The sequence below is a fragment of the Miscanthus floridulus genome, chromosome 3, assembly GCF_019320115.1.
Source record: "Miscanthus floridulus cultivar M001 chromosome 3, ASM1932011v1, whole genome shotgun sequence".
In the NCBI taxonomy this organism is placed as follows: domain Eukaryota; kingdom Viridiplantae; phylum Streptophyta; class Magnoliopsida; order Poales; family Poaceae; genus Miscanthus; species Miscanthus floridulus.
In genome coordinates, this window is record NC_089582.1 from 21,395,289 (window position 1) to 21,467,377 (window position 72,089).

At 45.0% G+C, this 72,089-nt stretch overlaps 2 protein-coding genes across 2 annotated transcripts; one reads left to right on the plus strand and one right to left on the minus strand.

The window, feature by feature from the left end:
- Nucleotides 1-15,413: 15,413 nt before the first annotated feature.
- LOC136545185 (transcription factor PCF6-like) lies at nucleotides 15,414-25,003 on the plus strand. Its single transcript, XM_066537230.1, has 2 exons — nucleotides 15,414-17,565; nucleotides 24,469-25,003. Exon 1 carries the CDS (start codon nucleotides 16,172-16,174, stop codon nucleotides 17,525-17,527), a length of 1,356 nt encoding a protein of 451 aa, XP_066393327.1. The 5' UTR covers nucleotides 15,414-16,171; the 3' UTR covers nucleotides 17,528-17,565; nucleotides 24,469-25,003.
- A 561-nt stretch (nucleotides 25,004-25,564) lies between these two features.
- LOC136545186 (leucine-rich repeat receptor-like serine/threonine-protein kinase At1g17230) lies at nucleotides 25,565-30,654 on the minus strand. Its single transcript, XM_066537231.1, has 3 exons — nucleotides 26,840-30,654; nucleotides 26,275-26,668; nucleotides 25,565-26,053 (listed from the first exon to the last, which is right to left on the minus strand). The coding sequence occupies exons 1-2, from the start codon at nucleotides 29,793-29,795 to the stop codon at nucleotides 26,277-26,279; spliced, it is 3,348 nt and encodes a 1,115-aa protein (XP_066393328.1). The 5' UTR covers nucleotides 29,796-30,654; the 3' UTR covers nucleotides 25,565-26,053; nucleotides 26,275-26,276.
- Nucleotides 30,655-72,089: the final 41,435 nt, after the last annotated feature.

Consider the following 72,089-nt stretch of genomic DNA (forward strand, 5'->3'; position numbering starts at 1 on the left):
GCCTGTTTGTAACCCCTACTACAAAATTTCAGTGCTAGTAACATGAGCAGCAGCGACGAACTGGACGTAGGGACTTTCTGCCTGAACCAGTATAAATCTCGTGTCCTCTAAGCACACCATCCGAGTCAGACGCGCAATACTAAAAATTTACTCGTCGGTGGTAACTCGAAACACCAACAGTTTCATAAAAGTATAACTTTGATATATTTTATGCATGTGTTCATCTAGTACGTATATATATCTTTTGTAGTTGTATTCCAGCAATTTTAGATTCTTTCTAGATGGGAACCTATGAATATAGGGTTTGCAACCTAGTAGCTATTACATATTCTCTTGCAATTGATAAAGTGCTTGGAGATTTGTGAGATGGCCCTCTTTACAAGAAAAGTGGCACTCCTACACCTTGCATTCACATTCATGTGTGATCATGAACAAATGGAAAGAGAACCTAACATCACCTGAAACAATATCTTACACAGGAAGCTAGCTAGGGTTTGATAGTTCTCACAAGTGTCACGTTATAACTAATTAAGACCGTTAAGATGCTGCTGCATGCAAACCTGAAGGCTTAATTTTCTATGGCAGTGTTGGTTCAGATCCAAATGCAGTCCACTAGACCTACACTGTGTGGTTAGCTAGTTGTATTCTTGTTGGGTACTTGAACTAATGCTGGAAGGCGGTGGTGATACAAAGGCACGACGAGCACGAATTCAAAGATAGCATACGGAAATTCAGCACCGATGTTTTTCCATTCTCGTCGAGAGTTGAGATCAGATGAGCTAATTGAGGCCCTGTTTGCAGTTTCGGCCAGTTTTTAAGAATCTGATTTTAGAAACTGGGTGGGATCCAAACACCCCCTGTTTTTGCTGTCAGTTTTTGCCGAATTCTTAAAAAATAGGAGTTTGTTGATACCCAGCTTTTGCTAGTTTTTGTGACCTACAGAGCAATAAGTGAAGCCAGATTCTTAAAAACTAGGGGATCCAACCCCTCATCAATTTTTTGCTTAGAATCTAGATTTTAGAAACTAGAGGCAAAAACTGGTTTTCAAGAATCCAAAACTGATCGAAAAGGCCCTGAATTACAGCTCATGAAGTTTCCCTTCAATAAATATCACCGTCGGGTCATAAACCATCTACCCCTGCATCCCAATTCCCAACACGTAATGACTTCTAAATTCGACCTATGTAGTCAAACTATTCTAAGTTTAACAGAATTAAGAAACATAATATGGAGTACTAGCTCCCTTCGTTCTAAAAAGATTGCAATTCTATGTTTGGAGTACGTCAAACTTTCTTAAGTTTGACTAAGTTCAAAAAAATAACATCAACATTTATATTCTAAATATATTTATTATAAAAATATATTTCATAATTGTTCTAATAATATTTATTTGTTATAATAAATATGGGTATATATTTTCATAGATCGGGTTAAATTTAAAATTGTCTGGCTCCTCGGAACAAGAATGTATTGTTTCTTGGAGGAACGGGGTAATATTTTTTTGGATGGGAATTATTTTAATTTGGATGTCAACATAGTCCATGGAACACACATTTTGACCACTAACTTGTATCAGCATGTTCAATTGAATAAATTACAACTTTTTGAAAGAATGCACACTTTTTGAGACAAAACTACACATAGCTCTATATGATCAAATGAAGCATATATCTTATTAGAGGGGAAAATGGGGGTACACTTACAACTATTTCCTTGGAATTTCATGCATACAGTAGTTTTCTTCCAATACGAAATTAAGTTACCACCGGCCGGGCACATATAGCTTCAGTTATTTGCAAGGTCCCGTCACTCCTGTAATATATTTGTATTGGGATTCACTGCAACTACTTTGCAACAAAATTTGTAGGCTGTACGTGTGCTCTCTTACATACTGTGCACAAGCCGGAAGTGACGTCAAGATTATTGTATCCCCTTGATGTAATTGTCTTGGTATCAACAAAACAAGTCTCTTTAATGGAAAAAAAACTTTGCAACAAAAAACGGTGAAATTAAAAGGGGGCTACACGTAGGGCGTGATTGGTTGCTCCGCTCACGACGTCTGAAGGCCCATCCGGTATTACTCGGTGCATTGTGGTCGTGTTTGGTTTCTCTGCTCGTATGTTTCACCTGCATCCTTTTGTTTATCTGCTCTTCTCTATCCCGCACGTCTCCGTCTTCTCAATTTTTATTTCTCTCTCCATATAGGACGGCTTGATTCACGCATGGTGCAGGGGGCCATATGTCAGACACCCAAATCTTTGATGCATGTATGCAATCAAACATGATCTCATCTCGTACTGAACCAACAACAAAGACAACCAAACACGACCACTTACACAAGCTCAACCCGACTTCTTTGGTCCTGCACAGCCTAGCCATCTTGGCTTGAGGCTTGCTCTACAACCGATCACGCCGTAGTTTTCACTCAGATTCACCATATCCCAAAACTTTAGCCGTACGTACGTACGTACTATGGGCTAGTAAATCCCATTGACTCCTTTTTACGGTTTTACCTCCTCCTGTCCTCTGTACAACTTAGGGCAGTCTCATTGCTAAGTTTTTATGGCTATCAATTTTCATAGATACTATATATAGAAATCAGGGTCCCAATGAATAGTTTCAATAGAATAATTTTTTTATCTAATCATATATATTCTCTCTCCATTATCTACTTATCACATCCCTTTATGTCTTGGTTCTCGTATAGACATAGTTTCTAACTTAGATCCAATTTCTATGATTTTTATTCTCTCTTCAGTCACTACCTTATCAGTATATCAGCAAAATATTTAGGTGGCAGTACAATTAATATCCATAGAAACTACGATAATTTTTGCATTGAGGGTGCTTTTATAGATGCAAGTGACATTATAAATAGGGGCAGGCAGCCTGCTGCCTCGTTCTCACCTCACTTGGCACTTGCTCCAGTGCAGTGTACTGCTACCACTTTCTTTCACTAATAAAAACAATACGTACAACTCTAGATTTATCCTTATTAGTTTGTTATCAAATGTACACAAAAGAGGATCAACATTTATGACTGAAAACAAGTATATTATGGAAATAGATTCCATGATGAACCTAATAATACATATTGTTATCATAAATATTTATATCTTTTACAAATTCAGTTAAATTTAAAATAGTTTGACTTAGTACTATGCTAAAATTATTTTCTTTTTTTTAAAGGAGCTAGTTCTAGTAATAGTAAGTGGCACAGGGCAAAGAAATGGTGTGGGAGCCACCATGGGCAAAGGGCTCAAGCTCCATAACTGTCTGGCCCCAGCGGCCACCCTGTGGTGTGTACAACTGCAGAGATAGATGGAGAGGTCATTGCATGAGGGTCCCTCCATTTGGCAGAGCTGTGCTCCTGATTCTCAGTCGGTGTTCCCTGATTCTCTAGTGAAGTAATTATGAGGCTGAAAATGATTATATTTGATTCTTTAGCATAAACTCTTAAAATCACTATAGAGAATCACTTCACAGAATCAGAAGAAGCTACTTTTTTCAGCTCTCAGTTTCTTAGTTTATTTTAGAGAATCACTTCACAGAATCATCAGAGAATCACTCCACTCTGGAAAAAAAACCGTTTGGTAGCCGAGGAGTGATTCTCTTGGAGAATCCGCTCCATGCAGCGCTCCCGAGCGCACCCTGATGATGATGGAAGGAGGGGACAGATGCATTCAAGCAGCTAGGCAGGCTCACAGTCACAGCCTCACTTCTCTGTTGCTCCACAGCCATAGGAGATGTGTATAATCAGGCTCCAACCACAGCGGCATCTTTGCTTGCCGGATCGGAGGAGAGAAACATGTGCTGCTGTGTCTGGCCTGGCAACAGTTGGTACACAACTGATGATGTTCTTTCCAGGGTGGGGTAGCATTGTACTGTTCAGTTACTGGGTGAAATGTTCACAAAAATAGGTGTATTCTAGGTACTGCGCGGTTAGAAGGGCTGTGTTGAAGATTTAAAGTCGTTTAACGTACACCCTATATTTGTTTCAGAATGTAGGTCATTTTAATTTTGTACGAAGTTATTAAGCTTCTTTAATATTACCATATTTATAGTAAAATATATTTATATCTACGACACTAAATAAACACATTATCAAAACATATTTCAGGGAAGAATGAGACTAATAATTAGATGTTAGTGTATTTTTTCTATAATTTTGATTAAAGTTAGAGAAATTTGACTTAGAACAAAACTAAAACGACCAACATTTTGGAACCGGAGAGTAGATAATAGTATGTGTGGTTGCATGCAGTGTGCCCCAAAAAACTGTAAACAATCCCACCACCAAATTAAAGATGCCCCTCTTTTGCAAAGGAAAAAATGTATGTCTAACATTTCGGTCATTTCGACCCTGATTGATTGATAGCCAAATTTTGATTACGAAAACTTAGGCAAGTCAAAATTTTGGCAGCCATTTGGTTTTTTACCAAACTTTACCAACATCTTACAATTAGAATGTCAAATCTATGGCAAAAAAATTTATCCTAGTTTTGGCAACTTTTTCTTGCCAATTTTTGGCATGACAACTTTTGGTAGCTAACCAATCAGGCCATTCACTTTGTGGGATGAAGTACATATAAGGTGGTACGTGTGGAAGCTCGTTTAGCAACTCATCAAGGGTTATATTAGCACTACACTAGTTATTGTTTACAGTTACACAATCTTAGATTCGATATCCAATGAATTACATATAGAGACTCTGTGGCCATCAGCTGTACTATATGAAACAAAATAGTTGAAAGCAGAAAAGGGCACTGTACTAGATTATTCCCCACTTCCTTGTCCAATTCTCTTTGGATTAAACAGTTACTTCTCTACCCCTCTGATCAAGTTCTTTCAGCGTCAATAGTACTCCAAAATCGCTATATATGGTCCCCAGAAACCAGCAGATACTACTACTGCTTCTTCCACATAGCAGAGACCTTAACACACTTCCAAGGCGATTCTCTTCTTCCTTGTCGTCCCAAATAGACAGATCCTAATACTATTTCATATATATTATAGTGCCAACATGCATACCAAAAAATGTATAAACTATTTCTTCCATGGTCCCATAGACATGAAGCTTACAAAAGATTGGAGGAAATACTACTGATAAGCAAGGGCGCATGTACAGGTATCATATATTGTCGTATTTGACCGTACCTGATCTGATGCTCCGCATTTTTAAAATCAGGCCAATTGACTTCCAAATACATATGCTCATATCGGAGAGTACATATCTGTTAGATTTGGTATAAGAAAAAGAAGAACGAAAGGCGAGCAAATTTAAAATGACCATAAGATGGGCAGCCCATCACTTTATCCTCTCTCCTGAACCATCCGTTTCTTAGCGAGCAGGAATCAAACGGCAGCAGCAAACCAATGGCATGCATGGTGGCATGCATCTGTCGTCTAGCTATGTGAGCAATAACCAAATTAAATACAGTACAAATAAAACATTTAAGAATATCGATCGATCTATTTGATTGAAAAGAAGAAGAATATTGTGCATGAGAAAGTGACTTGTCACAAGCATGCATGAGTAGTCATCAAGTACATGATTATTATTACAAACGATCACTTTTGCGCACTGCATATGCACCTGAAGATATATTGTAGATAAGCTAAGGTAGGTATAGTATACACATGATTAAATGAGCAAAGTGTAGCACGATCAAGGGTGGCATATGCAAGAAGCTTGTAACATGGCTATGGAAGAAAGCCGAGGTTAAGTTTTTTTTTCCTCTCTCACAAGTCACAAGCTCATGATCGAGAGCCTTTGTTGGGACAATAATTGGAGCTTGTTGGAAGCAATGACTTGATGCCGACCCAGAGAGATATGTGAGTGTGTGGGGAGAAAAGGCAAGCCATGTGCAATGACAACCGCAAAAGGATATCACACCTCAAAAAAAAAAAAAGCATTGGCACCTTTTTCTTCCTCTTCTAATAACTCGGTCAGCAGATCGATGAGATCATGCGCAAGAACACGACATGAGCTAATGACCGAAACTCAACTGAACTGAGCAATCTTGTGTGGGTGGTGTCATACAGCGACGTGTCTACGGCGCTGTACCTCGTGTTTCCTCCAAGCACACATCTCTCTCTGCATTATCACTGTCTCACAGTCTCGCTTTCGGTTACTATCAGTAACTGCATAATTGCAAAGGAGAGTCTCGATCAGTCCATGGCTAGTGTTTGTGTTTCTACTGCTTGTGGATTTCGATCTCAAGACTTAATTATCGAACACGTACTGCAAACTTTTGTTCAAGAAAAATGCTTCTTTTAGTTTTGAAAAAAAATCGTTTCCTTTTGCTATTTGAAAAGCTTATAGTAGTTAGTACGCATGCCATTATATTATTACAGCCTCATGAAAAGAAGGAAGGAAGGAGCTGGTAGCACAAGAAAATGGTAGGAACTGTACTAGCGCCAGGTTTTGGTGCATTACTAAATCATCATCAGAGTACAGAGAGGGAAAGGAAAAAGGTCGCAACGACTTGTTTCACGGGAAAAAGTCCCCTTCTTTTACTGATTATCTGAACGAGAAAAAGAGCAAAATAAAGGTGGTGGCATGCATGCCAAATGATGCGTCAAGCTAGCGAGCAGGAGCAGGCATGCACGCATGAACACCGCCGTGCCTTTCTTCTCTCTTGCATTGGGGCGATCAGAGAGATTCAGGGGAAGTAGGCCATGGGCGATGCCCAAATAATTCGCAGCACGGAACATGCATGCTCCAGTAGTATTTGTATTTGTAATAATAGCAGTTAGCAGTGGCATGCTGGTAGTTTGAGACTACAGTAGTGTTCTTGAATTCATTCTGAAATTAATCAGTTCAGTTACTACTAGCTAGTACACTCCTGCAGTACGTAGCTAGATGCAGGCATGAACATTATCCTCTAGGGCCTCCCTAGCTGCTTTTGCCATGTTCGCTGAAAATACTGTTGGTTAATTTATTGTGAGAGAAAAATATTGTTCGTTGGCTGAAAAAGTACGGCTTATGATCAAAAGTTTTCTTCCTGCCCCTCCCTCTACCTTTATCTTCACCTTTTATATTTTTTGAGGAGAAAAAAAAGAGGAAGAAAAAAGCACAGTAGCTTTATCCATGTTATCATATGATCCGTGATTTTGTTATTCCGTATAGGCATGTTTATATATACTAGTACTAATACATACGACGGAGGACAACTACTTGTAGCTATAGCCTATAGGCATGGTGTCGATCGAGATCAGAGTACCAGATCGACACTGTAGAGCAGTAGTGAAGCACCACCACCAGACCGCGAAAGGTGCTCATAAATGGCGGCGCTCCTGGAGGTTGTGGACGAACACGAGCCCTACCAACCGGCAGTAAAAACGGGCCTGGGGCAGGGGGCGGCCGTTTGATCGAACGAACGAAACAAACGGGGGTTTGGTTGGTATGCCCACAGCCTGCAGCTGTGTGCGCGCGCGCGCTAGATTAAATCGATCCAAGCTTTCGATCCGGTATAAATTAGGTATGTCGTCGTCGTTCCTGGCCCATTTCTAGTGTATGCTAGTATACTAATGTCGTTGTGGACAACGATCGAGCGAACGATGTTTCAAACAGCATGTTCGCTTGTTGGTTTCAGCCAGTCCAAACCAGCCAGCCAACAGTGTTTTTCTCTCACAATAAACCAGCATCAGCCAGCCCAAACCAGTCCAGAAACCAACCAGCGAACATGCCGAAAGTATCCATGCATGGCGTTTAAATGTGGTGGGAAACAAGGAGTGTGTGTGGGCACTTCCAACAGGAATTGGCCTTAAATGTTGTGAAGATTATTTTGATACAAACTCGTAGTAAGGCCAATCTCAATGGAGATTTCGTAGGATTTTATGAGTATTAAATATGCTGACATGGCACTGTATTAATGAAGAGATATGTGATGAGAGTTTCATGTGAGTAGAGATAGTTTTATGGAGATAAAACTCTTCTGCAATGTATGATATTGAAATTAAGTACTTGAGATAGTCTCTTATTACTACAATGGTACAAATGGTTGTTTTAAGTAGGGGTCAAAGTGACGTTGTTCCAAATTCCAATAACTTTTGTTATTTTCAATACAATCATCTCTTTATAAAAAAAACTCCTTTCGTAAACAAAATAGCATTGCAACTTGAAGAGTGACACTGAGATCAAACTCTAGCTCCACCCTTGATTCTAAGTCCATATCGTGCTCAAGATATAGCTAGGTACAATTTGAGGTGAGATGTCGGAGGAACGAGGGTGCTAACCTAAAAAAGTAAATATAATAATATAATTACTATTACTGAAAAGGAATCTCAAAGACTAAATATGTCATAGTCAACTTTGTCTACACTAACATTGTTTAGTATACTGAAATTTTTATAAAAAAATTGTATATTGAAATTTTTAATAAAAAGCAGTACATCGATATATATCATAAAGGCTTGTTGGCTTGAACTTATCAGCCGGCTTATCAGCTAGAATCTACAGTATTTTTCTCTCACAACAAAACAGTTTCAGCTGGCTTATCAACCGGCTTTAATACCAACCGAACAGCTGACTATCTTAATATTTTGTTAGTGTCACATAAGAGTCATTAAGAGAATATTTTTGTGATTGTCAAAATCAAAATATACATTTAATTGCTCATGCATGTATGTATACTTGATTTATATATGATGACCAAGCATACAGTGGTGGAGGCGTGGAACTTAGGGCCTGTACAATGCGATAGACTCTTAGAAGAGAGAGAATTAGCACTAGAGTTTAGACCGTGTTTAGTTCGAGAAAATTTGGGAATTTGGCTACTGTAGCACTTTCGTTTTTATTTGGTAATTAGTGTTTAATCATGGACTAATTAGGCTCAAAACGTTCGTCTCGCGATTTTCAATGCTCCATGCACGTATCGCAAGATTCGATGTGATGGCTACTGTATCACTTTTTGAAAAAAGTTTTTGAAACTAAACGTGAACCTACAATGCAAAATCTTGTCTGATAGACGCTTAGCAACGAAAGAGGCCCATGCGTCAGCTTTGCACAGGTGGTGTACCGCTAGGCCGAAGTGCAGCTGCTTGGTTAAGCGACGACTCTGCTAGCAAGCGCCATCACTACTACAGAAAACTTAACCGAGATAGACATCCTATCCGCCTCTGTCCAAAGGTCACGGTTTAACAAAGGCGGTTGGTTGCCCACCTCAGTTAATCAAATAAAAAACAAAAAAAAATGAAAACACGTAGACAAGTTCAGCGAGCCCATCCACGGGCTGCCGCTCTGCTCATCGGATCTGCACCGTCGCCGCATCCGCTTGCTGGACGAAGCCACCCGCTCGCCGGATCCGGCCGCTGCATGCCGGAGCACCCGCCGGAGGGTCCGCTGCACCGACGGCGGATCCACCCTGCGCCACCGGGATCCGTTGGGATCCGGCTCGCCACCGCTTGGAGAACCTCGTGCAAGATGGATCCGTTGCTCGGAGGTGCGCCACCGCCGTTGCTCCAGTGGGGAAGGAGCGCCGTTGCCGTCATCGGGTGGAGGAGTGGCTCCGGTGGGGAAGAAACGCCACAGCCTGGTCGGGTGGAGGAGTAGCGCCGCTGCCACGGCCTACTCGGGTGGGGGAGGGAAGCCGGGAGGGGAGAAGAGGGGTGCCGCCGGAGAGGGGAAGGATGGGGCGCCGCCGGAGAGGGGTGGGGCGCCACCGGAATTGGGAGGGGAAGGGAGAGCGTGGGTGAGAGGAGGGGCGCTGCGATTGAGGTTGAGAGAGTGCGGCTGAGGGAGATAGACAGGTGAGGAAGAGAGTGGATTTAGGGTTTCATTTTATTATATAATGTGACCTGATTTCTAGGCTCAATGGGCTTCCTGGTGGGCTCGGCCATATTAACCGAGACGGGCCTTATAAGATGTCCGCCTCAAAAAATGAGGGTATTTTTGGAGGTGGACCTCTTATACGTCTCGCCTTCGTTAATATATTTTAGGAGGTGATTATTTTTTAACCACCTTCGTAAATCGATTTTACGAGGCGGTTGAATGTGACCATCTCAGTTAATGAAAATAACCGCATCGGTTAATCCCAGATATTAACCGAGGCGGTTCAAATGCCCGCCCGCCTCCGTTAATATATTTTAGGAGGCAGTTATTTTTTAACCGCCTCCGTAAATCGATTTTACGAGACGGTTGATTGTGACCGCCTCAGTTAATAAAAATGACCGCTTCGGTTAATCCCAGACATTAACCGAGACGGTTCAAATGCCCGCCCGCCTCTGAGCCCCTTTGCCAAATGTTTCGTTTTTTTTTTTGGCAGTAGTGCCCCATTCCCTTCCACCGTGAAAAATGGATCATTAACTACCCATAAGCGCCCCTGCGCTGTACAGGGCCTTCCTTAGGACCAGAGAGGGTCATGGCCACGCGTACCTTCTTAAGGGTCATGACCAATACTAATTTGACTATTTTATTTCTACTACGTAGCGTGTTCGTGCGTTGCTACGGAATAACTAACAATTTATACTAAAAACATACGGATCGCATGATAAGATAATAATACTGTTAAATTAAATACCAACATTAAAGTGACATTTAATCTAAAAACAAAGTTTATGAATTTAACATAGTCACGGAGTGCGCGGCGTCGTAGGCTCACAAACTCTAGAGCTTCTAGAGATTGGGTCACATCCAACTTAGAGCCTCGGAACCCTGCATCTTTTCCTGGACGGGCTTCACTTCGGATGCGCCGGTAGCAATATCAACGATCTCCAGTCGATGGACCAAGTTGTATGGATCCTAATACAATGGCTCAGACATGTAGATTTTGTTCTCCTTGTACTTGGATACACTTGTTCCACCGAAGCTTTTATTGAAATGTTTAGACACGAACAATGTCTGATCACCGATGTCCCTCACCCTAGACCACTCCGGCGTACGGTCGTGGAGGTTGCACTTGTAGATCGCGCTACTGTAGGTGAAGCTTTGTGTCTCGTGGAACGTGCTCACCATGGCACCCATAAATGTGTAGCTCGCCGTTTGATTCCAGGTAGCTGCGGTGGTAGAGCCCCGTAGGTGGCGACAGCGATGGCAGCAGCGTCGCGGTTGGAGTAGCGCCGGTGGCATTGCTGTTGCAGATAGAGATTTCTCCAGTGCAGTCGATCGCCAAGAACTTGTCTTGGCAGTGGATGATGGATCCCACAGAGAACTCCAGTTTGGTGTCGAGCAGCGTCCATGCGCTGTCGACTCCAACCCGGCAGAACGCGACCTCCGTGGAGCACCCAAGCATGGCCATGGCCACGCACTCGCGGCCGGCGGCGTCAGGCGTTGCCGAGAGCACGAGCTCATAGAAGAACACGTCCCTCATGTCTTCTGGCTTGATGGCTCTGCCTGTGGCATTCATGTCCCCGTAGCCGTTGGTGGGATGGAGGACCCACCGGCCATGGACCCTAGACACGCGTTCCGATGAGGACGCCGCCGCGACATGTTCGCCTACTGGTGGGAGCTCAACGCGGGGGGCACGGGCACCGACGAATGGATTCAGCAGCGTCACGGATGCCACCTCGTCCATGAGCGCCAGCCACCCACACAAGGAGCCGCACGCCACCTTGCCGCGCACGTCGGGCAGCGTCTTGGACAAGACCTTCTTCTCCGAGATGCAGTAGAAGCTGACGCGGTCCGAGTCGAAATCGAACGGGAGCAGCAGGAGTGGCCCGAAGGTCGCGAACGGGACGGCGGCGCGCCATGGGGAGCAAGCGGATCGGAAGGACGCTTCGTCGTGGCCTGACGCGAGACGTTGTCCGATGGACTCGAGGAGATCCTCTAGCAGGCTGGATCTCCAGTAAGGGAGAGGTAGGGACCTTCTCTCGGGATTGGGAGGCTGAGCCATGGAAGACAGATGACATCAACTATGGTTCACGTAAGAAACAGCAAGCGAGGGCGATGGAACACGTGAGCGTGAAACCAAATGAAAGGAGGAAAAAGTTGTCCCTTTTACAAATGCAAAGAGGGGAAGTAATTAAATGTAGGCAGATTTGGCAAGGTTCTCAGAAATGCAAAAATGTTCCTTTTGTCTTAATTCTCTTTCCTTCTGTGTTAATTGTCTTTCCTTTTGCTCGTTGCCATGTATGCTGGTGCATGCAAACATATAATGTGTATATGGATAGCACAATAATTTTGTACTTCATATTTTGCCGTGATTCCTCTATCACATGATAGACAATATTTAATCAGGAGAATGACACACTTCCTATTTTAGCCATATCAAAGAGATGTCGTGGGATCGCAGGCGTGGACAGACGAAGGAAAAAAAACAAATATCACATTAAAAAATATCCACACTTTGTTCTTTTTAGTTGTAGGAGATTTTATGTCATATCGGTCTCTCCTTAGTTTTTACATCAAAACTCTGTCAGCGCAAGTATGTATGCTTATTTTGAATATAGTTTTTTCAACGACATGACTGAATCGAGTCGCCTCTTATTCTAGGCATAACACGAGACCTATACACGTCTATCCCCCCACATCACTGCTCCCCCTATCTAATTCTACCACCATTGGTTAAAATTAGCATAATTAGATGTATATTTCAGGTAGAGATGACAACAGGAATTCTGTGTCAAAGAATGCCACCTCATCCCATCCGTGGGGAGAAAAAAACCCTTTCTCCGCCAGTCCCGTCAAAGATATTTTTTTCTCCGTTTTTGAATCCTCATGGGGGAGATTTGGCTCAGGCATCGTCCCCTGATAGAGGAATTCTCCGCATGGAATTAGAGATTGAGGACCCATGGACATTCCTAATTTCAGAGTATTGAAATGAGTGGTGTGTGTTAGGAAATGATTGGAGAGGTAAAATATAAAGAGATAGTGATTCGAAAATCTAGATAGCGAATAAAAAAGACTTATGTTTGGATCCTTGGATTTGAAAATGTTTCACACAGAGTATCACCAAATAGTAGGATGGAGGTGGATAGTTAGATTCTCAAAATTTAATGGTTGGATTACCAAAAAAAATTTCCCCTTAGATTTCACCTGTTCGAATCACATTTCCATTCTCTCATCTATTCTCATAATATTTTTCAGATTTAAGGGGTCCATGTACATGACATACTCACTCCGCCCTGAAATATAGTGTATTTTCATTTGTCCTAAGTCAACCCATCTTAAGTTTGACAAAATTTATAGAAAAAGAATAATAATATCTTCGACGTTATGTAAGGTTCACTAGAAATATTATGGAGTATATTTTTATAACTTTTTTGATGTGGTAAAGTTTATATATTTCTTTATAATTTTATTCAAGAATTAGATGAGTTAATTAGAACAAATTAAAATATGCTATACCTCAGGACAGACTACAGAGGGAGTACATTGATTAAGAATTTAAGATACTATCCATGGTGGAGCATCTAGAGGGGCCAGCCTTCCTACGACCGAAGGAGGATATGCTTCATGGCACTGTAGAAGTGTAGGCACATTTGAATGCAGTGTTTTTCTTTTTCTCTTTGAGTAACTTGGCCCCTGGTGTTATCCCGGTCCCTCAATTTTCGAAGTGATATATGTAGATCCCTAAACTTGACCAATGGTATCATTCTAGTCCACAAACTTCTAAGGTGACTAATGGTGTCATTTTAGACCCTAAACTTGATTTTAAATCTCATCCGAATATAAATGGGGTCTAACCCACTGTATATATTGACGTGGCTCGCTGACTTTTTCAAAAACAATTCATAACTTTTTCATATAAACTCAAATGAAGATAAAGTTTATAGCTCTCGACGGGGTCTACAACTTTGTAGTTGAAAAGTTTTTGAATTGAAACTGTTTAGAGTCACAAATATTGTTGTAAGTTCATAAATTTTGAAATTTAAAATTAACAAAGACCTCAGATGTTGACATGGTCTATATGAAAGTTATAGTTCTCAATACAATCTATAACTATGTAGTTGAAAATTTTTTATTTGAAGTTATTTTGTGTCCCAAATATATGTTTTAAATTTTTTTATTTCAAAATCTTTAAACTTAGAACACATATTTGGCACACGAAACAACTTCAAATATTTTTTTTCAACTACAAAGTTGTACATCGTATTGGGAACTATAACTTTCAAATACACCATGTTAACATCTAAGATTGTTTGATAATTTCAAAATATGTGATCTTACAACAATGTTTTGGGACCCTAAACAGTTTCAATTCCAAAATGTTTCAACTACAATGTGCTACAATTTTGATATAAAATTTATCTTCATCCGTGTTTATATGAAAAGTTATGAAATATTTTTTTTTTGAAAATATCAGTGTGCCACATCAGCGTATAGATCGGGTTAGATATCATTTGGACTCGGATGAGTCTCAAAACCAATTTTAGGGTCTAAAATGACATCACTGGTCAAGTTTAGGGACCGATGATGATCATCATGAAAGTTTATGGATTGAAATGATACCGTTAGCCAAGTTCAGAGTCCCACATATATCACTTTAAAAGTTCAAAGAGCAGTGTGACACCACCCGCTAAATTTAAGGACGAAGTTTACTCTCTCTTATTTCTTGCAGTGCCGCAGTGGCAGTACGTGGGTGACGTACCCAGAAGCTCGTACGTACGTACGTACATGCGACGGCAATCCCGTAATGCATACAGTGGCTGTCTGGCTGGTTCGGAATCTGAATATCTGATCCGTTCCGGTGCGCATGGCTCTGTCTCGATTCAACGTCTCGTGCCTGGAGAGTGGAGAGAGACAGACGCGCGGGGCCGAGCGTACCGTGCGCCCGCAGGGGGGGCATGGCACGCGGCGCGGGCTACGGTAGGTGCCTAGCCAGCCAGCCAGCTACATTAGCGAGGTGCGGATGCGATCGCTCGTCGCTTGCCTTTTGTTGGGCTACCCCGTACGTGTGACCGGGAACGCGATGGATGTGGTCTCTGCCTGACCCGACCCGACCCACAGATGGTTCGCGCGGCCTCGACCGGGTGCGGGTGAAAGAAAGGCCTGGAAGTTTTTTCACTCTCTTTTTATCATATCAAAGTTTTGGACACATGTATAAAATATTAAATGTAGATAAAAAAAATAACTAATTACACAGTTTGATTATAAATTACGAGATGAATCTTTTGAGCCTAGTTAAGTCATGATTGAACAATAATTATCAAATACAAATGAAACGAAAGTGATCACATCAAATTTTTGGACACATACGGAGTATTAAATGTAGATAAAAAATAACTAATTACACAGTTTAATTATAAATTACGATATAAATCTTTTAAGCCTAGTTAAGTCATGATTCAATAATAATTATCAAATTCAAACGAAACGAAGGTGCTGAGGCCAAACGCACGGAAATCTCCCCCGAGTGCCGACATCACATCGCATCGCATCGCATCACACATCCGCCCCGCCAGGCACACACACGGCTGGACAGCGCCGAACGCATCGCATCAGCCGTCAGATCAGATCGCCATCGCCGCGGGGCGGTGGCGGTGGCGGCGGCGGCGGCGGCGGCGAACGGAACCCCATCCCCTATTCGCCCGGCACGGGCGCACGTCTCCCAGAGTCCCAGTGGGGGCGTGGCCGGCCCTGGGTAGTACTGTAGTAGTAGAGATCAGCCGCCGGCCCGGGCGGCGGGCGCGGCCGGTTCCCGGTGGCCATTGCCCATTGCCGAACCGGCAGGCGGCAGCAGGCCACGCCTTCCCCTCCACAGTACTATAGCCTACTAGCCTGCCGCCTCGCCTCGTGCCGCGCACCGCTGCCCAGCCCAGCTCCCCTTTTCCTCCGTCCCGCCCGGCCCTCATAAAATCTCGCCTCGCCTTTCCTGTCAGTCATCACTAGTCGCCACCACCACCATCGCTGGCGGCAGTCGGTCAGTCAGCCAGTCCTCCACTCCCTCCCGCAGTCCCGCGCCCCCAAAAACCTCGCCTCCCGAGTCCGTCCGTCCGTCCGCCCCCGCCCCGCCGCCGAACCACAGGCCCGATCGCCCGCCGCCCTCGCCGCGCCAGATCTGACGACGGTCCCCCACCACCGCCGCGCCGATCGCTCGCTCTCGTCCCGTCCCGCGCGCTCCCTCATTCTCACTGCCACCACCACCACTCGCTAGCGCCGCCGCCGCCGAGCACGCGGCCTCGGAATTGCGCCCGTCGTCCAGGTGGGAAGCCACCGCCGCCGCGGGCGGCAATGCGGGGCGCGCCGGCCGGGGGGACGTGGTAAGGGTCCGCGGCCACCGCCGTCACGATGGAGGTACAAACCGTGGGCTGCGCCGGCGGCGCCGCGGGGGGAAAGCGGGGCCGGGCGAAAGGCGCGGGCGCGGACGCGGAGCCGGAGGCGAAGCGCCGCGCGGTGGCAACCGTGCCGCCGCCCACGGGTTCCGCCGCGGCGCCGTGGGCGCAGCAGCACCCGGCCTCGCGGATCTACCGCGTCTCGCGGGCGTCCGGCGGCAAGGACCGCCACAGCAAGGTGTACACGGCGAAGGGCATCCGGGACCGCCGCGTCCGCCTCTCCGTCGCCACCGCCATCCAGTTCTACGACCTGCAGGACCGCCTCGGGTACGACCAGCCCAGCAAGGCCATCGAGTGGCTCATCAGGGCCGCCGCCGACGCCATCGACAAGCTCCCTTCCCTCGACGCCGCCGCGGGGTTCCCCGCGCACCCGGCCTCTGCCGCCAAGGACCACCACCACGCTCCGCCTGTCGGTGGTGACGACGACGAACACCAGCAGCAGCAGCAGCTCACGGGGTCCGGATGCAGTAGCACGTCGGAGACCAGCAAGGGCTCGGTGCTCTCGCTCTCCCGCTCCGAGAGCCGGGTCAAGGCACGGGAGCGCGCCAGGGAGCGGAGCGCCGTTGCCAGGGACAAGGACACCGCCGCCAACGCCAACGCCAGCGACGGCACCGCCAGGCGCGCCGCGGCTACCACCTCGGCGCAGGCGGCGTCCTTCACCGAGCTGCTCACGGGGATGGCCGCGGCCAGCGCCGCCGCGCCCGCCGAACACAAGCACCACCAGCAGTCGTCGGTGTCCTGGGGGCAGCCGACGACTGTCTCCGCCACCGCCGACTACATCGGGTTCGCGCAGCCCCGGAAGGGCGGGGGACACGTGATGGCGCACGCCTTCGCCTCCCCCGCTCCCCACCTCAGCAACATTGCGTCCATCGCCATGGCCCCGGCGGCGCAGCACTTCGGCTTGGCCAGTGGTGCCGTCACCGTCGCCTCTGGCAGCGGCGAGCCGCACGCTGAGATGACGCACTACTCGTTCTTGCAGGACCATTTCATGCCTGTCCACGCGGCGCCGGCGCCGGCGTCGGCTCCCGCCATAGAATACAACCTCAACTTCTCGATGTCCTCGGGTCTTGTGGGTGTCAACAGTAGGGGGACCCTTCAGTCCAATTCGCAGCCGCACATCTCCGGCCACCACCACCACCACCAACAGCTCCAGAGGCTGTCTACTCCGCTGGACGCTCCCAACATACCCTTCCTGTTCAGCCCGCCCGCCGCTGCCGCTGCGGCGCCCACCACGGCCGAGGGCCAATTCGCCGCGTTCCAGCTCTGGAACGGGTTTCAGCACGCAGACATGAAGGAGAAGGGCAAGAACTGATCGACACCTGCCCAGCGCAGTGCAGTGCTATCTGGACGGTAAGCTCATCAACTCTCAACCTTTCTTTGCTTTTTGGATGCTTGTGCGTTGGGGCCTTAATTTAAGGCTACGATGCCTGCCGTTTGCCAATTTGTTATGATTATCGCTCCCTTTTGGTGGAACTCGAGGTGCCTTGTGTCCCCAAATCCCATAAAACTCTCGGCTGGTTCTTGGCAATTGACGAGTGTCAAGGCTTTTGTGGGAGCATTCGGCCCAGCTTTACAAATTAGAACAGGTGTCATTTCACTACTCACTGGAGAGGGATCTGGTTTGGTGTTCTGTTCCACCCATCAGCTATTTCATAGGAGACAGGCCAATCACATGGTTTCTGTTTGCCCGGCACTGGATTTTTAATGCCTTAATTTGTAGTAAGCCCAGGCTACGTTGTAGTAGTATTGCATGAAAAGGATCTGTTGTACTATGAATCTATGATAAAATGCATAAACAGGAGACACTGTATAAATAAAAAATACCAACATAGCAATGTCATATTCAGCCTGTTCGCTCGTTGGTTTCAGCCAGGGCTTATCAACCAGCCAACAGTATTTTCCTCTCACAACAAACCAGCGTTAGCCGGGCTTATCAGCCCAGAAACTAATCAGCTAACAGGCCGATCTAAACACATCTCCAAATGGTCTTTTTCTTGGTTCAGATACAAGTCAGTGGCATAGTTGAACATTTGCTTTTCCATGTTTTCTTCTTTGTCAGCATCTACTAAAAATTATAACAACAGCTGTTCTCCGAAACAAACTTTATGATTGAAAATCTAAGCATTCAGAGAGTAATCCTGTTATGGCGCTTGGTGTTTTTTGCTGTACTTCTCAGAACAACGTTGAAAGTTGTGCATTTCAAAAATCTAAGTTCCTTAGTGGCTACCTATGCAACTGCATAACTCTATCCTGAAGTATCTTTGAAACAATTTAAACACCTAGCTATCATCGTCATACAGGCTAACATAGTTTTCAAAAGACCCTTTCAAGATTCAGATAGAGGTGATGTCATAACTGACCTGTTCCTTCACTATGTTCTTCGGAAGCAGTGCAAGATTTGTGCAAGGTCTGAGTAAATATGCTACAAAGCTTAGCTAAAAATGAACTCTAATTCATGTTGTAAAATGCTATGATTTTTCTTTTTGAATACCGCATGTGACCGGAAGGTCCCGGGTTCGAGTCGCGGTCTCCTCGCATTGCACAGGCGAGGGTAAGGCTTGCCACTAACATCCAATGTTTTCAAGTCGTCTAGTCGAACCTAGTCGTCATGGGACCGACCAGGAGACTAATCGCGATTAGTCGTCGACCAGGCCAATTAGTCGAGCCTAGTCGACCCCTGGTCGTCCTATATATCAGGACATATATACCTACTATATATATACCTATATATACTATATAGTATACACAATAAAGCAAGCATCAAGACTACATTAGTGTTTAGTTGGTGATTTACTTGTGGGAGTTGTTTTCTTCTCTTTTCTGACATGTCCAGAGGTCCATACTCCTGTCCCAAACTCCATTTCTTTGCTGACTTGCTGCTGGAAGCCTAAAATACCAAAGAAGACCATAATTAGCAATACTAATGTAGTCTTAGATCTTGACACAGCTCACAGCAGCATTGCTGCATTAGCAAGCATTACTGTAGTAGCAAATAATAGCATTTTGCAGTTAGCACATAGCAGACCATAGCAGCCACACAGCCAACATATTACATAACCAAACAAGTTTAGTACACATAAGCTAAAGTGTTCAACACAGAGTCACAAACATTGACATTTGACAGTCCAACAAAAGTAGGCAACTAGCCATCTAATTAAGCAAATCAACATTAAAATTGAAGCCTCCATCTCCATCTCTAGTTGGTCCATCTCCAGTTTCAGTTGGTGCAGATTCTTCATCCTCCTCCATTGCTATTGCTGAATCTACATGCTGATCTTGGTCTTCATCATCAACTTCATCAATATCTTGAGTCACTGTGTTCCTTGGACGCTTCCTGTTCCTAGCATAAGTACGCCTCACAGGGGCAGCAGCAGCAGCACGAGTAGCAGCAGCCCTAGGCAAGTTACGTCCCTCTAGACCCTGAGTTGCACCAATAGCCTCATCCACAACAGCCCAAGTCATAGCATCGCCACCACCTTCCTGAATTGGTTCTGGTTCACAATTTTCATTGACCCATTCATTTTCCCAATGAAATTCATCAAGCAAGAGTGGATTGCATCTCTTTCCTTTGGAACCTAGCTCTCTAATTTTTTTAAATCTGTTTTCCATCTTGCGGTTGTAACTGACATATACCTACTTATGTAACCTTTGGTGCTCTAATCGGTTTCTCTTTTTTGTATGGACCTACACAAAATATAATGCAGAATCACATATCAATATTACTACCATACTTAATTACTCAGCAACAGTACACTAGCACTTACAACAGAAAATTCACTCCAACTACGCTCGCATCCAGATGCAGCGCAACAAAGGCTAACAATCCTTTTTGCTAAACATTCTAACCCTAACAGGCCAAACTGCAAGCCCAGTAGCCCACATGTCTGCCCAATTAAATAGGCCCAAAAACAGAGTAACCAAACTGGTCATCCGTGTCCTAGTCGGACGACTAATCGCGATTTCTCGTCGACTAATCGGACGACCAGCTTTCTGGTCGAGCTAATCGAGTCGGACCTCCTAATCGAACACCAGGGACCGATTAGGACGAGTAATCGTCATTAATTGGACGACTTGAAAACATTGCTGACATCCTTCCCCAGACCCCGCACAGAGCAGGAGCACTCTGCACTGGGTACGCCCTTTTTTTTAAAGGGAAGAAACTATGATTTTTGGCATGTTTGGTCTTTGGGCAAAGTTGTGATTTCCAATCAAATAAGCTGCTTGTTTCGTTAAAACCACACACTTTACCTGTGCCACTGCAAATATTGCCCCCATGGTTATGATGCCACTGGAGTGAATGACAAATGGGTACATCAATTTATGAATTGTGGGTCCAATGGCAAATTTGGGAAGCCCAATGTTTGCTGTGGTAAGAATCCAAGTGGCTCATCTTCTTACAGAAGATAAATGCAATGTAGTTCAAAATGGGTATGTGAGTATGTCACTTGTTAGCCCCTGGAAAAATGTATTTCAAATAGATAATTTAATATTTACCTCCAAAAAGGCATGTTATTATTTGAGAGATTACAGTATATTTCTCCTTTTCTCTCAGTATCTGTAAAATGACCATCACAATCTTCTATTACATCATGAATCTCATTTATTTACCAAATACACTTCGACAGAGAACAGAGCTAGAATCTTTCTGGCTCAAACTTGAAAAACATAATGTGACCATGTTAAGATTACAGGGTCTAAAGCATATATTTGGTACTTGCTAAAGAATACAACATTTCATACCTCAAGTGAAGCATTTTATTTCTCATATGATCGCTTTTGGTGCATGGCTATTGGAGTTTCATCTACCAGTCTGAGTTTAGAAATTGTTGGCTAAGTCCCTGTCCCCAATAATAGAGATGGACCACAAGGGGCATATGCAATTTATGTTCTGAATTTCTGATTGACTGTTGTATCAACAGTGTAAGTGGGGATGGTAAGTTGTTTCCAATGAAAACAAATCAAGAGTATTCCCTTCCTCATACGTTTGTTGTCCTGAAAAAAACCAATAAAATGTCAACACATATATTATATGGAAATTTTCCTTATATATTTATTGATGTTCTGAAAAACTAGGTATTGTAACCTTTCACAAAAAAAACAAGGTATTGTTGTGTTAGTCTTGTCTTGGGAGTCTGCATATATAACTATGGTTTATTTGCTCAAGAAAATGCCATATTGAGATAAAAAGCGCTAGGCTAGGCACTAGCCACTAGGTGGTGATTAGACGCTACGTCATAGGATGGCATCTAAAGCCTAGATATGCATCTTTATTGTAGCAGTCTTTCTAACAAAACGAGACACCTGTCTCCATTGAAGGATGAACAGTTCACCATGATCTTCTTTCACTATTGTCAAGACTTGATTACCATCAAGTATTTTCTGGGTGAACTACAAATGCTAGTCTTTAGTTATGAAACTTGCACGAAATATGTAAGAACCATGACTGTTCTATTGCATATTGAAAGATATTTCATACAATGTATTTCGTATTTTTAACACAAACCATGACTTCACCCCCATAACACGTGTGAGTATTCTTTATTTTTTAGCTAACACATGCATAAAGTAGTTCAAATGTTTCAAAATGACTAGTTTTCCTGAACTAGATAGGTCCTTTGTCATTTCCAAAATTAAGAAACAAGGACAATTGTTTTGTGTTCTTCTCTTTGACAAGAAAAGCATATAAATAATTCAAAAGCAAAAGGATTGGGCAGTTGCACAGGATTACTTGCTGCACCTAAGAGCATCTTCAACAGATTACTTATCTCATCCCCAATACAAAAAAAAGCAATATAAGGAATTATGGTTGCACCAACAAATTACTCATCCTATCCTCAATACCTAAATGTTAAGTAATTAATTACTCAAAATCCACCTCCTCTCCCTCAAATGTAGGAGATCCACCCCCTCTCCCATATCCACTTAAAAAGATATTGGTAATATGTTGGAGAAGAAGAAAAGGCTACACTACCATTAATAGGAGATCATCTATAGACTTTTAAGAGATGAAGGATAGGTAATCTGTTGGAGATGCTCTAACAGTTATTATTAGTTAGTATTATAGTTGTGTTAATAGTTTCCTAAGTTATTTTTTGGGAAGGAATGTATACAGGCGGAATGTTTAATAATATATTTCTTATTTTTTGCAAATTTAATAATATATTTTTAGAGTCCTACTATCTATGGGGTTTGCATTAATAAAATATAGTTAATATTCATACAAGATCATCACTTTTTCTTATTTTTCTGATGAGGGTGTCCTTGTCAAAACTCAACACTTATAGAAGAACTATTTTTTACTGTTGTTGTTTTCTGCTCTGTAGTGTTCTATTTACTGCACCTATTAAGATATTTAATAGAGAAATTAAATAAAGGACACTGCTACTCAGGTATTAGTTATGCTATCATGAATAGGTTGAATTAATCTTGTTGGTATCACTTATAATAGCAGAACCTTGAAGATCTTATATATGTTTTTCTTTAATGATGCCATTGAGATTCTAGAGTATGCTAAGTTGCCAAGCCCTAGGTATCGTTGAATTTGGTTGCCCCATCTTATTTCTGGAAAGCTTTGAAGTGGAGACTATGATAAAAGCTAAGCACTTTGAATAATTAAAATCCTACATATAGGACGGCGATTAGACCTGCTATGTTGTATGGTGCAGAATGTTGGCCTACGAAAAGACGACATGTTCAACAGATAAGTGTCGCGGAAATGCGTATGTTGCGTTGGATTTGCGGTCATACAAGAAGGGATCGAGTTCGGAACGATGATATACGTGATAGATTAGGGGTAGCACCAATTGAAGAAAAGCTTGTCCAACACCGGTTGAGATGGCTTGGACATGTCCAACGGAGACCTCCAGAGGCACCGGTGCGTAGTGGAATCCTAAGCCAGGATAGTAACGTGAAGAGAGGCAAAGGAAGACCGAAGTTGACCTGGGTAGAGGCAATAAAAGGAGACTTGAAAGGATGGAATATACCCAAAGACTTAGCCTTAGATAGGAGTGCTTGGAAAACAGCTATTCACGTGCCTGAACCTTGATTGCTTCTGCTGGGTTTCAACTCTAGCCTACCCCAACTTGTTTGGGACTTAAAGGCTTTTTGTTGTTGTTGTTGTTGTTGTTGTTGTTGTTGTATATAGGCTTGTCTACCTCGAGTTCTGGCATATATCACCAAAATAAGGCCTACTGGTCGACCTACTAATAATATTTTTGATTTCTTTCTCCTTTTTTGATCTTAAGTATAACTATATCTGCTTCAGCAGAAGCAAAATATTTAGCTGGCTTACAAGGCTTCTAAATTTGAATAGCCTTTATGAGTGATTGACAATAACAACCTTAGCTTTTAGGGGTTGCTGGTTCTGTGCAAAATAAGAAAACTAGGATTTACCTAAATTAATTGAACAAGCTCATAGTATGTTAATCTTGAATGGCTCTGCATTCTTTGCATCCAAGTTTCTTATGGCAATCAGATTCAATCTTGCCAATAAAGTTGTCCATTATGCATTGTAATGTCTAGTATTTTTGCCTTCCTACAACTGTCCTGTGTTTCCATTTTGTAGCCTTACATAGTATGACATACAATTTACTTTCTAGAATCTCTGCCTGAAGGTCTTGTGGTTTACTACACTCTGGACTCCTGAAATTTATTTACATAATTGATAATATATAAAGCTACATGGAATTGTAACCCCATCGTTATCCTCCATATTGATCCTGACTAGTGAAATGAAGCCTGAATTTGACTATGCATGCTGATAGAAAAATCATAGAGTCAAGTCACCGGTGTCTGTTTGACCTGCTATTGCATGCACCTCAAGATAGGGGGTTCTTGTGCTCAATTTTTATTCAGCGGTGAAATTAAGCTTGAGTTTGACATGCTAACAGAATCTTCTTGGGAGGGTTGGTCAAGTGAGCAATATAATGGGCCATTTGACCTGCTAAAGGCTTCGGTGCTCTTCTCTAAAATGAACTGGAATGAAAAAAAAAAGTGCTCTACTAATTAATTCTGACTGTCTGACCATAGTGTCAGAAGTCATATACATGAAGTGTCATAGCTCAGTCTATCCTGTTTGTCAGCCTTGCAAACTATTTTGAGTGGCAGGAAAGTCATTTTAATCATGTATTGTTTGTTGATAATAATAATTGAACTGGTTTGGCCAGTTCATCGCATGAACTGAAGCAATGAACACAAGGCGTGCTTTTCCTTTTTTTTTATGTGACCGGAATCATCATTGTTGACATTTTACAGGATGTGAAGGCATCAAATAATTCCAAGCTGTCCCTGCAAGCACCATTCATTGCTTGAAGCTGCCATAAGTGCGTTGGGGATGATTCCTCGAATTCTTGGAAGCAGATCATCCTTCAGACATCTACTCTGGTCATCACTGGAGAACCTCATCGTCCTTACCCTGACAACCTTCTGCACTTCTTTTTCCGCCTGCTGCTGTATTCATTTCCCTGGAGGTGAGATTTTCGGAGCATGATTTGCCAGAGTGCCCTGTCAGAAAGGCATTGTAATCATTCCCATTCTTAACTTCGCCAACGGATGGATTCGATTCGGCCCCCTTGATCGGCTCTTTCGAGTTTCAGGGATCAGTTATCCCTGCCATTTTTATGGTTCTCGGTTGTGTGTTGTACGATAAGCGAGAAGACTCGAGTGCATGAAATGAAGTCATATGTGGGCATGTTTGTGCCCCTGTTGTGTGTGCTGAATACTGGCATAATGGGAGTCTCAGATGTAAATTTATTTTCTGGTTTTGCAGTGATTGTTTCATATTGCTTCCTGATTTGTGAAAAGCTAGCAACTTGTGGTCGATACATGCTGCTTATGCTGCAGAATGAACTGCTCGTATGCTGCAGTTCATATGCTGCAGAATGAACTGCTCAACTGATTGCATTCTGTACCAGCAGCCCAGGAGTGCAGAGTACAGTCTCTGCCTTAGTGCCTTGCAATTGCAATCCATCAATTTGAGCAGCATGTGAGGAACTGATGGAGGTTCTGAATTAATCAGTTATTTCACGCCAGAATTTGACAGATGTAAGTTTAGACGTGTCTTCGACAAGACCCAAAGCTATTTGAAAGCAGTGGAATTTACAGTGAACAGTATCTTGTTAGGTGTGGTTTGCTGTAGGCTGTGGCAGTCAGATAAAGCAGCTGGTGCGTTCTAGCCAGCCTTTAGAGGCGTGGCAGCACGGGTCACTGGATCGGCGCGCTTTTATCAAAGAGCTTGCAGGAGTACTACCTAATTCTGTGTGCCTTTGATGACATGCTTTGCAGGTTGCAGGACACTAAGTCAAACCCAACAGATGTGAAGGATGGTCAAGGCATGTACTGTTTGGAACTGGAGTAGGCTCAAGCTGCAGCCTTTTCCGAGCACGGTAATTCACTTTTTATCATGTTACTATTACAGTTAGTAACAAGTAAAAAAGAAACAAAAAATAGTCCAGAGATTAATCTGTCATTATTTATAGTAGCCGCACTATAGTATGTACAATGTTAAAGCTAGCGATAGTTGAATCTGTATGTTCTGCTAAAGTGAACGTCTCAGCCTAGCTGAGTGTTTCAGAAAAGGAACACTCAAAGGTGTCTGCCTCCATTGAAAGAGCACTAGCTGAGGTAGGAGTGAATAACTTCACTTCAAATGCTTCTAGCCTTCAACGGGTGGTTAGTCTTGGTCAGAAAGACGGATCTCTTTTCCATTTGGAGTCAGGCTATAGCCAACAACTTCTTGGAACTCAAGATTTCAGACTAGAATGGTCTTCAGCTACGAACTCGGTTAATCTATGGATGCTCCCTTGATGCATGGCTAGTAAAATAGATTGATGATGCTGGCCTGCCAAACAAGGGAAACAATTAACTGGAGAGCAAGGTTTTTGTAAGGTAGTAAGGAACAAAAAACACTATTTTCTTCTGATTACTGGCTTAAAACTGGCCAATAGTTATACTACTAGTTCATTTATTTCCTGAACAACGTAGAAGCTATCAGATGTCTAATTTCAGATGTCACTTGATTTCAGCACTCCTTAACAAAAGGAAACTGTTACTTGACCTCACCTCTAAATTTTTGGGGATGATGAATCATATTCTATATGTGCCTCGGATGCTGGTGACGAGAATGAGTCATAGGAGGACGCTCTAGCGTCGATGAGCATGGAAATGACTTCTCTCATGCTAGGCCTATCGAATGGCGACTCATTGGTGCAGAACAATGCAATTTTTAGCACCAGAGACATTTCTTCCACGACTCTCCTCGAGCTCAGGTCCAGTCTGCTGTCAAACACTTCTGTATTTGGCATCATTTTGTTCATCATCCGCCTCACCAAATTCACTAGATCTCCTCCTTTCTCAAGAGGCTGAATTGGAGATTGCCCAGTCAGTAGTTCCAACAAAACTACCCCAAAACTATAAACATCACACTTCTCAGTGACCTTCATGGTAAAGGCGTACTCTGCACAGGATAAAACACACACATGATTAGTAGCCATAGACATTGCTTAATAAACTTGTTTATTGCTGCTAAGAACAGCTTAGTAAACTACGATATGTGCATGCTGCAACTGCAAGGTAATGCGGAGTCTACGCAGAACTCCTAACACAGTGGTTTAGTAACAGATCTAACCTGGAGCAATGTAGCCATATGAACCAGCAACAGCAGACATTGATCTAGAGTTGGAAATGTCAATAAGTTTGGCCAAACCAAAGTCCCCCACATGAGCCTCCATCATCTCATCAAGCAATATGTTGTTCGATTTGATATCACGGTGAATGACCTGCGGCTTGCAGTCGCTGTGAAGATACCGCAAACCTTCAGCAGCACCCAGAGCAATCCGGTAACGCGTGTCCCAGTCCAGTAGATAGGCATCCTTGCTGCCATGAAGCAATTCTCCCAGGCTACCATTTGCCATGTACTCATACAGGATAAGATTTGAGTCCTGATGGGAGCAGAAGCCATAGAGCTTGACAATGTTGCGGTGCCTGACATTTCCAAGTGTAGTTATCTCAGCTCGGAAGCTTCTGTCAATGTTCGAACCTTCTCCTTGGGCCTTCAACTTCTTGACTGCGATTTTCCGGCCATCAGGCATCACAGCCTTGTAAACTGTGCCACAAGCACCTCTTCCAATCACAGCACTCTCTGAAAAGTCCTCGGTTGCTTTCATAAGCTCCTGATAGGTCACCCGTTCCTTCAAGCAGTAGTGGGGACCAGAAAACCCAGTCTTGCGCTCTTCACTTGATACAAGCTCTGGTATCTTGGCTCTTAAGGCCCAGCAAACGACTGCGATCAGCACCAATGAAACCAAAGCAATGACAATGGAGGTGATGCTGATTATCTTCTCCCTGAGAAAGCGCTTCTTCTGTGCTGCTGCTTCCTTGCTTGAATAAGATGATGCTGATGAACCTGGACATGCTTTCCCTTTGATACCACAAAGGCCATTGTTCCCAAGGAAGTTGCTGCTGTCCAAGTGCTCGAACAGAGGGGTGCTGGGAAGCGACCCAACAAGATTGTTGTAAGACAGGTTGCACTCCAACAGGCTCGAAAGGTCACTGAATGAGGAAGGAACTTGACCTTCAAGCTCATTGTTGTCCAAGTACAGGTACTGCAGCATGTGCAAATTCCCTAGCTGCGTCGGTATCTCACCAGACAGCATGTTGTGACTGACATTTAGAGCAATCTGAAGGGCAGCAAGCTGACCAAGCTCAACCGGGACCTGACCAGACAGACAGTTGCCTCCCATCTCCAGTTCTATGAGCCTTGAAAGGCCTCCAAAACTGCTTGGAATGGTTCCATTCAGACTGTTGTCAGACAACTTGAGCAGCTCCAGGTTTCCCAGCCCACCAATCTCTGTAGGAATCACTCCAGTGAGTGAGTTTCTACTAAGGTCAAGCCTTTGAAGCTTTTTACAATTGGCTAGCTCCGAGGGAATTGGTCCCGTGAGCTGGTTCGATGAAATGTTGAAGGCAACAAGCTCCGTCAGGTTGCCAATGGCAGCAGGGATCTGTCCGACAAAGAAGTTGTTGAACAGAATTAACCGCTCGATGCTCCTGAACTTGCCGATCTCAGGTGGTATCGGCCCAGAGAACCGGTTCTGGTTCATTTCAAGCGATGTTAAGTTCTGTAGCAGCGACAGTTCGATGGGGAGGCTCCCGGTCAGCATGTTTCCCCCCAACCGGAGCTGCGTCAGAGTCCTGCAAGTCTTCACACCTTGAGGGATGTTGCCGATGAGGTGGTTCGATCCGAGGCTCAAGAAAATGAGCTTCTGGTACTTGCAGAGGTGAGGAGGGATGCTCCCGGTCAGTTGGTTGTCTGACAAGTCGAGCACTGAAAGGTTGCTGTTGGCTCCCAACAATGGAGGGATGACACCATGGAGTTGGTTGTCAGAGAGTTCCAAGTACTCCAAGGCACTCAGGTTCTGAAACACCGTCGGAATTGTGCCGGTGAGGTTGTTGATAGACAGGTCGATCCTTCTTATGCTGCTCAGCTGGCCGAGCTCCGGTGGCATGGTACCTTGCAGATGGTTCTCGAAGAGGTAGAGTAGCCGGAGCGTGGATATCCGGCCTAGCTCGGCGGGAATGACGCCAGTGAGCTTGTTCTCCGAGAGGTCAATCTCCAGGACACTCTGCAGGTTTCCCAGCTCCGGCGGGATGGTGCCGTCGAGCTGGTTCCGGTAAATGTAGAGCTTTAAGAGCGACGGCAGCGCCGCGAGCTCCCTGGGCACGCCGCCGGTGAAGGCGTTGTCGTTGAGGGCGAGCATCTGGAGGTTGGTGCAGTCGCCGAGCTCCGGCGGCACCCCGCCAGAGAGGTAGTTCTGCCAGAGGATCAATGTGGTGAGGTTCTTGAGGCGGGAGAGCTCCCTCGGAAGCTCCCCGGCGAGGTTGTTCTGCGCGAGGCCGAGCACCTCGAGGCTGGCGCACTCGGTGAGGTCGACGGGGATGGGGCCGGAGAGCTGGTTGAGCCCGGCGCGGATGACGCGCAGCCGCTGGAGCGCGGAGACGGAGGTCGGGATCCTCCCGGTGAGGTTGTTGCTGTAGATTTCGAGCTCCTCGAGCGCGGTGAGGTTGCCGATGGCGGGCGGGATGTCGCCGAACAGCAGGTTCTCGCTGAGGAAGAGGCGGCGGAGCGCGGGGAGCGCGCAGAGGTCCGGCGGGACGCCGCCGTGGAGCGCGTTGGTGCTGAGGTCGAGGACCTCGAGCACGGCGCAGGCGGCGAGGCCCGGCGGGATGGGCCCCCTGAGCGCGTTCTTGGAGACGTTGAGGACGGCAAGGCGCGGGAGCGCGCAGACGGCGGCGGAGAGGCCGCCGTGCAGGTTGAGGCCGTGGAGCGTGACGCCGGTCACGTCGCCGGCCGCGGAGCAGGCAATGCCGGCCCACCCGCACGGGTCCACGCCCGCGCCCGCGCCCGCCCCCGCGGCGCCCCAGGTCGAGAGGCGGCCGTCCACGTCCTCCAGCGCGCCCTTGAACTCCAGCAGCGCCGCCGCGGCACCCTCCGCATCCGCCGCAGCCGAGTTGAGATTGAGAAGAGCCAAGAGGAGGACCGCCGCCGGGAGCAAGGACGCCATTGCGGCCGCCGCCGCGTGCATCCTAAGTAAAACGCGGCAAGAAGCGGAACCCGGCCCAGCAGCTGGAGCGAGAGGCGCAGAACTATGACAGAGGCGAGGAGCAGAGTGCCATGGATAGACAGGACAGAGGTAGCGGCAGCCGAGGAAGCCGTCGTCTCGTCCGTCCCCTCCCCCCACCACCCAGTACCAGTAGCCACTAGGAGGACGGACAGCGCGGCATGCGTGGGCGGGGCGAGGTGGGTGACACTGGTCGCGCAACAGGGCGGCGTGGTGGTGGTGGTGGTGGCGGCCGCGAGTGAGTGGCACTGTGGGGGGCGGCAGGGAGAAGGGATCAAGGAGCTTTATGGGGGCGAGCACTGTGGAGGACAGGACAGGCGCGCGCCCGGTCAACAGCGCGGGCGACGGGCGCCATTGACCGGAAGCGCTGGCATTTCGTCGAGCAGGGGCCGCCGGACGGGGGTGGTGGACGCCTGGACGGACCCACGGTCAGAGACGCGGGTGGGGGGGCACGGCCGTACGGGCCGGCGCGTAGAGAGGAAGAGCCGTGGAGGTATACGGCGGGCGCGTACGTGTGGGTTACGACTGCTCGTCGCCGAGAGCCAGCTTCTGCGATCCGTGATCGAGTCGAGGTAGGAAAAAAGCGGCCTCGCGACAGCGCTTTTCGGTTGTTTGTTCTTCGATTCAACAAGCTCATCTCTATGGCGAGTGAAAAAAAATTGGAACACCGTTTTTTTCACAAATAGAACAAACCCTTTTTCTTATAAAGGAACCTAACGTACACGGGAACGTGTCGATTTTTACTGAAAAAATGTGGAGGTTGTTTGAGGAAACAAAGATGTCACGTAACTACTTTGTAAGCCTTGGTGTAGGAGCATAACCCTTCCAGTAGCAGCCTTGGTGTAGGAACCTACGCACGCATTGGTGTAGCCTCGGTCGTCTATTTTTTTTTTTTTTGGTGTAATATCAAAACTTCAATCGGTATCTTAGGACGGTTCAGTGTGTAATCCTGTTAGGACACTCACCAGAAAAGCGCATCATTTGTACTGTCAAACTTTTCTACCTTAGTTATAATGATGCCTAAATCTTCTATGTATTCGAGAAAAAAAATACAAAAATGCATAGCTCTCCTGAAGAAAAATAAAGAGTTAAATACACAAGAGGTCCATTAACTTGCGAGGATATTTCGGTTAGGTCCATCAACTTCTAAAGTGGCTTTTTGGGTCCATAAACTTTGTATGCCGTATCACTTAGGTCCATATCTCGTCACGCGGGCTTCTCATGCTAACGTGGCCTGCTGACGTGTCCTCCTAAAGCAGCTCTTGGCAATGCATTTTGTCAAACAGCTTGTGGGCGACGGCGACAGCGTCCCCAGCGCGCCGAACAGCGAGCCCGACAGCGCGTTGCCGCTCACGTCGAGGTGGACCAGCGAGCGCACTGCGCCCAGCCTCAGCAGGGGTCCGACGCCGCGTCGGCGCGCCCGTGTCCTCGCTGGGAGGGTTCGACATGTGCTTCAACACCACCGTCGTGGCGTGGCCGCCCGTGACGCTGCTGTTCGACGGCATGAAGGTGACGCTACCGGAGGAGAACGTGGTTATCCATAGCACGTACGGACCATCAGCTGCCTGGCCATGGCCGCGGCGCCCGACGGAGCTCCGGCTGCGGCCGCTGGACGCCGTGGAGGTCCGGTCGCGGCCTCGACCTACGCGGTGCTAGGATGCTGTCAGTGCTTCTGCTGCTGGTGGTCGTGGGCGGCGCGACCACGTCGCACTCGAGCTCGAGCTCGTCGTGCCCCGCGACGCCGCCGAACGCCAGGAACACGCTGCAGGTGTCGCACGCGTTCGGTCCCTGCTCACCGCTGGGCCCTAGGACGGCAGCGCCGTCGTGGGAGGGGTTCCTGGTGGACCAGGCGTAGCATGACGCGCCGCAGCTGTTGTACCTAGACTCGCTGGGGGCGCGTGGTCGCGCCCGCGCGTACGCGCCCATCGTGTCGGGCGCGGCAGCAGCTGCTCCTGGCCGTCGACACCAGCAACGACGCCGCAGGGGCTGCTGGGGCTCGGGCGTGGCCCACTGTCGTTCATGTCGTAGACCAGGGACATGTACCAGGCCACCTTCCTGCCCGGCTACATGGCGCTCTCTGGCTACCGCATTGACCTCGTCGAGTTCACCAGGTACGAGGCGTTGGAGAAGTGGTGCGCGCTGGAGCTGTTCGTGGCGCTCTACGTGTCGGGCAAGCTCGTCGGCTGCATCGCCGCGGGGCTCTTCTTCACCATGCCGTTCCGGGACGCCATCATGCTGGCGCTCATGCTCAACATCCAGGGCATCGTGGAGGTGGTCGCCATCAACAACCGGGGCGACACCATGAAGGCGACGGTGGAGCACTACCCGTCGGGGCAGTTCGCTCGGGCGAAGCGGCGGTCGCTGGAGCACGCGTGGCTCAGCGCCGACCTCCGCGTGCTCACTTGCCTCTATAGCGAGGACCACGCGGCGCCGCTGATCGACCTGCTGGAGGCGTCGGGCTCCTCCCGCGACTCGCCCATGTCGCTCATCGTGCTCCACCTCACGGAGCTCGTCGGCCGCGTGCGCGTCCGTGCTGAAGCCCCACCAGAAGAGCACGAGGTCGTCCAATAGCAGCAGGAACCCGACGCCGTCGGACCGCATCGTGAACGCGTTCCGGTACTTCGAGCAGCAGGCGCGCGGTGACCCCGTGTGCATCCGATGTTCGGCGCCGAGGCAGTGGCGCTCGCCCACAAGCTGTTTGACAAAATGCATTGCCAAGAGCTGCTTTAGAAGGACATGTCAGCAGGCCACATCAGCATGAGAAGCCCGCGTGGCGGGATATAGACCTAAGTGATACGGCATACAAAGTTTATGACCTAAAAAACCACTTTGAAAGTTGATGGGACTAACCGAAACCTCCTCACAAGTTAATGGACCTCTGGTGCATTTAACTCAAAAATAAAACTTCTGCGATGTTCATGTTTTGGATGGAAGGTCACAATCCTTTATTGATGATTGGATTTTACTCTCAAACCATAGATGATATGTATGCATCTTTAACTAAGTGTAATAAGGCGGTGGCGTGGGGTGCATATCAGGTGAAAATATATATTACTTGAAAAAAATAGGTTCAAATTCAATTAAAAGCATGCTTTCAAGTTTCAAAAAAGTTTGTCAAATTTTCTAAATTTATATAACCCCAAATTTTCATTCTGTGCAGTTTTTTAAATGGGTTTTGGTCTCAACTTTTGTGACAAAATACACATGGGTCTGTGAATGAACTACAGACGCCACGTTACATATTGTTTCTAAACTTCAAAGTATGCTTTTGAGTGAATCTGCGCCATTTCTCAAATTTCGGTGCACTTTGACCTGAGGTGGGTGTGAGGGGAGGAATAGGTGGTTGGGGTTGGGATGAAACTGGTGGCAAAGCCATGGCACATGTGCGAAGGTTAGACGATCTATGCAGCCGCCGGTTGGTTGGAGATGAACTGGGGTTGCACGTATGAATAAGAGGTGGCTGAGATTTCAAAGGATAGTAAATATATATATTGCCCTGTTCGTTTGAATTTATCAGCCATGATACAGTGTTTTCCTCTCATAACAAATCAGCTTGAGCCGACTTACCAGCCGACTTATTATAACTTCAATCTGATTCTCAAAAACCAAACTAAATCTTGTCTCAGATTATCAGCAGTTTAATTAGGAAAAGTGGGGTGATCCCCATAATTTATCATGCATGGATGTGTGAAATAAAATCACTGATCGTCTAAACAGTATATAATGGTACGTTGTTCTATTTAATCGGTTGTTTATCCTCGTTTCAACTACCGTATAGACTAAATAATAACTAAACAATAAGTAACCGACTGTTTACTTTTAAAGTTTAGTATAATAGTGAATAAAATCATAATAAACACAAAAAACCATAGTACATCGTTCTCCTAGCATGTAGCAAGAAATATATATACATGATCACATATGAAAGAATATAAGACACAAGTTTAAACCTCTGGCCTTTGAAACCAATGATTTGGGTCAAATTTCCGGTACATCTGTGCTTATTGATTGTTCACTTGTACTATTGAAAACTACTAGATAACAGAAGTTGGCCGCAGTCCATAATTTAAAGTGCAACTTGTCAATTAACTTTGGCTGATTTAAACAGGTAATAATAGCCTGTCATTTCAAAGCCCTTATAGCTTGCTCTCTAGCTTAGCTTCCATGTCGTGTCGGGTAGAGTTACCTCCTTTCCGTAGCTATAGCTATTTCCCTATAGATGCACGAAAAAGACAGCCGAATTTTACATCACGATATCACATCCATTGAGCCCAACTCACATGCGTGTGTACATGTAGCATAGGCCCCATCTTTTGGGAAAGAATGCAATTCTAACACAGAATAACATTTTAATACCTTAAGTTTGATCAATTATAAATAAAAAAATATCAATATCTATGATACTAAATAAATACCAATAGATTAATTACGAAATGTATTTTCATAATAAATTAATTTGGTGCCATAAATATGAATATCAATCCTAAATATAAACCACTCTATGTGACACGTAACTCATAGTTGTATTTTTTAAGTCGGAGGTAGTACTACTCATGCTCATGTGATCCGATCGAATCATCCAAAATTTAATTATGCAAGAACAATTGTAGATTAAGATATCACCTCTGGGCTCTGCCTCATATTGAAATGGAAAAAGTCTATTTTTTTGCCCTCTAACTATAGATGTAGTTTGTTTCTAGCCCTCTAACTCGAAACCAGACACGCGCAGTCTCTTAACTCTCTAAACCACTTAAAATTGGCCCTGGACTCGGCGCGATGGCGGTTTCCGTCCAGTCAACCCACCATGACCATTGTATCGGCCCATCTACTTGTCTCGCGGCCCAACTACTCCCGCACTTTCCTTGTCTCGTGGCCCAACTGCTCCCGCACTCCTCTCTCGCGCTCTCGTTCCTTCCCCAACCCCAAACCCTAACCCTTGATGGCGGCGACGGCGACGTCGACGGCAGAGGGTGCTGGTGCGAGTGCGGCGTAGGTGCTCCAATGCTGAGGGTGCTAGGGTTGCAGATCGACATCAGATGCGGGGCTAGGTGGTCCCCGTGCTGCGCCAAGGGCCAGGTTGTTGTTCTTTTGAATTCCTTGTTCTTTAGTTTGATGTTAATTATGCGGTTTGATAGATGTGTGTGATTTGTAAAGCCCACATGGTTTGATAGTTGTTACTTTCACTCCATCAAATCCTATTAAAAATGTGTAATCAGTTCTTTCTTTCCTTGGCGTGAATTTTGTAAGTTTGACTGTATCATCCCATGGCACTATCATTTTTGCATTCACTGAAAATGATTCATTTGCGTATGCTTTATGCTTTCCACATGGATTTTGTACCACCACCATTGACAGTCACCATCTTTATTTATTTTTTTCATCTCCAAGACACAATTTGGAACTTGGCTTGACAAAAAGGGTAGTAGATAGAAGTATGACTTGAGTTAGTGAGAAAGCAATCAAGTTCTGATAAAGTTACAGTTGGTTGCAGTACAATTATAACAACATTTATGTGGTTGCAAGTTTGATGTTAATTATCTTCCTGTTGCGGGTAATGTAGGACATTTTATCCGCCATGGACCCTTTGGATACTCTTTCTATTCGTTATGGAGGAGAATTCTTGAGAAGAGGAAATAATGTGTATTACTTGGGAGAACAAGTGGAGATGTCATACATTGACCGTGATAAAGTCTCTCTCCCTGAGATTATGGGGCACCTTAATGATCATTGCACTGTTGAAGAAGGAGCATTGTTGCACTGGCTTGTTCCTGGAAGGCAGCTTTCTAATGGCCTACGTGTTCTGATGGATGATCAGGCTTGCATTGAAATAGCAAACAACACTGAGGAAGGAGATGTAACAGAAATATATGTTGAAGGACATGCAATTGATGATGAAGAGGAAGAGGATGATGAGGACAACAACTTTGAAGATGAGATTGAAGGTGAGCAAGAAGAACATGATGACAGTGAGTTTGAAGGTGGATATGAGGAACTGATAGATCCAGGTGAAGATGTCTTGGTTGCTCATAATAATAAGAATGAAAGTAGGAAAGATGTAGAGAAACAGATCAAATTTCTAAGGGAGTGGTACAGCCCTAGCAAGATAGACAAGGGGAAGCAGGTGGTTGATGACCAAGGGAGTCAACCAGTTGATAGTCAATAAAATATTTCAAGTGTTTTGAATGACAAAGAAAATTTAGAGGACTGTAGTGGTAGTGAGTTTTTGCCTAGAGATGATAATTCATCTGAGGAAGATGAAGAAGTTGTACAGATTCAAAAGAAGTTCAAGGAATTCAAGAAGAGCATGAAGAGTGGACAAGTAGCAAATCTGGATGATGTCATCTTGGATAGGCCAAATTCTAGGCTAACCACGTTTGAGCTTGATGATGATGCAAATGACACCCCATATGCTAACATCAGTGCAGAGGATGAGTCAGAAGAGGAAGCAAGTGAGGGGCACTTAGAGACGAAGCATAACTATTACCAAGGTTCAGCAAGAATGTACCTAGTCCTAGGTTTGTGATTGGCACGAAGTTCACTGGGAAAAAGTAGTTCAAGAAAGCAGTTATCAGGCAAAGTTTGCTAGAGAGGAGGGTGATCAGGTTTAGGAGGAATGAGTCACACATGATGTTAGCTCTATGTGATTGGGCCACATGTACCTGGAGATGTTTGTTGTCAACCAATTCAAGGACAGACAGCTGGCAGGTTGCTAGTTTAAATGATTTGCACACATGCCCCCCAAGGAGGGACAACAAGTTAGTAACTGCTAGTAGGATTGCAGAGAAGTATGAGAAGTTCATAATGGCCAACCCAACATGGAGTTTAGAAAGAATCAGAACCACAATTCAAGAGGAGATGTTTGCTATGGTAAGCATCTCAAAACTAAAAAGAGCAAAGGCAATTGTCATGCAGAAAGCACTAGATGCAACTAAAGGCTAGTACCAACTTTTGTACATATATCAGCTTGAATTATTGAGAAGTAATCATGGCAGCAGTCATTGTCAAAAAAGAGCTTCAGTTGGAACCACCAATATTCTAGAGAATGTATATTTGCCTGGATGCATGTAAAAAAGGATTCATGGCAGGGTGTAGAAAAGTGTTAGGTCTACATGGCTGCTTCTTTAAGGGTGCAACAACTGGGGAGCTTCTATGTGCAATAGGAAGGGATGCCAATAGCCAGATGTATCCCATAACATGGGCAGTAGTAGAGAAGGAAAACAATGAATCATGGGACTGGTTTTGTAACATTTTGTTCAGAGATGTTGGAGTGGAAGATGGGGAGGGGTGGGTTATCATATCTAATCAACAGAAGGGTATCCTCAACGCAATACATAAATGGTCTCCCAGTGCTGAACACAGAAACTGTGCCAGGCATATATATGACAACTAGAGAAAGAAATTCAAGAACAAGGAGTGGCAAAAGAAATTCTGGCATTGTGCAAAGGCACCCTGTCCATCATTGTTCAATCTTGCAAGGGCCAGACTAGCAAAGTATACACCAGGTGGTGCACAAGCCTTGATGAACACTGATCCAGCTCATTGGAGCAGGGCCTGGTTTAAGATAGGATCAAATTGTGATTCTGTTGAAAACAATGTGTGTGAAACATTTAACAAATGGATTGTGGAAGCTAGGTTCTTTCCTATTGTAACTATACTAGAGACAATTAGAAGGAAGGTGATGGTGAGGATCCAACAGAATAGGTCCAAGTCACAAACATGGGCAGGAACAGTGTGTCCCAACATCCTTAAAAAGCTAAATGCAAGTATCACCCTTTCAGGGGTATGCCATGCTATTAGCAATGGAGCTAATAGATTTGAAGTCAATCATTGGGACAACAGGTTCACAGTTGACCTATAGGCTAGAGAGTGTTCTTGTAGGTATTGGCAGTTGTCTAGGTTGCCATGTTGCCATGCTATTTCATGCATCTTTTACAACACAAATGTGCTAGATGATTACATTGTAGCTTGTTATCATATTACTGAGTTCAACAATACTTACTCTCACTGCCTGAACCCATTGGAGGGTATGCACAATTGGCTAGAGTCTGATCTCCCACCCTTGAAGGCACCTGGATATGTGAGAATGCCAGGCAGACCTAAAAAAGAAAGGAAGAGGGAGCCACAAGAACAACCAAAGGCAAAGAGACTTTCTAAGGTAGGGACAGTCATTAGATGCAGGAAATGTAAGGGAATATGCCACAATAGGTCCACTTGTGACAAGAGACATGGGGTTCCATCTAGCAGTGAAACTCCAGGAGGCACAGGTCATGCTGCTCCACAACCAAGTAATGTATCAGCTGATGCATCTACACATGGCAGCTTTGTACCCACTGCTACCTCTAATGAAAGTAGTAGAGGAAGAGAAAAAAGAAGAGCATCCCAGCGAAGCCAAGTAACTATATGTGCTACTTCGTATGTTGTTTCCTTTTTTTTAATTTTGCCTTCAACATGCAGAAAAAAATCAAGTGCACTGCCACAGCTAGAGTGCAAACACCTGGGCAAGCTACCATGCATTTACAAGCCAATGTTCCATTGTCCCAGGCAAGTTCTTTTGTGAACTTGAGTTTTAAAGGTGGAAAAGCATATGTTACAGTCACTGCCGAGGAACCTCCAAGGAAGAAGCAAGCAGTGAAGAAGAGCACACAACCACGCCAACTGCTGCTTCTCAAAGACTGTGTTGATCCCTAAGAGCATGTATTGCCATATTGTGATGTTAACTTGCATTGTACTACCAAACTTTCAAGGCTTTCAGGTTGTTGAACTTGTAATGTAATGTCAGACTTTTAAGGCATTTGTGATGTTCTTCACCTATAATGTAATGTAATGTAATGCCAGACTTCTAGGTTGTAATGTTCAGTCATTTCTATCACTCCTTGGTGTTAAAGCTCTTACATGTTTGTAGGCTTCACATCAACAATGTTAAAGCTCTAGCTATTTATTTCCAAGTTCCATAAATTTATTCAGAGATCATCTGCTGATATGAATGTCTCACCAGTTGGCTTCACAATACAAGAATATGTATCAATACAATGCCCACAGATATTATCGTTGATGAAGTATTTGGAATCTGCACCCTACAGGAATATGACCACCAGAAAACTATGATGGTTCTACATAGCAAACAAAACTGATCAAGAGTAGACATGTGACTGTGTGAGCAATGCCCTATTACAAAAGGCATACAAGCTACTTGTCAGTGTTTCGAATAAACATCGGCTAGTAAATTTGTAATTGTTGCACGTTAGGCTCAGATGGTGCACTAAAGGACACAAGGTTTATACTGGTTCGGGCTGAATGTCCCTACATCCAGTCTGCTGCTGCTCGTGTTATTAGTACCAAAAAAGGTTCATAGTAGGGGGTACAAATGGCCGAGAGAGGGAGAGGTCCCAGGTCTCTGATGGAATAGTCGAAAGGGCATCAAGAGCTTGGTCGCTGCTTGGCTGTATGCGTGATGCGTTGTGTGCTGAACTGATCCATCAAGAGTCGGTCCCTTTAGTGGGGATCCTGCCCTCCCTTTTATAGACCAAGGGGGGAGCAGGGGTTATAGATGGGAGAAAGAGCAAAACGCCGAAGGTATCGAAGGTCCTTTGAGGGAGCCGGGTCCTCCTTTTTCCCTGTGCCTGTCCTGCTTAACACGACAGGCCATGTCAAAGGTAGCATGTTCGCTGATCTTCGTAGGCCATGCCCTGGCCTCATTTAGCAAGTGGGTGCGTCCCATCCTACGCCGGCGGACGCTGCGGCGTGCCGGAGAGCCAAGCCATGACCCCTCGGGGGGTAATAGGAGAAGTGACCATACGTCTGTCACTGTAGATGATGTGATTTCTGTCTTGGACCGTAGTGGTTGTCGTATGCCTGTGTTAGTATCCATGCCCGAGGACTGAAGGCGGCGCCTACTACACTATGGGACAAAAGTCGGCGCCTACAACACTATTCGGGCACTGTTACGTCGAAAAGGGCTTAAAGCGCCCGTCCCATCGTATCCTGACGGTACCTTCCTACAGGCGTGCAGGGCATGATCCTCGGTACTGCATTTGACTCGAATGTCCTATCGTACCCTGTGCTTGTCATCATGAAGGAGCAGGTGAAAGGTCCTAATATGGCTAGAGAGGGGTGAATAGCCTATTTTAAAATCTACAAATCAATTAGAGCAATTTGATTAGTATGACAAATAGCGAAATGCAAACTTGCTCTAGCTCTACAAGGGTTGTAAGCCACCTATCCAACAATTCTAGTTGCAATGATTACTAGGCACACAACTTGCAATGTTACTACACACTAAGAGCTCTCAATCTTGCTACTCTAAAGAGCTACACTAGATGAACTTAAAATAACAAAGCAAGCTCTCAATTCTAATTACTCTAAAGAGCTTGCCACAACTAGTTTGCAAGAATATAAATGAGTGAGTAGGGTGATTATACCGCCGTGTAGAGGAGTGAACCAATTACAAGATGAATACTAAATCAATCACCAGGAGAATACCAAAGGGCAAGAGACAACCAATTTTTCTCCCGAGGTTCACGTGCTTGCCGGCACGCTAGTCCCCGTTGTGTCGACCAACACTTGGTGGTTCGGCGGCTAAGAGGTGTTGCACGAACCTCGTCCACACAATTGGACACCGCAAGAACCTACCCACAAGTGAGGAAACTTAATGACACGAGCAATCCACTAGAGTTACCTTTCGGCTCTCCGCCAGGGAAGGCACAAGACCCCTCACAATCACCACAATTGGAGCCGGAGACAATCACTAACCTCCGCTCAACGATCCTCGCTGCTCTAAGCCATCTAGGTGGCGGCAACCACCAAGAGTAACAAGTGAATCCCGCAGCGAAACATGAATACCAAGTGTATCTAGATGCAATCACTCAAGCAATGCACTTGGATTCTCTCAATCTCACAATGATGATGAAACAATGATGGAGATGAGTGGGAGGGCTTTGGCTAACCTCACAAGGTTGCTATGTCAATGCAAATGGCCAAGAGAGTGAGCTTGAGCCAGCCATGGGGCTTAAATAGAAGCCCCTATGAAATAGAGCCGTTGTACCCCTTCACTGGGCACAACTCGGGGTGACCGGACGCTCCGGTCAGTTCGACCGGACGCAGGACCCCAGCGTCCGGTCGCCCGATGCTTGCCACGTGTCAACGTCTTCAAAGGTCGATTGCCCAATCACAACGGTCAAGTGATGACCGGACGCGTCAGTTATAAAGTGACCGGACGTAGGACCCCAGCGTCCGGTCGTTTCTAGTAAGGTCCCAAACGCGAAATTTCACGACCAGACACGTTCGATCATGCTCGACCGGACTCACCCAGCGTCCGATCACTCAATGTTTCTTCTGTATGCCTCACGTCAGCGTACGTTAGCACTGACCGGACGCACCCAGCCAGCGTTCGGTCGCTCTTCGCACCAGCGTCCGGTCACAAGACCGAGACGCGTGCTTACTGCTACTACTGACTGGACTCTGAACTCAGCGTCCGGTCACTCTATGAACCCTTGTCTTTTCTGTATAGGGCGTCAGTGGCACCGTCGAACTGTCCGCACTCTACGGGCGGACACTCTACCGATGAAGTTTCTAACCCTTACTCAAATGTGCCAACCACCAAGTGTATCACCTTGTGCACATGTGTTAGCATATTTTCACAAGCATTTTCAAGGGTGTTAGCACTACACTAGATCCTAAATGCATATGCAATGAGTTAGAGCATCTAGTGGCACTTTAATAACCGCATTTTAATACGAGTTTCACCCCTCTTAATAGTACGGCTATCTAACCTAAATGTGATCACACTCGCTAAGTGTCTTGATCACGGAAATAAAATGGCTCCTACTATTTATACCTTTGCCTTGAGCCTTTTGTTTTTCTCTTTCTTCTTTTTCAAGTTCAAGCATTTGATCATCACCATGCCATCACCATCGTCATGATCTTTGCCATTGCTTCATCACTTGGAGTAGTGCTACCTATCTCATAATTACTTTGATAAACTAGGTTAGCACTTAGGGTTTCATCAATTAACCAAAACCAAACTAGAGCTTTTCAGCAGGGTGCGATCGTCGGGCGAGGCGGAGCCTGCCCTCAGACGTTGGGCGAGGCGGAGCCCACCCTCAGACGTCGGGCGAGGCGGAGCCAGCCCTGAGCCGTCGGACGAGGCGGAGGCTAGCCCTCGAGGGTCGGGCGAGGCGGAGCCCGCCTCAGGCGTCGGGTGAGGCAGAGCCAGCCGTTAGCCGTCGGGCGAGGCGAAGCCCACCCTCGGGCGTCGGTCGAGGCGAAGTCAGCCCTTAGCCATCGGGCGAGGCGGAGGCCAGCCCTCGAGGGTCGGGCGAGGCGGAGCCAGCCCTTAGCCATTGAGCGAGGCGGGACCAATCTTCCGTCGTTCGGGCAAGAAGCGTAGTAGTGTTCTTGTCTGACTGGAAGCGTCAACGTTCGATGGTTATTAGTCCCACCTCATTGGGTATCCCGGTATTAGGTCCCCGACACTACTCTTGCATGATACTTGTGTTTCATAATGAGCAAAACAAATGCTTATGTTAGTAGTAGGGAGATGATGAGCAACCAAAACCTGAAAGCCTTATCTTGGAATTCATAATCGATTTAAAGATAGCAAAATACATCTTCAATTCAATACATCTTCCATACTTCTACACCACAAACTAACAAGCATCCAACTACTACCATTGTCTTCAATCACAACTAAAAAAGCACGAAACATCTACTTCCTAAAAATTATAGCAAGCACTAGAATCACACAGGCCACCAATACAAACTTCAACAAACCTAGTTCCTTCTCTACCATCCTGCATTTCAACTGAACATCTTCTGTGCTAGCTGTTGGCACCGTTGCTGCCACATCATTTGTGCCTACAAATCCGGTTTCCACCATGACTCTTTCTTGCTGCCTTGATGCTTTTGCATCAACGAATGCTGCATCAACTAATGCCAGATCCATGTGGCCATTTCCCTATATGTTAGCCGTCCTCATTGCTCGCACTTGGTCACGGAGCTCAATAAGAACGGGTACAAGGTGCTCCGGGGTTGGTGGATCAATCCAGCGAAAAAATTGGCATGGCCGCATATTGCTCTGCAACCGTGATTACAACCAAAACCAAGACAACTTCAATCATGACATCCAACAAAGAACCAAACCCTAAACAAGTCATCGATCGAACTCACCTAAGATCCAAAGCAATTGTAGAACCTGCGGCCTAGATTATCATTGGTCCACGATGTCCACTTTGCCGCCTTCGCTCCGCAATCACAAATCACGGGCGACCAATAATCAAGAGGGCCTCGGCGACACTGCAAGGGGGACGACCGAAAGCCACCACGGTCGGACCTTCCTCCTCTCCTCCAGCTACTCGCGCTGCTCGAGCTCGCCATGCTGTCGATCCGCACCCGCACTAGCACCCTCCGCCGTCGCCGTGGCTGTGGCCGTGGACACCGCCGTCGCCGCCGTCGAGGGTTAGGGTTCGGGGTTGGGGAAGGAACGAGAGCGCGAGAGAGGAGTACGGGAGTAGTTGGGCCGTGAGACAAGGGAAGTGCGGGAGTAGTTGGGCCGCGAGACAAGTAGATGGGCCGATACAGCGGTCGTGGTGAAACCGCCGTCGCGCCGGGTCTAGGGCCAATTTTAAGTGGTTTAGAGTGTTAAGAGATTGTGTGTGTCTGGTTTTCGAGTTAGAGGGCTAGAAACAAACTACAGTCATAGTTGAAGGACCAAAAATAGACTTTTTCCTATTGAAATCTCCAACACAGTTTGAAATTTTTTTCCTATCTTGGCCTTATTTTACACACAAGCAGAGGGGATGATTTTTAATTTAAAAATTCGGTGGTGGCAATGGACACAACCACCGTCTAATTCACATGCACAGGTCAAGATATCCTTCCAAGGTTGGTCACCTCAGCACATGGGTCGTCCTGCACACCCACTTGACCTCGTTTAACTTTATGTGCATAATTTTTATTCTTCAGGTTACAAGTACTAGTGTACTAAGCTATAGCTAGTACAAGGATCCTTATAAGAAAAAGAAATATAAAGTACATTTCAAGTCTTGTATATGTACCTGTACTTGTATAGACTCCCTCTATCCGAAAAGAATACAATTCTTACCCGTTGAGAAAAAAAGTTGTCCCTGTTCGGCTTACCCCATATTTGGTTTATTCGACTTCTTTTTTCAGCTAGAACATTGTTTTTCTCTCACAACAATTCAGCCGGAACAGTGTTTTTCAGGCAGTTTCAGTCAAGTTTCAGACCAGCGAACGGGGCCAATAAAAAAAACATCTATACCTCACTCTTTTTATTCATCGTATATGTGTCGATTTGACAAAAACAAATGATTGCACCTATAATTTTTTGTTGTTGTGTCATCTACGTGCCTACCCCAACTTGTTTGAGACTTAAAGGCTTTGTTGTTGTCGTCGTCGTCGTCGTCTCATCTACATATCACACTTTTTTAAAGTAATGCATTCATTTCCTAGTCAGAGCGAGTCGTGGTAATATAAAACATTATGGCCCTCTTCGCTTCTCTTATAATCCGTACTTTTCAGCTTATTTTTTCAGCCAAAATAATATTTTTTTCTTACAACAAATCAGTTAGAACAGTGTTTCGGTTTGTTTTTTCAGCGAAGCGAACGGGGCTATGGGTTACTGACTTGCTCTGCTGGGCTGGGGATAATAAATCATATGGAAATTGTGATGACATATGACCACATGTCATCACTGATGCATGCATGGTAGGCCAAGAAATTTTGGATCATGCGGCAGCCGGCAGATGATTCAACAGTTGACTGGCCCTGAAGGCAGGCAGGTCGTTTGTCCAGGTGTGAGCCTGATCAGCATGCGTATCCTGGATTTCAGTTTGTTTAGTGAGGTCAATCCGTCGATCTGTTACATGAAACAGTTCTTTTTTTTTTGTAAACAAAGAATAGGTAGAAGCAGGAGTCGTCCGTGTGTTTGGCCGGGATGCTTTGGATGCTCTGACACACAGAAAGTTAGGCCCTGAGCCACAAAGTGAAAAAACAGAGGACGTCCTAATGTCCTATCCATCGATCTGCTCTGCCTGAACTGAAGATACATGGAACCTAAACAAAGGTATCAGGAGGTCGCGTTGTTCCTCTCGAATGCAGACAAAAAGTTTGATCATATCTGTTGTACGTACACACACGGCACATATCAGAGAATTAGGTCAGGGTTTTTTTTGTATATGGAGTCCATGCCTAACTCAATGGCATGTGGAAATGGATGTGCAGCAGACAGCAGTAGTGAGCTTTGCTAGTGCATCATGCAGCTGGGTGTCTGTGCCTGCCTTGGCAGTGTCATCGTTACACTAGCTAGTTGGGCAAGATCTGTGTGGCATTCACTATTGTTTGTTCCTGACGCACCAATGCAAGAGGACCGGCAAGAGCAAAGGGACGATGGGAGCAAGAACAAGAGAGGACCTCATCCTTTGCCTGTTAATTGTAACCACTGACCTTCTCATTGGGGGTGTCCACTCACTCACTCACTGAAGTGCAAGTGCTCCATCACTAGTCGTCGCCTGGTATGATCTATCCTTGTCAGCTGCCAAGAATTATGAGCTCCACTGCCTCGACCATCACGTCGCCGATCGCACCTGAAATGATGAAGCAGGGGACTCTGTTCTCCCATTTCGTGCGAGCCACTATATATGTAGTAGTGCACGCATTTTTGAAGTCCACAAACCTTGCTGTTGCATTATTTTCAGTTTTCAAATTCAATGTTATTAGAATACTTCAGATTGTAACCGAGTTTTACATCATTTGACTTGTTATCAACCATAGAGGTACGTAGACAGGTAGAAATCCTGCAGGCAAAGCCATGCCGTGCAGCAACTGAAACGCAGTAGTCGAGGATCAGAGGACTGCACGTACGTGACTGATCCATCACCACCTAACTGTGGAGGCTGAAATTTTGTGCAGCAAAAGCGATGCTGTGCTATGTCCCTTCAGCTAGCCCTCACTCACCAATGCCATCGGCACCGACTGAAGACGACGTTTCAGACCAAGATTTTGGGGCCGGGTTTCTGCCTAACATGGGCGTGTTCGGCTCGGCTTGTTTTGGCTTATTCTCTCTCACAGAATACTATTGAATCAGTCAAAACCAATCAAAACAAATTAGTGTATAGTACTTTTATCTGTCAGCCGAACGGGGTGCATAAAACCGGCGGCGACAGGGGCAGAGCTAGCTTAGCCACTGCACAGGTCCATCGATATGATGCCCCGTCTCGTCAGGCCGGGCCGGGCACCTCCTCAAGTCACTGATCATCGATCAACTCGCTAATCATCGCCGGACGCTTTGTCTGCCGTTGAAAATTACTTTCACGTTTCAATTACATCAACTGGCCTGTTTCGGATGCATCATGAATGACGACAAGATGGACGATGTTGGTCGAGATCATGTTTTTCGTGGATTAATCATCGATCGATCATATGTGTGCTTCTGTTACACTTAATTGGCTCCACAAGTGATCGATGGTTCTCTCCACAAGTGATGGGTCATATGATGTACACTTAAGCTCTTTTTTTTAGGAAATTACACTTAAGCTCTTTGAAATAGCATGAACAAAAACCTAATTCTTTAAGACTTTCATGGATTGGTTTGCTGATTAAGCCAGGGAACGTACTTCCTCTTCCCAAAGCACATCCTAATTGCACGTTACCCTGTAAGAGCAAATCCAGTGTATGAGCCCTCAAAACAGGGTCACTATTTTTCATTTAAAGACTCCCTCTATTTTTTATAGCCGGTTTTTTCATCTACTCTAATAAGTGTAGGAGTTGAGTGGAGAGTAGTAATTGGTGAGTCCCCTACTCTACCTGTGGGATATCAGTCACCGGTGGGTGGGAAACAACCTCAATGATCGAGTAGGGGCCGAGTGGAGAGTCCCTAGGAATGGGGACTAGAGGGTGAGATTTGAGGGCTTCCCTAATTTGAGGGACTAAGTCAGAGCTCAGCTAGAGCTCTAAAATTTAAGTTTAGCGACCTAGAATCCGGGATAGGGTCCCTGTTAGAGTTGCTTTAAAAGTTCAATGAGGATGGAATATGGATGAAATTTGGAGTAAATTCAAGGACAAGGTAACAGAGTGAGTGGTGTGTGAATATGATGCAAAGAGTAGTTAAGGAAGGGACCACAGACAAACAAGGGTAGAAATTAACTTATTTTGAGTTTTTTTGGCAAAAAGTTGATTTTTTAAGGGACTAGATAACTAAATATCTGAATTGTGAAAAAAATGACTAGATAGATTGGAGTCCAATAAAGTTCAATAAAGGAGTTCCTTATACCCAATAACCAATGCGAGCTTAGCATCAAGATCAGGAGGTGTTGGACAGATGGATTAAGTAGAAAAAAGCTTTTAAGACAATCAGTGGACATCATTAAGGGCAGCTCCAACGATTGTTTCTAAGGTGGTACCAAGGATGAAGAGAGAGAATTAAAGAACATATGTGCAATATGTCATAGTGGTCTGTTAGAGGAATCGGTTTCAGCAATGAAGATCAGCAAACCACGCACAGACAATCAAGTGGGTAGCATAGAAGACCCAAAATTATACGGGTTCAGGTACAAGTTGCCCTACATCCAGTGGAGAATAGATCTTTTATCTCGTATGCTTGGTATTTACAAGGGGCGGTGATGACTAGTTGCCTAGTTCTCTAGGGTTGCTATGCAGTATGATCAGATGCTGAATGAGGGCTCCTTGCTTATAGATTAGATCCATTTGGTTGAGATATAGGTTTCCTATTTGGCTACAAGAAAATCTATCAGATAGAACCAGACCTGGTTATTTCTAGTATATCTCGATCTCCAAGCTCCATTTGTCCGGTTGCTTGTCTACCAGGTTTGATGATATACCCTGTGTCGGTTGGGCCTCGTATTCCACTGCCTCGACCCTACCTGGTAGTGGGCTTCTTTGTGGGCAGTGAGGTACCTTGTGTCCATATCACTAACACAGTGATGCTAGCAAGAAAAATTTTAGCACATGTGGTAGAATCGTTCGAAATAACACGCTTTCAGAGACGCTCGTCTTCCACTAGACACTAAGCACCTCGAAAGGGAGCTATATCGAACAGTTCCATCGAGCACACCCCATGGGAGAACCCGAAAATCCATATTTTTCAACAGGATCATAAATGGGAGAATAAAGCTTACAACATTTTAGTCATTTCTTACATCACTTTCCATGGAACATCAGAGTATAATATTTATTGTTTATAACAGCAAAATATAATCATGTTATCAGAGTTTCAGCGGAAATAAAATCATTTAATAACAAATTAAACATTAACATGATGATCCGTTATATACATCATAACAGGTTATAAGTTTTTCCATTGTAAAACATTTTGGGTGGAAGTTTCAAATAAACTCTATGTCCGCAATGTTAAGGAAATCCTCGCTGAGCCCACCAGGAGGTTTTCCACACACAAGTGTCAGCTTCACATGTTTCTGTCACCTGCAACAGGGTAGAACAAACCCTGAATACTCAATTGTACTCCGCAAGGCTTACCCGTCAGGAGGAAAGAAAAGACTCTAAGGATATGCAAGGCTATCTGGCTTGTGGGTTATTGCATCTACAGGAAGCAGTACTAAGCGTGCATCCTTATATTCAATTTAATTAGCAGTCACCATTAGTTCATTAACTAACCAGTCTATGTAAGCACCTGTGCTACTTTCAAGCAGGTGGTAAGCAATTAGAACCATTTTACCATATTTCATATTCCAGTTCTTACTATGGTGCTAGATCATAGCCAAGTCGTACCGTATCACACGGCGATTCATGAACCAATGTATCCCAGCTGGGTACCCCGAAACACATGTCCTGCTTGTACCTCAGGCACAAGCAAGACTAACCCACCACTCTTCTACCATGGGGTCCAGGTCTCCGTCCAAACTTGGACTCTAAGCCCCCACTCCTGAGTCCCAGACTCAGTGTAGTGTTTAGACCTCCACCATCCCCGCCTCCAATCAGTTGGTCTGGAAAGAGTCAGAACCCACGATAAGAGAGCAACGAGCCTTCCCGCTCCCATAAGCAAGTATGTGCCCAGGATAATATGTCTGTGACATGACTAAAATCCACAGCAACGGACGGTCCTCAATCGACACAGGTGGGACAAATGCAACCAGAGCCTCGCTCGGCTACCTAACCAAGTCCAAATCCAAATCCAAAGTACAGACCTGTCTGGTCTCCAATTATTATCCACATATATTCTATGTGATAGTAACATGATAATAGTAACAATAATATATTTCAATCACTCGACTTCTACCGGAGTCCTGTAGCATAGCAATCTACATGATCCTATCATACTAGTAAGACTCATAGGATAAGGATATATATGCAAGTGGTTTTCATTCAACTCCTTAAAACTTAATGCACAAGCATAAAATAAAAGTGCAGAATAATAGGGGTTATGCACCAGGGCTTGCCTGGGTAAGATATAACTAAATATTAGCATTCCATCATGGCGACGCGATCAATAAGGCACCATCTTTTCTGCTACTCTGGTCGACTCTAGATCCATTGTTGTTCCTATTATGATATTCGTGGATACACGCGGAAAACGTAATTAATTAACGGCAACCGCAACGCTTAAAATACGATTACATCGCTAAGCTAACGGGCTAGCTCTGATGACTAACGTACTAGGCCACGTATCCACGTTGACAAACAAGGCACTAATTTCCCCATAATGTTTTAGTTATAAAATTCCTAGGTGTTTCTTTATTTCCTTTTATTTACTATATGTATAAACTAAGGCTCATTAGTTACCTCAGCAAACTAATTATTTAGAAGCTACAAAAATTACAACGAGCACCTAATAATACGAGGAACTTATGGTGAAATTTCTAGGGTCAACACTATCACCAATTCATTACAACAATTCTTACAAGTTCATATTTAATAATATTAAGTATCTCAAATTAATTAGCTAACTCCTGGAAATATCATAAAACTATGTGAACAAGATATACTAACAGATAGATCATGATTTTAGGATTCTAACAAAATTAGTTTCACAATTTTTGAACCTCTACACAAATTTATATTGAATTTATAAGTTTAGTCTAGAGACTAAATTAGAAAAAGGCTTAGAAAATGAAAAGGGCTGGCGGCGGTAATTCCAGCCCAGCAACCTAACGCGGCCCACGTGGGGCGGTCGCGCTGAAAGGTCCTAATGGCTAGAGGGGGGTGAATAGCCTATTAAAATTTTCTACAACAACACTTAGCAAACCGGTTAGATAAATATGAGGCGAAGCGAGTGTTGTGCTAGCCTACTAAAAATACAAGCCACCAACCACAAACTAGTTTCTATAGTCTCTATCCACACAATGGCTATGTCACTACACTAAGTTAGTGTGCTCTCAAAGACTAACTAAGGAGCCACACTAACCAAACTAATAAGCTCTCACAACTAGCTACACTAAAGAGCTTGACAACTAATTTGCGGTAATGTAAAGAGAGAGAGCAGGATGGTTATACCGCCGAGTCAAGGAATGAGCCAATCAATCACAAGAATGAATATCAATGAAGACCAATCACCTCGGAATCAAATGATGACACAATGATTTTTTATAGAAGTTCACTTGCTTGCCGGCAAACTAGTCCTCGTTGTGGCGATTCTCTCACTTGGAGGTTCACATGGTAATTGGCATCACACGCCAAACCCTCAATAGGGTGGCGCACAACCAACACAAGATAAGGATCACATGAGCCCTGAGCAATTTACTAGAGTATCTTTTGGCTCTCCGCCGGAGAAAGGTCAAGAACCCCTCACAATCACCACGATCGGAGCCAGAGACAATCACCAACCTCCGCTCGACGATCCTCGCTGCTCCAAGTCATCTAGGTGGCGGTAGCCACCAAGAGTAACAAGCGAATCTCGTAGCAAAACATGAACATCAAGTGCCTCTAGATGCAAACGCTCAAGCAATGCACTTAGATTCTCTCCCAATCTCACAAAGATGTTGAATCAATGATGGAGATGAGTGGGACGGCTTTGGCTAAGCTCACAAGGTTGCTATGTCAATGCAAATGGCCAAGAGTTGTGAGATATAACCGGCCATGGGGCTTAAATAGAGAGCCCCCACGAATAGAGCCGTTGGGCTCATAGAGCAACTGACTGCGCACCGACCGGACGCGTTGGTCGAGGCGACCAGACACACGCTACCCAGCGTCCGGTCACACGATGCGCGCCATGTGGCCCCTTGGTTTGACCTCGTCCATGTGGTCTCAATGGCTAGTTAGCTTCACGCCACGTGTTAAGTTATGATCGAACACGCTGCTCAAAGTGACCGGACGCTCCATCACTGGAGTCCGGTCATTTCCAGTAAGGTTCTAGAGACGGTTTTTCACGACCGGACGCGTCCGATGGCTCTTGACCGGACCCAAGCCATCGTCCAGTCAACTCAGCCTCTCTCTGCTGCTTGCGTCAGCGTACGTCACCAGGTGACCGGACGCACCCCCTGCGCGTCCGATCCCTCTTTCTCTTTAGCATCCGGTCAAGGGACCAAGGGTGGCCTTCACTGCGCGCCACTGACCGGACGTGGGGTCAGAGTTCAGTCACTGCCCAAGGCAGAGTCCGGTCAATACGAAACTTCTCCTTTTGACCCCAAACTTCACCACCCTTGATCAAATGTGCCAACCACCAAGTGTATCACCTTGTGCACATGTGTTAGCATATTTTCACAAGCATTTTCAAGGGTGTTAGCACTCTACTAGATCGAAATGCATATACAATGAGTTAGAGCATCTAGTGGCACTTTGATAACCACATTTCGATATGAGTTTCACCCTTCTTAATAGTATGGCTATCGATCCTAAATGTGATCACACTCGCTAAGTGTCTCGATCATTAAAACGAAAAAGCTCCTATCAAGTTTTACCTTTGCCTTGAGCTTTTTGTTTTTCTCTTTCTTCTTTTTCAAGTCCAAGCACTTGATCATCACCATGGCATCACCATCATCATGTCATGATCTTCATTTGCTTCACCACTTGGAATGTGCTACCTATGTCATAATCACTTTGATAAACTAGGTTAGCACTTAGGGTTTCATCAATTCACCAAAACCAAACTAGAGCTTTCAATCTGCCCCTTTTTGGTAATTGATGATAACCCTTTCACAAAGATTTGAATTAAAATTTTTTTGAATCCATGTTGCTTGCCCAAGCATATTTACCATGTGTAAAAGGATATGGACAAGTTTCATGAATCCCATATGGTAGCAATTGCTCCCCCTACATATGTGCTAAGAGTTTGGATTGTAGCTTGCACATATGCTTAGATAGGAAATATAGGAGACAATGTCTACCAAATGATGCTAAGGTATAAGAGATGGACCTTTGAAGCGTGATACCAATCAGAGTGCACCAATATACCATCCTTAGTACCATGAGTAACTAGACATCCACAAAAACTAGAATACTCTGTGAGATCAACATTAGAAGTAAGGGTCTAGTTTTCATAATATGAGCATGAGTCTAGTTACTTAACCTATGCATGCTAGTTTTTCATTTTATCATTCAAACCTACAACTAGCATACACCACACAAGCATGGATATTGAAATTTAGAACTTGTGCCATGCAAGCAAACATATGAAATGCACATTCAAATGCACCATACAAATTCATGAGCTTGCTCTCCCTACTTGTGTGCTCAAAATTTTAATTGATCCCCTACTTTGTCATATCTCTCCCCCTATGTCAAATTCTCCCCCTTTGTTGTCTTTTCACTATCTTTGTACACTATTTCTCCCCCTTTGTCATCAATGACCACAAAGGTTTAATTTTAAATAGGTTGAGATTATCAATATCAATCAATGGGGTGAGGATTATTTTCCCAAATTTGATCCAATCTAGATCACTTGCCAAATATATTTAACTCGGTTTAATCTAAGGACAAGCTTCTTCACACCTTCAAATAAGGGTTATCTTGTACCATGTTGAGTTAAACACTTATAGCTCATTTTTTAGATCAAACACTAGGTTTACAAGCCCACAAACATGTCATAAGCTACCATTAGACCAAATTAAACATAGAAGCAATAGTGGTACCATACAAACATCAAAATCATTTGATTTTCATGAATGAGCCTACTAAAAGTGAAAGATGACAAGATGCACTAAACATGTCCTTAGCAAGGATGTATGCCATGTCAATCAACTTTTACCTTGGATTGCTTGAAGGATAGGCATGTCATATAAGTGGGGGGGGGTACATCAACACATATTTGAGAAATCCAATATGTTCAACTCATTCCTTAGCTTGCAAAACCTTTTCTCATCTAATGACTTGGTGAATATTTCGGCAAGTTGATCTTCGGTGCCTACACTCTCAATACAAATGTCCCCTTTTTGTTGGTGATCTCTTATGAAATGGTGGCAGACATCAAGGTGCTTTGTTCTTGCATGTTGAACCAGGTTGTTAGTTAACTTGATTGCACTCTTATTGTCACATAGCAGTGTCACTTTCTTGAACTTGATTCCAAAGTCATTCAAGGTGGCCTTCATCCAAAGTATTTGTGCACAACAACTACCGGCAGATATGTATTCGACTTCGGCGGTTGATAATGCAACACTATTTTGCTTCTTTGATGACCATGAAATAAGTGATCTTCCCAACAATTGACATGTGCCCAAGGTGCTCTTCCTTTCAACCTTGCATTCCGCATAATCTGAGTCAGAGTAACCAACTAGCTCAAACTTTACTCCTTTGTGATATCATAAACCAACATTTTGTGTATGCTTCAAGTACCCCAATATTCTCTTTGTAGCATTCAAATGACTTTCTCTTAGTGAGACTTGAAATTTTGTACACATGCATACACTAAACATGACATCCGGCCTTGTTGCGGTCATATAGAGTAGGCTTCCAATGATAGACCGATATATTTTTTTATGCACCATATTGCCATTTGCATCACTATCCAAGTTGCCATTTGTTCCCATTGGTGTACTAATGGCTTTTCTATCACTGATGCCAAACTTCTTGAGTATGTCTTTGATGTACTTGCCTTGACTCACAAATGTATCATTCTTCAATTGCTTGATTTGAAGACCAAGGAAGTAACTTAACTCTCCAATCATGGACATTTCAAACTCTTTAGCCATCATCTTTCCAAACTCTTCACAAAAGTCTTGATTGGTTGATCCAAATATGATGTCATCAACATAGATTTACAACACAAATAAATCTTTGCCAATCTTCTTGGTGAAAAGAGTGGTCAACCTTGCCCATCATGAACCCTTTAGAGAGTAGAAAGTCCCTCAATCTCTCATACCATGCTCTAGGTGCTTGCTTCAAACCATACAATGCCTTCTTTAACTTATACATATGGTTGGGCTTCTTGTCATCTTCAAAACCAGGAGGTTGCTCAACATATACTTCTTTATTGATGTAACCATTGAGAAATGCACTCTTAACATCCATTTAATAGAGCTTGATGTTGTGGGTACAAGCATAGGCTAGCAAGATTCTAATTGCTTCTAATCTAGCAACCGAGGCATCTGTTTCTCCAAAGTTAAGACATTCAACTTGTGTTTATCCTTGTGCTACCAATCTTGCTTTGTTCCTTACTACTATCCCATCTTGATCTTGCTTATTTCTAAAGACCCATTTGGTTCCAATTACATTGTGTCCCTTGGTCTCTCTATTAATTCCCATACTTGATTTCTTGTGAAGTTATTCAATTCTTCATGCATAGCATTCCCCAATCAACATCCTTCAATGCTTCATCTATCTTCTTTAGTTCAATGGATGACATAAATAAGAAATGCTCATAAAATAAAGCCAATCTTGATCTAGTTTGCTCACCTCTTGAAATATCACTAATGATAGTGTCCAATGGATGATCCCTTGCAATATTGGTTGGTTGGAGGATTGAAACTTGATTGCTTGCACTTGCTTGATCATTGGGTTGAGACGATGTACTAGCCACTTGATTTTATTCATTTTCATGAGAGCCACTTGTACTAGCTTGATTTGTATCATCTTGCAAATTTGTGTTAGATAGCACTTGCACTTGATCATCTTCATCATCATTCACTTGCCTAGGCTTCAATTCACCAACATCCATGTCTTCATGGCATTTGAAAGTTAAATGCCTCTAACATCTTCCAAGTTCTCATTCTCATCTTGGGAACCCTTGGTTTCATCAAATTCAACATCATGAACTTCCTCAAGAGTACCACTATCCAAATTCCAAACTCTATATGCTTTGCTTGTAGTGGAATAACCAAGTAGAAATCCTTCATCACATTTCTTGTCAAACTTGCCCAATCTAGTGCCTTTCTTCAAGATATAGCGTTTGCAACCAAAGACCCAAAAATATGCAATGTTGGGCTTTCTACCATTCAAGAGCTCATATGGTGTCTTCTCTTTTAATGGGTGACAATAGAGGCAATTGCTACAATAGTAAGCCGTGTTGATAGCTTTGGCCCAAAAAGATTGACTCACATTGTACTCACTAAGCATATACCTTGCCATATTAATGAGTGTTCTATTTTTCCTCTCAACAAGACCATTTGATTATAGAGTGTACTTGGATGAGAATTGATGTCTAATTCTAAATTCATTACATAACTCATCAATTCTAGTATTCTTGAACTCACTACCATTGTCACTTCTAATTCTTTTGATGATTGTTTCAAACTCATTGTGAATGCCCTTGATAAATGATTTGAATGTTGCAAATACATCACTCTTGTCCACTAGAAAGAATACCCAAGTGTGTCTAGTATAATCATCCACTATCACAAAGCCATATTTGTTACCACCAATGCTAGTGTATTGAGTTGGCCCAAACAAGTCCATGTGCAATAACTCAAATGCTTTACTAGTGCTCATCATGCTTTTCTTAGGATGGGTGTTTCCAACTTGTTTGCCAGCTTGACAAGAGCTACAAAGCTTATCCTTCTCAAACACAACATCTTTCAAGCCTCTAACCAAGTCATGCTTAACCAATCTATTTAATTGTTTCGTTCCAACATGACCAAGCCTTCTATGCTATAACCAACCCATGCTAGACTTAGTGAACAAACATGTTGACAATTGAGCTTCACTAGCATTGAAATCAACCAAGTATAGATTCTCATATCTAAAGCCTTTAAAGATCAAGTTAGAACCATCTACACTTATGATATCTACATCATCTACCCCAAATATGCATTTAACTCCAAGATCACACAATTGAGCCACAGATAGCAAATTAAAGTTTAAGCTCTCAATAAGCAGCACATTGGATATGCTCAAGTCATTGGATATTGCAATCTTACCAAGCCCTTTGACCTTACCTTTGCCATTGTCACCAAATGTGATACTATCATAACCATTATTACCATTGGTATTGATTGATTTGAACATTCTTGCATCACTGGTCATATGTTGAGTGCACCCACTATCAAGAACCCAATGCCTACCTCCGGCTTTGTAATTGACCTACAAAAGAAGATCAATTCTTTTTAGGTACCCAAACTTGTCTGGGTCCTTGAAGGTTAGTGACCAAGCTCTTTGGCACCCAAATGGCTTTCTTCTTTGAGCCCATCCATGGTGTACCAATGAACTTAGCCTTTACACCATTTGCATTCTTGGTAAGCACATAGAAAAAATTAAGCTTAATGGAGGATACATTAGCTTGTGGCTTCTTGTTCATGCACTTTTGCTCTACATGACCAACTTGCTTGCAACTTGTATAAAACCGACTATTGTTTTTCACAAAACTAGTCTTGTGAGGAGCAAAGGCCGCCTTGCCTTTTTTGGGGTTATAGCCCAATCCCTCTTTGTAGAGAGAAGCTCTTTGTCTACCCAAGCACATAAGCAAGCGGTCCTCACCACCATAGGCCTTAGCCAAGGTGTGAGTGAGCTCATTGACCTCCTTCTTGAGGGTCTCATTCTAAACTATTAGTGTTGCATCATATGTGAAACCATCACTATTAGATGAGGTGGAAGTGGAAGTGCTACAAGAAGGGTTAGTGGGAGCAACAATCATAGGCTTATAGCATGATTCATCAATTAAGTCACAAGTTAAGCCTACATTACATGTCTCAACATGCTTCTTCTTATTTTGCTCATCAAGCAAAGAGGAATGAGCTTTTTCAAGCTTCTTGTGAGCCTTGCCAAGCTTCTTATGGGCTTCATCTAGCCTCTCATGAGATGCATTGAGCTCATCAAAGGCTTGTTCAAGGGCTTTTAGTTCCTTATGTAAGCTTTTGCATTCCCTTTTCTTAATGTCAAAGTGTTCTTTAGCATCATCTAATATGTCAAGTAGTTCATCCTTAGTTGGTTCATCATCATCACTATCACTTTCACTTTCATTTTCATCATCACTTTCATCATCACAAGTTTGTACCTTAGTGGCCTTAGCCATGAAGCATTATGGAGTGTTAAAGAGAGAAGGCTTCTCATTGATAGCAATGCTTGCAAGTGCCTTCTTCTTGGTGGTCTTGTCATCATCACTATCATCATCATCACTTGAGGAAGCATCACTATCCCAAGTGACCACATATGAACCACCCTTCTTTTTCTTCTTGAAGATCATCTTGTCCTTCTTCTCTTTCTTTTCCTTCTTATTCTTCTTCTTGTTCTTCTTGTTGTCATCATCATTGTCACTATTGTATGGGCATTGAGCAACAAGATGATCTTTGCTTTCATATTTGATGCACCTTCTTGACTCTTCCTTGTTCTTGGATGAAGACTTCTTTCTTCTAGCATGGTAACCCTTCTTCACCGTGAACTTGCCAAATCTCTTGACAAAGAGAACCATCTTCTCATCATCCATCTCATCAAAGCTCAAGTCTTCATCTTCACTTGATGATTCTTGCTTTGCCTTGCCCTTAGATGATGTGGCCTTGAATACCACACTCTTCTTCTGCTCATCCTTCTTCTCATCTTTCTTCTCCTTCTTTTCTTCCTTCTCATCATCATCTCTATATGTATCATCGATCATTATATCTCCCAACACTTGGTTTGGTGTCATGGTGTCTAAACCACTCCTCACTAGAATAGTAACCAATGTGCCAAATCTTGAAGGTAAGCATCTCAAGAACTTATGGGAGAAGTCCTTGTCCTTGACCTCTTCTCCAAGTTCTTTGAGATCATTGACAAGCACTTGAAGGCTATGGAACATCTCTGGCACACTCTCATCCTCCTTCATCTTGAAACTAGCAAACTTCTCCTTGAGGATATATGCCTTGGCACCCTTCACAGCTTGAGTGCCCTCAAATGATTCCTCCAACTTCTTCCATGCTTCATGAGCCATCTCAATGTTCTTGATTTGCTCAAATGTTCTCTCATCAATAGCATCGTGAATGGCACTAAGAGCAATGTCATTGTTTTGGAGAAGCACTTCTTCGGTGGCGGTGGGATTCTCTGGATCCTCTATCTCAATTTTGGTTTCTACCACCTTCCACACCCTTCTATTGATTGACTTGATATGTGTACCATCATATTGGGGTGGCTTCTTGGTGTTGCTGATTTGAGCCATTTTGACACCGAAGGTTGTTAAGCCTCAAATCACAGTGACCACAGCTCCGATACCACTTGAAAGGTCCTAATGGCTAGAGGGGGTATGAATAGCCTATTAAAATTTTTGACAACAACACTTAGCAAATCGGTTAGACAAATATGAGGCGAAGCGAGGGTTGTGCTAGCCTACTAAAAATGCAAGCCACCTACCACAATACTAGTTTCTATAGTATCTATCCACACAATGGCTATGTCACTACACTAAGTTAGTGTGCTCTCAAAGTCTAACTAAAGAGCCACACTAACCAAACTAACAAGCTCTTACAACTAGCTACACTAAAGAGCTTGACAACTAGTTTATGATAATGTAAAGAGAGAGAGCAACATGGTTATACTGCCGAGTCGAGGAATGAGCCAATCAATCACAAGAATGAATACCAATAAAGACCAATCACCTTAGAATCAAATGATGACACAATGATTTTTTACCAAGGTTCACTTGCTTGCCGGTAAGCTATTCCTCGTTGTGGCGATTCACCCACTTGAATGTTCACGCGGTAATTGGCATCACACGCTAAACCCTCAATAGGGTGCCACACAACTAACACAAGATGAGGATGACACAAGCCATGAGCAATTTACTAGAGTACCTTTTGGCTCTCCACCAGGGAAAGGTCAAGAACCCCTCACAATCATCACAATCAGAGCTAGAGACAATCACCAACCTCCGCTCGATGATCCTCACTGCTCCAAGCCGTCTAGGTGATGGCAACCACCAAGAGTAACAAGTGAATCTCGTAACGAAACACAAACACCAAGTGTCTCTAGATGCAAACACTCAAGCAATACACTTGGATTCTCTCCCAATCTCACAAAGATGTTGAATCAATGATGGATATGAGTGGGAGGGCTTTGGCTAAGCTCACAAGGTTGCTATGTCAATGCAAATGGCCAAAAGTTGTGAGCTAGAGCTGGCCATGGGGCTTAAATAGAGAGCCCCCACGAATAGAGTTGTTGGGCTCACAAAGCACCCCACTATGCACCGATCAGACGCGTTGGTCGGGCCGACCGGACACACGCCACCCAATGTCCGGTCGTGCGATGTGCGCCATGTGGCCCCTTGGTTTAACCTCATCCACACGATCTCAATGGCTAGTTAGCTTCGCGCCACGTGTTAAGTTACGACTGGACACACTGCTCAAAGTGATCGGACACTCCATCACTAAAGTCCGATTGTTTCCAGTAATGTTCTAGAGACGGTTTTTTGTGATCGGACGCGTCCGGTGGCTCATGACCGGACCCAGGCCAACGTCTGGTCAACTCAGCCTCTCTCTGCTGCTTGCGTCAGCGTATGTCACTAGGTGACCGAACACACCCCCTGCACGTCTGGTCCCTCTTTCTCTTCAGTGCCCGATCAAAGGACCAAGGGCGGCCTTCACTACGCGCTAGTGACCAGACGTGGGGTCAGAGTCCGGTCACTGCCCAAGGCAGAGTCGGTCAATATGAAACTTCTCCTTTTGATCCAAACTTCACCACCCTTGATCAAATGTGCCAACCACCAAGTGTATCACCTTGTGCACGTGTGTTAGCATATTTTCACAAGCATTTTCAAGGGTGTTAGCACTCCACTAGATCTAAATGCATATACAATGAGTTAGAGCATCTAGTAGCACTTTGATAACTGAATTTTGATATGAGTTTCACCACTCTTAATAGTATAGCTATCGATCCTAAATGTGATCACACTCGCTAAGTATCTCGATCACTAAAACAAAAAAGCTCCTATCAAGTTTCACCTTTGCCTTGAGCTTTTTGTTTTTCTCTTTCTTCTTTTCTAAGTCCAAGCACTTGATCATCACCACGGCATCACCATCATCATGTCATGATCTTCATTTGCTTCACCACTTGGAATGTGCTACCTATCTCATATTCACTTTGATAAACTAGGTTAGTACTTAGGGTTTCATCAATTCACCAAATCCAAACTAGAGCTTTCACGTGCGCGTAACAGGCAGGCCCAGCCAACGGCCCACAGAGGAAGCCCACGTGCGCCCAACACATTTCCAAAAGAGGGCTCATACTCTCACGATTTCAACTACGCCATGCTACACTGTTCCATCAGCCTTGACTTTTGCAAAAAAAACACCCTAGGAAACACCATCTTTGCAATGATCGGGTCCCCGCTGCGTCCACGCGCGTCGACGCAACTCTGGTCAGCACCACACGGCCACGCTAGCCTATAGAGACCCCCATCTACACGCCTGTGAAGCCGACCAAGACATCCGGACCTACGCGTGGTAGTAGAAATCGGTAGCACATCCAACTGTGCATTAATTTCACCTACCCATGTCGACAGTGAATCCGTGTGGCGGCGCGATTGCTCTGGTGGGCCTACACGCTAACGGAGGAGTAGCAGTGGTAGAGAAGCATCCAGAGCTTACCGCGGTGCGCGCTATGGTGGCGGTTGAAGCTGGGAAGGGTTGAGGTGACCCGGCCACGTGAGCCCGAGCACGTCGGCAACGCTCCACGATGGTCCCATCGCGTCACCTCATCATCGACGAGGGTCCTAGCCAAGACAATGTGAGCACTGGCCAAAGGTGGTGAAGGCAAGCCTAGAAATGTCCCCAATCGAACCCTTACCTCTGGGTTGCGGACTTACCCCTGAGTGGTGCTCTATTCTAAAGATAAGATGGCCGGTGGCGAGCAATTCATCAAATTGATGGTAGGTAGGTACTCGGCCAAGAATAGGGAAGGTAGGGTGTCTAGCTAGCTCCCTAAGCAATGCATTGGTGCAGGCAATCGAGCTAAGGAGCCACGAGCTAGCAGAGCCTATCGGCGACGGCATGGAGCCCTGGCCACGGTGGTTGCGCAAAAGAGCAGGCGAACAAATGCAAGAGGGTTAAGACGATGGCCCTGGCCACTAGCTGCCACCAACACATGCACCCAGGTGATGCGATGGGTAGGCCTGGCATGGCATGCATGACTTGAAGCAGCCAGACCCAAGCCGTGTGCCAACGTTGGCTAGCTGATCAAGGCAGGCAGGGAGGTGTCACATCACCACTGGAGCCAGAACCGATGACCTAGACACGATGAACATAGGATGGCTCGAATGCTCGACGCGGTAGGTGGATTGAAGGGTGAGGCGGGCGGCACGTCAGCCAAGTCCAAACTACCATGGCGACAACATGCGCTGCGCGTGGCACCGCGGCCAGTCGCCTAAGCACGATGTGTGCGAAGCAGCGAGACAAATTGCAGATGATGCATGACATCAACCCTGTGTGCGAGCTGGGCAACGGCAGCGGTCCGACCATGGCCTACGCGGTGACAGTGGCGCATGCGGGTGCATGGTGATCGTGCCCACGGGGCTGAGCAAGCACAAAAATGATGAGCACGGATTTAAAGCTAAGCGAAAACAGCTAATTACTTTGCCTAAAGTGCGACCGCTTAAACTCGTCGATAGTTCTTGCTACCCGGTTCCTAACAAGATCTTGGTTATGATCAACGAACAACTGTGGAGGGAGGTCAACGAGCGCCAAGTTAAGCTTATCACCAAAATGCCGGTTCACGCACAGAGAACCAAAGACATGTCCTCAACATGTCCTAGCGAAGTTTGGTCAATTTTTAGAGGGCAACGTGACACCTAGCTCAACCCCAACCTATGCTATGCCCAAGTGCTTACTTAGGAGCAATCAGTGGTGCAAAAACATGAAGCTATTGTTTAGATGCTTTTGCTAGAATTTGAATGCCGAAATCGCATTGTCTACTCTTTTAGACTTAGGAAAAACTAGGGTTCAGTTCGGGCTAACAGTCATTAGCACTTTTGTCTTAACTTTTAAATGATCTAAACCCTAATAACTTTAACCAACAATTATTTCATGCAAAAGCACATACTCCATACTAACCCATAGGAGCAAAATATTAAAGCACTATCTAAGTATGTTTCAAAAAATAATTTACCGAAGATAGCATTCCAAACATAAGTCATTAGGTTGCTGAGTTAATCATGAAGAGTGGATTAAATTTCAATTTGATTTCCCTCCCCATCAAATGAGACACTCAAGTTGGTTATCATCCTCTACGAGTTTAAAATTTTAAAACCCAAGAACTTGTTTTTGTTAACTTCTTTTAGACCTTGATCTAGGTTCTAAACGAGCTCGTAACACCAGAGGTGTTACAACCAACCCCCTTAAAGGGATCTCGTTCTGAGATTCGGAGCAAGAATCAGGAAGGGGATACACGATTACATTTCATAGATCTAGAATTACATGGAAAATTACATGACTTCTGATACTACACCACACAGAGATTTAGAGATACATGGTTAAGAACAACCGAGTACAACCAAGGCTTAATCCAGAAGTCGAGATCGACGAGGACAATGGAGAAACAACAAGAAAATGATTATCCAAAACATGGCGTATGTCCAGCGGATCTAGAAATAGGAGACTGAGAACTCAAACATCGTGAACCCTGAGACCAAACTAACCAAAGGGGGCTTGAACTTCTTCGACAAAAACCAGATCCTTTCTTCTCAGATTTCACAATCACCTCTGACTGACGACCCTAGTTCCATGAACGACGACTGGATCTCGTAGCTCTACTTCAGATTTGAGGGGAAAGGGGATGCAAGATGAGAGCAAGGGCATCTTATAATGATGAACGGAGGTGGGGCATAGTGCACCGGAAGTGGAGGCGGCATGGGTGGGAGACACTAATGGTTCACGCTGTGGGGATAAAGTCGGCCATGTTGCGCTCCCTGCGTGAGCGTGTGGAGGGAGGATAAGGGAGAGGGGAGGGATTCGCTCGGTGGGGAAGGCGAGCGGGTGGCCATGTCCCCAACAAGAAGAAAAGGAGTGAAGAGGGGGGGTCTAGTACAGAGATGAGGGAATGGGATCAAGAGCCCATAGGGTGCTGAGAAAAAGGGAAGCGCATAGTACACGAGGATGGCGAGTGCAGCACAATGTCGCGGCCACGCGATAACAGGGTGCTAATGGGCCTGACCCAGATGGCGTCCATAGGGCACGTAGTGGAATGACCCAGCATGCGAGGTGCAGTCAAGCTAGACATAGGGCTTGGGACATGACGTCCACTCAGGCTTTTTCAATCACTCCCGACTACCCACGGCTAACTTTCCTTGCTACTCTTCTTTTTCTTTCCCTTCCTTGACCACATCCGTCTTTCATGTAGACTAAGACCATAACATACGTACTTCCTCCAAAACCCCATCGTCTCGGTTACTTTGAATGAACACTATTTTATCAACCCGTTGTGGGTTTCCCGTTTGAACAGCAGAACATTTTCCAAGGAGAATAATTTATAGCAAGAGCGGTTCAGCGGTGTAACTTGGCAAAGGTACTGGTCAACAACCTCGATACCAACGCATGCCAAGCAGCGTCACCATGTGGCAGTTGTTCCACAGGGGCCCTTAGTTTCATCGCAGCACCATATGCTATTAATCAGGCCACTTTACCAACTTACACGCAGTGAAGACAGTGGGGTCATAGACCACAGAATAAGAGGAGTATTCAAGGGAAGATTCAGGCAACAAGGGTTCCATTCACAACAAGGAACAAGAAAATCAAATCCCACAACGGATTTAATTCAAGGAAACTCAAGTGCCCTATTGGGACATCCATAATTAGTTGATATAGTGTTCTTTGTTATCCAACCACAGCCGGTCTTGCTCGCATCTGAATAGTAGCTTCTCTCGTCACCCACTTAACATTGTCTTGAAAATCCTAAGCACATCTAACGAGACCTAAGGGTAGATGAATGCAATAAACGCAATGAAATAAATAAAATGCACATTCTAAATGTCCTTATGCTGGTACAACATACAGGCACTTACTCTCCCATTCTCGACACATCGTTCACCTTCCCTGCGACCAAATAATCTCAACAACTACGGACGCAATACAACGGAAAGATTACAATACTAGAGGACAGCGATGAAAGGCACCACTAACTACAAGTACGTCTCCCCAAGGCATCTAACCTACTCTGTCGGACCACACATCTTCATTCCTAGGCGCGGCGGATTCTTCTACTGCTCTGGCTATGGATCTGCCTCCTCTCTTGGCAGTTGCTGAGTGAGGGGAAGCAAGGGCTCTACTTCTGACACTTCTAATGGTGGGGGTGCTGGTGGTACCGCAGCACCGGTTCTCCTTCTTTCTGGTGATTGGACAAGGACTCCCTCCAAGATTGAGGAATCCTGCCCTTCAGCAGCTAGCGTCCTTTGCTAGGTCCTAGTGACAAGATAGGCCTCTCCCAACTAATGGACATGCCAATCTTTAGCCTCCTTCAGGGCCTCCAACATGGCAGTCTCCTGGCTCTCTGCGGCTGCCACAATGGCATGTGCTTCGGCGAGTTGCACCTAAAGCATTCGATTGAAGATCTCGGCTTCCTCAGCTCGTCGGAGACACTTCCTTAGATCTGAGTCTTGTCGGTCATACTGCTCATCCAGAGCAAGCAGGTACGTGGTCAAGTGCACCATGGTTGGACTATTTTCTTGTGCATCCCGCCCTTGCAAAGCCTCCATGTGGGCCCTCAATAGCCGTCGATTCTTTTCCAAAGGTAGAAAGAACCTCATAGGGGTACGAGCGATGGGCTCTTCAAAGATCTAGCAAAGATACCGCAAGGCTTTGCGGGCCACAACCTGATAGGTGTCGACGAAGCGAAACCTAATTGCGGTCACATTCTAGGCTTCAGTGATGTTGGGGAACTCTTCACTCTTCCCAATGTAGACGGTGACCTCACATCGCTCAGTGCCAAGTTTTTCATACTCACGGCCCTCATACTCGGGATGATCCTTGACTCTGAGTTTTTGTAGGGTGGCATACAAGATTTTAGGAAAACCCTCAATGTTCAGGTAGTAACTTCTAACCTAGGCTCCTACCATCCCTGGTGGGTGGTTGCAAGGAAGGATTGAGCAAAAAGCTTGCTCAAAAGAAAAATCTAGGCGAGCTAGAGTGCACTAGGTGGTGGTACCAATGGCTAGGCTAGGCCCTGCTTATAATGGCAGAGCGGTCAGTGGTCCTAGTGCAGTCCACCTTCAGTTCCTGCTTGGGATCACTACAAATGAATCAACCAAATTTTTCGTGCGTTCGAGGCGAGCGAGGTCCGAGGCCATTAATGACTAATACGACAGCAGGGCAAGGGTCCGACAAGAGGGCAAAAAAGAGTACGGGGAGACATGGGTCACGGCAGGCGTGAACCTCAGACGAATGTGGAGCACAAAGTCACAGTGTAGTAATAACTCTGGAACAAGGACGGGTCTGTCGTGCTACATACGACACACGTGACATCTATGAAGGGCGCATCTACTAGCAATACAGTCACGATGACTAAGGCATTACTAACGCGACTGACTTAAAGATCATATACTATGCGAGAGTCAGTCCACCAGAGAAAGCCTAACTAAACCTATTCCGAACACTTAACTATAACAATAGGGCTTCTTATATATTTCATACTTAAACGCCCTAAGTTTTTGCAAAAATAAGTTGTCAAATTTTAGTTTAGAAACATATTTTGAAAGTTTATTTCCTCATTTATGCTCTGATACCACCTGTGGCAGAACCGCTCGAAATAACACGCTTTCAGAGGCGCTCGTCTTTCACTAGACACTAAGCACCTCGAAAGGGAGCTATATCAAACAGTTCTGTCGAGCACACCCCATGGGAGAACCCGAAAATCCACATTTTTCAACAGGACCATAAATGGGAGAATAAAACTTACAACATTTTAGCCATTTCTTACATCACTTTCCATGCAACATCAGAGTATAATATTTATTGTTTATAACAACAAAATATAATCATGTTGTCAGAGTTTCAGTGGAAATAAAATCATTTAATGACTAGTTAAACATTAACATGATGATCCTTTATATACATCATAACAGGTTATAAGTTTTTCCATTGTAAAACATTTTGGGTGAAAGTTTCAAATAAACTCTATGTCTGCAATGTTAAGGAAATCCTCGCTGAGCCCACCAGGAGGTTTTCCACACACAAGTGTCAGCTTCACATGTTCCTGTCACCTGCAATAGGGTAGAACAAACCCTGAGTACTCAATTGTACTCCGCAAGGCTTACCCTCAGGAGAAAAGAAAAGACTCCAAGGATATGCAAGGCTATCTGGCTTGTGGGTTATTGCATCTACAGGAAGCAGTACTAAGCGTGCATCCTTATATTCAATTTAATTAGCAGTCACCATTAGTTCATTAACTAACCAGTCTATGTAAGCACCTGTGCTACTTTCAAGCAGGTGGTAAGCAATCAGAACCATTTTACCATCTTTCATATTCCAGTTCTTACTATGGTGCTAGATCGTAGCCAAGTCGTACCGTATCACACAGCGATTCGTGAACCAATGTATCCCAGCTGGGTACCCCGAAACACATGCCCTGCTTGTACCGCAGGCACAAGCAAGATAAATCCACCACTCTTCTGTCAAGGGGTCTAGGTCCCTATCCAAACTTGGACTCCAAGCACCCACTCCTAAGTCCCAGACTCAGTGTAGTGCTTAGACCTCCACCATCCCTGCCTCCAATCAGTTGGTCTGGAAAGAGCCAGAACCCACGACAAGAGAGCAACGAGCCTTCCTGCTCCCATAAGCAAGTATGTGCTCATGATAATAAGTCTGTGACATGACTAGAATCCACAGCAATGGACGGTCCTCAATCGACACAAGCAGGACAAATGCAACCAGAGCCTCGCTCGGTTACCTAAACAAGTCCAAATACAAATCCAAAGTATGGACCCGCCCGGTCTTCAATTATTATCCACTTATATTCCATGTGATAGTAACATGGTAATAGTAACAATAATATATTTTCTATCTCTCGCGAGTGACAGGCAATCACTCGACTTTTACCGGAGTCCTGTAGCATAGCAATCTACATGATCCTATTATACTAGTAAGACTCATAGGATAAGGATATATATGCAAGTGGTTTTCATTCAAATCCTTAAAGCATAATGCACAAGCATAAAATAAAGTATAGAATAATAGGGGTTATACACCGGGGCTTGCCTAGGTAAGATATAACCAAATATTAGCATTCCATTATGGCAACACGATCAATAAGGCACAATCTTTTCTGCTACTCTAGTCGACTCCAGATCCATCGTTGTTCCTATTATGATATTCGTGGATACACGTGGAAAACATAATTAATCAAAGGCAACCGTAACGCTTAAAATACGATTACACCGCTAGGCTAACGGGCTAGCTCTAACGACTAATGTACTAGTCCACATATCCACGTTGTCGAACAAGACGCTAATTTCCCACATTGTTTTAGTTATAAAATTCCTATGTGTTTCTTTATTTCCTTTTATTTACTATATGTATAAACTAAGGCTCATTAGTTATCTCAGCAAACTAATTATTCAGAAGCTACAAAAATTATAGCGAGCACCTAATAATACGAGGAACTTACTGTGAAATTTCTAAGGTCAACACTATCACCAATTCAATACAACAATTCCTACAAATTCATATTTAATAATATTAAGTATCTCAAATTAATTAGCTAACTCCTGGAAATATCATGAAACTATGTGAACAAGATATACTAGCAAATAGATCATGATTTTAGGATTCTAACAAATTTAGTTATATAATTTTTGAATCTCTACACAAATTTATATTAAATTTACAAATTTACTCTAGAGACTAAATTGGAAAAAGGCTTAGAAAACGAAAAGGCCTGGCGGCGGCAATTCTAGCCCAGCAACCCAACGCGGCCCGCGTGGGGCGGCCGCGCGCTTAATAGGCAGGCCCAGCCAACGGCCCACGGAGGAAGCCCGCACACGCCCAACACATTTGCAAAAGAGGACTCATACTCACGATTTCAACTACGCTGTGCTACACTATTCCATCAGTCTCGACTTTTGCACAAAACACCCCGGCAAACACCATCTTCGCAATGACCGGCTCCCCGGTGTGCCCACGCGCGCTGGCGCGACTACGGCCGACACCACATGGCCGCACCGGCCAACAGAGACCCCCATCTACACACCTGTGAAGCCGACCGAGACATCCGGACCTACGCGCGATAGTAGAAATCAGTAGCATGTCCAACTGTGCACTAATTTCACCTACCCACGTCGACAGAGAATCCATGTGGTGGTGCGACTGGTCCGGCAGGCCTATGCGCTAACAGAGGAGTAGCAGTGGCGGAGAAGCATCTGGAGCTTACCACGGTGTGCGCTATGGTGGCGGTTGAAGCCGGGGAGGGTTGAGGTGACCTTGGCCATGTGAGCCCAAGCACGGCGGCAACGCTCCGTGGCGGTCCCATTGTGTCACTGCATCACCGACGAGGGTCCTGGCCAAGACAATGCGAGCACTGGCTAAAGGTGGTCAAGGCGAGCCTAGAAACGCCCCAATCGAACTCTTACCTCCGGGTTGGGGACTTACCCCTGAGTGGTGCTATATTCTAGAGATAAGATGGCCAGCGGCGAGCAATTCATCAAATTGATGGTAGGTAGGTACTCGGCCAGGAATGGGGAAGGTAGGGTGTATAACTGGCTCCCTAAGCCACGCACTGGTGTAGGCAATCGGGCCGAGGAGCCATGAGCTAGCAGAGCCTGCCGGTGGTGGCACGGAGCTTGGGCCGTGGTGGTTGCGCGAAAGAGTAGGCGAACAAACGCAAGAGGGTTAAGATGACGCCCCCGGCCACTAGCTACCACCAACACGTGCACCCAGGCGATGCGACGGGCAGGCTTGGCGTGGCGTGCACGACTTGAAGCAGCTAGACCTGAGCGGCGTGCTGATGTCGGCTAGCTGATCAAGGCAGGCAGGGAGGTGTCACATCGCCACTGGAGCCGGAACCGATGACCTAGACACGACGAACATAGGACGGCTCGAATGCTCAACACGGTAGGTGGATTGAAGGGTGAGGCGGGTGCCACGTCGGCCAAGTCCAAACTGCCGCGGCCATGACATGCACCGTGCACGGCACCACGGCTAGTCGCCTAAGCACGACGTGCGCGAAGTAGCGAGCCAAATTGCAGACGATGCATGACATCACCCCTGTGCGCGAGCTGGGCAACAGCAGCGGTCTGACCACGGCCTACGCGGCGATAGCGGCGAACGTGGGTGCGTGGTGATCGCGTCCATGGGGCTGAGCAAGCACAAAAATGACGAGCACGGATTTTAGAGCTAAGCGAAAACAGCTAATTACTTTGCCTAAAGTGTGACCGCTTAAACTCGTCGATAGTTCTTGCTACCCGATTCGTAACAAGACCTTGGTTATGATCAATGAACAGCTGCGGAGGGAGCTCAACGAGCACCAAGTTAAGCTTATCACCGAAATGCCGGTTCACCCACAGAGAGCCAAAGACATGTCCTCAATGCGTTCTAGCGAAGTTCGGTCAATTTTTAGAAGGCAACGTGACACCCAGCTAAACCCCAACCTATGCTACGCCCAAGTGCTTACTTAGGAGCAATCAGTGGTGCAAAAACATGAAGCTGTTGTTTAGATGCTTTTGCTAGAATTTGAATGTCGAAATCGCATTGTCTACTCTTTTAGACTTAGGAAAAACTAGGGTTCAGTTTGGGCTAACAGTCATTAGCACTTCTGTCTTAACTTTTAAATGATCTAAACCCTAATAACTTTAACCAACAATTATTTCATGCAAAAGCACATACTCCATACTAACCCATAGGAGCAAAATATTAAAGCACTATCTAAGTATGTTTCACAAAATAATTTACCGAAGATAGCATTCTAAACATAAGTCATTAGGTTGCCGACTTAACCATGAAGAGTGGATTAAATTTCAATTTGATTTATCTCCCCATCAAATGAGACACTCAAGTTGGTTATCATCCTCTACGAGTTTAAAATTTTAAAACCTGAGAACTTGTTTTTGTTAACTTCTTTTAGACCTTGATCTAGGTTCTAAACGAGCTCGTAACACTAGAGGTGTTACAACACCCAAGCCAAAGTTAGCTACCAATGTAAAGATTAAAAAACATATTTGTTTCCTTGAAGAATATTTGTCTTGTAGGGCCCATCATTTAGCAACGAATCATGGTGGAACAGACTGATCAGGCCAGCGCATGCCCAATTTCGACGACTGGGCGTGGGATTCAGGAGTGAGGATGAGAGGGGGACCAAACTTGCTAGGAGTGAGGGAAGGATTCCATTTAAGGTGGCGTGAGAATAAGGGAGGGAAGGAGAGAGAAATTGGGCTAGGGTTTTTTTATGTGTGAGTTAGAATTGGATGGGCTAGAGATTTAGTGGGCCTCGGGTCTCTTGATAAGAGGCCTTCCTCTAAAAATAAATCATATTTTGCCTCTGTAAATGAATTTTAAGAGACACTAGTTCTTTGGTTCATCTCCATAAATAACCGTCCGCCTCTAAAAGCTGATAGTTATGTTTGGAGTCTGCTACAATTCTTGCATGCCTCTGCTAATAAAATGAAGTGTCTCTTAAAATTTTCTTTGTAGTATGAATATGTTGAAGAGAAATTTGGTAATTAAGCTAGACATCCTGACATGGCATCATCTTAGCAGCCTACACGTTTTTTTGTTGACAACATAGCAGCCTACACGTTAAAGCTGCTCTAAAGAGCAAGGAGATTGGGATAATAGAGTGATTTAAGTAGAAACTATAGGATATCGAGATAGAGTAGAAGGGAGCTGGAAGACGGTGGGGAAGAGGTTCGACCTATATTGCGGGAGAGAGAGAGAGAGAGAGAGAGAGAGAGAGAGAGAGAGAGAGAGAGAGAGAGAGAGAGAGAGAGAGAGAGAGATTTAAGGTGTAATTCAACAAACTAAGAGGGCTGAATAGGAGGAATTGTTGGAGAGAGGGTTTTTTTCTCGAATACGCAAGAGCATTGCGTATCATTGTATTAAGAAGGTAGAAGTTTGAAATACAATAGAGACCGTTCCCGGCCCGACGGTTACCTCAAAGGGACTACATTTTGACTATGACAACCTTGGGATCCATTGGGATCAACCTAGACTACGATCTAGCTAAAGTACTAGACTGCGCTGCTCCACCAGCCATTGCCCTGGATGCTAGGAACAGCGCATCAAGCGCCTTGACGTTTGCTTCTGATAGGGTGCCCTGAAAGTACGAATCGTATGAACGCTTGGCTGCAGAGGAAATCGGTGCTGAAGGTGCCAGGATCCCCATCTTCTTCATGAGCAACACTTCGCCACGTTTGGACGCGGGGATGTGGTCCATCTGCTGAGCAGCAATCCGTCTGCTCCTAATGGGCAGAGTAGTCCGCTTTGGTGCTGGCTTCTGCTTAGGCGGGGAGCTGATGAGAGGTGGTTGTCTCATTATCTAGACCTCCTCAATGAACCTGGATAGTCACTTGGTGGCCTCCCTCGGTGTGGGCGTGCCATCAGCGGTCAGCTCGTCGGTTGCCTAAACGATGCCCGTTGTCGTGCCATCGGCCGCCTCAGCTTGTGGTCCGGCATCCATGCACTGGGCCAAAAGCACAGTCGTGGTGTGTGCCTTTGATGGCGAGGATGGTGGGACCTCCGTCCCCTCTTGGTCGCCAGATGCACCAGCGTGATCAGCCTGTCCTGCCATGGTTGGAGCTGTCTACACGTCGCACATAGCATCCAATACTTCCCCCGTGGTCGGGACATGCGCGGTTCCGCGCCAGCTTCTAGTACCAAGGTCGGTGTCATGACTGCTTGTTCGACCCGTCCCTTGGTCGCGACTGTTTTTGGCTCCATGGCTCGATCCGCAGCGGCATGTTCCACCGGTCCTGGGGTCACGTTCGTGGGCACAGAGTTGGCGGCACCCGCATCACTCAGGACCATCTCT

Coding starts and splice junctions, on each gene's coding strand:
- LOC136545186 (XM_066537231.1), bottom strand. CDS start 29,795: ATGCACGCGGCGGCGGCCGCAATGGCGTCCTTGCTCCCGGCGGCGGTC. Junction 26,669..26,839: donor ATATGGCTACATTGCTCCAG/GTTAGATCTGTT, acceptor TATCCTGTGCAG/AGTACGCCTTTACCATGAAG.
- LOC136545185 (XM_066537230.1), top strand. CDS start 16,172: ATGGAGGTACAAACCGTGGGCTGCGCCGGCGGCGCCGCGGGGGGAAAG.